General features: G+C 46.1%; 1 protein-coding gene across 1 annotated transcript; it reads left to right on the forward strand.

Annotated features, from left to right (window-relative positions):
* Positions 1-8,189: 8,189 nt before the first annotated feature.
* LOC311248804 (lysophospholipase D GDPD1-like) lies at positions 8,190-18,493 on the forward strand (the record flags this gene model as incomplete). Its single annotated transcript, XM_084339632.1, has 3 exons — positions 8,190-8,249; positions 9,163-9,214; positions 18,345-18,493. Coding segments are annotated over 3 exons (241 nt in total), but the record flags the coding sequence as incomplete, so codon positions are not given.
* Positions 18,494-72,089: the final 53,596 nt, after the last annotated feature.

The following is a 72,089-nucleotide window of genomic DNA, read 5'->3' on the forward strand; positions in this document are numbered from 1 at the left end:
TCTCTATATACCTACTTATACACCTGCATATAACCCTCTATATACCTACTTATACACCTGCATATAATCCTCTATATACCTACTTATACAACCTGCATATAACCTCTCTATATACCTACTTATACAACCTGCATATAACCCTCTATATACCTACTTATACACCTGCATATAACTCTCTATATCCTACTTATACACCTGATATAACTCTCTATATACCTACTTATACACCTGCATATAAACCCCACTATATACCTACTTATACACCTGCATATAACCCTCTCATATACTACTTATACACCTGCATATAACCCTCTATATACCCTACTTATACACCTGCATATAACCCTCTCTATATACCTTACTTATACACCTGCATATAACTCCTCTATATACCTACTTATACACCTGCATATAAACACTCTATATACCTACTTATACACCTGCATATAACTCTCTATATAACTTATACACCTGCATATAACCCTCTATATAACCTACTTATACAACCTGCATATAACCTCTCTATATACCTACTTATACACCTGCATATAACCCCTCTATATACCTACTTATACACCTGCATATAACTCTCTATATACCTACTTATACACCTGCATATAACCCCTCTATATACCTACTTATACACCTGCATATAACTCTCTATATACCTACTTATACACCTGCATATAACCCTCTATATACCTACTTATACACCTGCATATAACCCCTCTATATACCTACTTATACACCTGCATATAACTCTCTATATACTACTTATACACCTGCATATAACTCTCTATATACCTACTTATACACCTGCATATAACTCTCTATATACCTACTTATACACCTGCATATAACTCTCTATAATACCTACTTATACACCTGCATATAACTCTCTATATACCTACTTATACACCTGCATATAACTCTCTATATACCTACTTATACACCTGCATATAACTCTCTATATACCTACTTATACACCTGCATATAACTCTCTATATACCTACTTATACACCTGCATATAACTCCTCTATATACCTACTTATACACCTGCATATAACCCTCTATATACCTACTTATACACCTGCATATAACTCTCTATATACCTACTTATAAACCTGCATATAACTCTCTATATACCTACTTATACACCTGCATATAACTCTCTATATACCTACTTATACACCTGCATATAACCCTCTATATACCTACTTATACACCTGCATATAAACTCTCTATATACCTACTTATACACCTGCATATAACTCTCTATATACCTACTTATACACCTGCATATAACTCTCTATATACCTACTTATACACCTGCATATAACTCTCTATATACCTACTTATACACCTGCATATAACTCTCTATATACCTACTTATACACCTGCATATAACTCTCTATATACTCTACTTATACACCTGCATATAACTCTCTATATACCTACTTATACACCTGCATATAACTCTCTATATACCTACTTATACACCTGCATATAACCCTCTATATACCTACTTATACACCTGCATATAACTCTCTATATACCTACTTATACACCTGCATATAACCTCTATATACTTACTTATACACCTGCATATAACACTCTATATACCTACTTATACACCTGCATATAACTCTCTATATACCTACTTACACACCTGCATATAACTCTCTATATACCTACTTATACACCTGCATATAACTCTCTATATACCTACTTATAACACCTTGCATATAACCCTCTATATACCTACTTATACACCTGCATATAACCTCTATATACCTACTTATACACCTGCATATAACTCTCTATATACTTACTTATACACCTGCATATAACTCTCTATATACCTACTTATACACCTGCATATAACTCTCTATATACCTACTTATACACCTGTATATAACTCTATCTATATACTTACTTATACACCTGCATATAACCCTCTCTATATACCTACTTATACACCTGCATATAACCCCTCTATATACCTACTTATACACCTGTATATAACCCTCTATATACCTACTTATACACCTGCATATAACCCCTCTATATACCTACTTATACACCTGCATATAACCCCTCTATATACCTACTTATACACCTGCATATAACCCCTCTATATACTCTACTTATACACCTGCATATAACCCTCTATATACCTACTTATACACCTGCATATAACTCTCTATATACCTACTTATACACCTGCATATAACCTCTCTATATACCTACTTATACACCTGCATATAACCCTCTATATACCTACTTATACACCTGCATATAACCCCTCTATATACCTACTTATACACCTGCATATAAACTCTCTATATACCTACTTATACACCTGCATATAACTCCTCTATATACCTACTTATACACCTGCATATAACTCCTCTATATACCTACTTATACACCTGCATATAACTCTCTATATACTTACTTATACACCTGCATATAACCCTCTATATACCTACTTATACACCTGCATATAACCTCCTCTATATACCTACTTATACACCTGCATATAACTCTCTATATACTTACTTATACACCTGCATATAACTCCTCTATATACCTACTTATACACCTGCATATAACTCTCTATATACCTACTTATACACCTGCATATAACTCTCTATATACCTACTTATACACCTGCATATAACTCTCTATATACCTACTTATACACCTGCATATAACCTCTCTATAACCTACTTATACACCTGCATATAACCCTCTATATACCTACTTATACACCTGCATATAACCCTCTATATACCTACTTATACACCTGCATATAACTCTCTATATACTTACTTATACACCTGCATATAACCCCTCTATATACTTACTTATACACCTGCATATAACTCTCTATATACCTTACTTATACACCTGCATATAACCCTCTATATACCTACTTATACACCTGCATATAACTCTATATACCTACTTATACACCTGCATATAACCCTCTATATACCTACTTATACACCTGCATATAACTCTCTATATACCTACTTATACACCTGCATATAACTCCTCTATATACCTACTTATACACCTGCATATAACCCTCTATATACCTACTTATACACCTGCATATAACCCTCTATATACCTACTTATACACCTGTATATAACTCCTCTATATACCTACTTATACACCTGCATATAACTCCTCTATAAACCTACTTATACACCTGCATATAACCCTCTATATACCTACTTATACACCTGCATATAACCCTCTATATACTCTACTTATACACCTGCATATAACTCTCTATATACTTACTTATACACCTGCATATAACCCCTCTATATACCTACTTATACACCTGCATATAACCCTCTATATACCTACTTATACACCTGCATATAACCCTCTATAAACCTACTTATACACCTGCATATAACACTCTATATACCTATACTTATACACCTGCATATAACTCTCTATAAACCTACTTATACACCTGCATATAACCCTCTATATACATACTTATACACCTGCATATAACTCTCTATATACCTACTTATACACCTGCATATAACCCTCTATATACCTACTTATACACCTGCATATAACACCTCTATATACCTACTTATACACCTGCATATAACCCTCTATATACCTACTTATACACCTGCATATAACTCTCTATATACCTACTTATACACCTGCATATAACCTCTCTATATACCTACTTATACACCTGCATATAACTCTCTATAAACCTACTTATACACCTGCATATAACTCTCTATAAACTTACTTATACACCTGCATATAACTCTCTATAAACTTACTTATACACCTGCATATAACTCTCTATATACCTACTTATACACCTGCATATAACTCTCTATATACCTACTTATACACTGCATATAACCCTCTACTATACCTACTTATACACCTGCATATAACTCCCTCTATATACCTACTTATACACCTGCATATAACTCTCTATAAACCTACTTATACACCTGCATATAACCCTCTATATACCTACTTATACACCTGCATATAACCCTCTATATACCTACTTATACACCTGCATATAACCCTCTATATACCTACTTATACACCTGCATATAACTCTCTATAAACCTACTTATACACCTGCATATAACCCTCTATATACCTACTTATACACCTGCATATAAACTCTCTATAATACCTACTTATACACCTGCATATAACTCTCTATATACCTTACTTATACACCTGCATATAACCCCTCTATATACCTACTTATACACCTGCATATAACCCTCTCTATAACCTACTTATACACCTGCATATAACCCTCTATATACCTACTTATACACCTGCATATAACCTCTCTATATACCTAACTTATACACCTGCATATAACTCTCTAATAAAACCTACTTATACACCTGCATATAACTCCTCTATATACCTACTTATACACCTGCATATAACTCTCTATATACCTACTTATACACCTGCATATAACCCTCTATATACCTACTTATACACCTGCATATAACCCTCTATATACCTACTTAATACACCTGCATATAACCCTCTATATAACCTACTTATACACCTGCATATAACTCTCTATATACCTACTTATACACCTGCATATAACTCTCTATAAACCTACTTATACACCTGCATATTAACCTCTCTATATACCTACTTATACACCTGCATATAACTCTCTATAAACCTACTTATACACCTGCATATAACTCTCTATATACCTACTTATACACCTGCATATTAACCTCTCTATATACCTACTTATACACCTGCATATAACTCTCTATATACCTACTTATACACCTGCATATAACTCTCTATATACCTACTTATACACCTGCATATAACTCTCTATAAACCTACTTATACACCTGCATATAACCCTCTATATACCTACTTATACACCTGCATATAACTCTCTATAAACCTACTATACACCTGCATATAACCCTCTATATACCTACTTATACACCTGCATATAACTCTCTATAAACCTACTTATACACCTGCATATAACCTCTATATACCTACTTATACACCTGCATATAACTCTCTATAAACCTACTTATACACCTGCATATAACCCTCTATATACCTACTTATACACCTGCATATAACCCTCTATATACCTACTTATACACCTGCATATAACTCTCTATATACCTACTTATACACCTGCATATAACTCTCTATATACCTACTTATACACCTGCATATAACTCTCTATATACCCTACTTATACACCTGCATATAACCCTCTATATACCTACTTATACACCTGCATATAACTCTCTATAAACCTACTTATACACCTGCATATAACTCTCTATAATACCTACTTATACACCTGCATATAACTCTCTATAAACCTACTTATACACCTGCATATAACTCTCTATATACCTACTTATACACCCTGCATATAACTCTCTATAAACCTACTTATACACCTGCATATAACTCTCTATATACCTACTTATACACCTGCATATAACCCTCTATATACCTACTTATACACCTGCATATAACTCTCTATAAACCTACTTATACACCTGCATATAACTCTCTATATACCTACTTATACACCTGCATATAACTCTCTATATACCTACTTATACACCTGCATATAACTCCTCTATATACCTACTTATACACCTGCATATAACTCTCTATATACCTACTTATACACCTGCATATAACCCTCTATATACCTACTTATACCCTGCATATAACCCTCTATATACCTACTTATACACCTGCATATAACTCTCTATATACCTACTTATACACCTGCATATAACCTCTCTATATACCTACTTATACACCTGCATATAACCCCTCTATATACCTACTTATACACCTGCATATAACTCTCTATATACCTACTTATACACCTGCATATAACTATCTATAAACCTACTTATACACCTGCATATAACTCTCTATATACCTACTTATACTCCTGCATATAACCCCTCTATATACCTACTTATACACCTGCATATAACTCTCTATATACCTACTTATACACCTGCATATAACTCTCTATATACCTACTTATACACCTGCATATAACCCTCTATATACCTACTTATACACCTGCATATAACTATCTATAAACCTACTTATACACCTGCATATAACTCTCTATATACCTACTTATACACCTGCATATAACTCTCTATATACCTACTTATACACCTGCATATAACCCTCTATATACCTACTTATACACCTGCATATAACTATCTATAAACCTACTTATACACCTGCATATAACTCTCTATATACCTACTTATACACCTGCATATAACTCTCTATATACCTACTTATACACCTGCATATAACTCTCTATATACCTACTTATACACCTGCATATAACTCTCTATATACCTACTTATACACCTGCATATAACCCTTCTATATACCTACTTATATACCTGCATATAACCCTCTATATACCTACTTATACACCTGCATATAATCCTTCTATATACCTACTTATACACCTGCATATAACTCTCTATATACCTACTTATACACCTGCATATAACTCTCTATATACCTACTTATACACCTGCATATAACCCTCTATATACCTACTTATACACCTGCATATAACTATCTATAAACCTACTTATACACCTGCATATAACTCTCTATATACCTACTTATACACCTGCATATAACTCTCTATATACCTACTTATACACCTGCATATAACTCTCTATATACCTACTTATACACCTGCATATAACTCTCTATATACCTACTTATACACCTGCATATAACCCTCTATATACCTACTTATACACCTGCATATAACTATCTATAAACCTACTTATACACCTGCATATAACTCTCTATATACCTACTTATACACCTGCATATAACTCTCTATATACCTACTTATACACCTGCATATAACTCTCTATATACCTACTTATACACCTGCATATAACTCTCTATATACCTACTTATACACCTGCATATAACCCTCTATATACCTACTTATACACCTGCATATAATCCTTCTATATACCTACTTATACACCTGCATATAACTCTCTATATACCTACTTATACACCTGCATATAATCCTTCTATATACCTACTTATACACCTGCATATAACCCTTCTATATACCTACTTATATACCTGCATATAACCCTCTATATACCTACTTATACACCTGCATATAATCCTTCTATATACCTACTTATACACCTGCATATAACTCTCTATATACCTACTTATACACCTGCATATAACTCTCTATAAACCTACGTATACACCTGCATATAACCCCTCTATATACCTACTTATACACCTGCATATAACCCTCTATATACCTACTTATACACCTGCATATAACTCTCTATATACCTACTTATACACCTGCATATAACTCTCTATAAACCTACTTATATACCTGCATATAACCCTCTATATACCTACTTATACACCTGCATATAACCCTCTCTATATACTTACACACCTGCAAACAACCCTTATCTCTTTATGATAGCTGTACAAATGCTGTATATACCATATATATATATTTATTCTCACCACATATACTGTATATCTATATCTATCCACACATGTCTGTATTCACCTGTGCATAGTCCTTTTACATATCTACTGTATCTACAGTATATCTGTACATATCCTACTCTTACTAGTTATGCTGCTGGACAGTATGACTACTGTATCACTGTGCATATTAATACTACAACTCTGTACATACATCTGATTAGCACTATACTCACTCAGTAGTACTCATTTGTATATTTGGTACCCAGTTTAATCACCTGTACATTGTATATTACTGTTGCACTTTACTGCTACATTTGCACTCTGGTTGGATGCCAAACTTCTTTTTGGTGTACTGTATAATGACGATATATTCTAATCTAATCTAATCTAAAATGCTCCCAATGCTTTTTGGGGGAAAGGTGTAACATCCTCCTGCTCTAGTATATTTTACATGGCTCATACTTTTTGCATTCTCAAGGTGTGTGTGTGTACGTGCGTGTGTGCGTGTGTGCGTGTGTGCGTGTACGTGCATGCATGCGTTTACACAGGTGTGTGAATATGTGCAACATTGTGGTTAATCTTCTCTTTCTTTCTCCATGTGGTTTAAAAAGGACATTTATTCCAGAGAAGCGCATCCTGAGGAACAGACTGGTCATCTTCCTCATCGAGAAGTGAGTTTCATTTACTCATCTTCCTCATCGAGAAGTGAGTTTCAGTCACTCATCTTCCTCATCGAGAAGTGAGTTTCATTCATCTTCCTCATCGAGAAGTGAGTTTCAGTCATCTTCCTCATCGAGAAGTGAGTTTCATTCATCTTCCTCATCGAGAAGTGAGTTTCACTTACTCAGAGCAGCTGAGCTCCCTTCACACTGAGACACACTGACCGACTGAATCAGTGTCTTGATCATTTGAGAATCACTTGAGAATCACTGACTGACTGAATCAGTGTCTCATGAGAATCAGTAACAGAGACATGGAACTCTCTAGATCCTTCCAGCAGCTCTGGGGAAATAAACTGACCTGGGAAATGAACGTCGGACGTAAAATTGCTTATACCAGTAAAGGTAGAGGAGGCTTGTTTGATTGAGCAACATATTTGGCTAGTTATTCCCTCACATCAAATTGAGAAATAATTGTATTTACAATACTGAAATTGACATTTCTGATATTGAAGCAGTTGATTGCTATTCAGCAAAATCAGTTTCTCTAATGACGTGAATGAGGTGCGTTGAGTTCTCAGTGATGACATCACTTCCTGTTTGTTTCCCGCCTGCCTCCCCTCTTCCTGTATCCAGCCTCTTTGTTAGTAATGATATATCGGCATGGCAACCATATCAGAATCAGCCGATGATGGTGATTTTCTTTTTTCCTTTATTGGCATCAGTCTGACTTTTGGCCACACAGATTTTTTCTTTGTTTCGTTAGGGCACCACTTGTATACGGACCACTAGCCTACAGTAGCTTAAAACTCGGGGAGAGGTGTTTCTGCCCAACAGCTGGGCTGGCTGGTTGTGTCCCCTTCCGGTGCTAGAATGAAAGTACAGTAAAACACTGTTGTAACAGTTGTTGTTGATGTCGTTCCAGGTTGACGATGAGGAAGAGTCTTTTTAAACATCTGGCAGCCCGTGGGATTCAGGTATAAAACCTCTTTGTCTCTGTTCTTTCATCCTGTGGAGCTTGAAGCCTCTGGCTCAACAACTTAACAAATAAAGTAATGAGGTATTGACCGCATTTTCATAGAAAATCACTTTACAGTACAATGATAAGTTAATAAGGCTCTACTATAGCGAGGACTTGGTGGCTGATATCCTGGTTCATTCATCCCTTCTGCTCTGGGAATATACCTATACACATTAACCAGCCAATATACACATTAACCAGCCAATATACACATTAACCAGCCGATATACACATTAACCAGCCAATATACACATTAACCAGCTGATATACACATTAACCAGCCAATATACACATTAACCAGCCGATATACACATTAACCAGCTGATATACACATTAACCAGCCGATATACACATTAACCAGCTGATATACACATTAACCAGCTGATATACACATTAACCAGCTGATATACACATTAACCAGCTGATATACACATTAACCAGCCAATATACACATTAACCAGCCGATATACACGTTAACAAGCCGATATACACATTAACCAGCCAATATACACATTAACCAGCCGATATACACATTAACCAGCCAATATACACATTAACCAGCCAATATACACATTAACCAGCCGATATACATATTAACCAGCCAATATACATATTAACCAGCCGATATACACATTAACCAGCCGATATACACATTAACCAGCCAATATACACATTAACCAGCTGATATACACATTAACCAGCCAATATACACATTAACCAGCCGATATACACATTAACCAGCTGATATACACATTAACCAGCCGATATACACATTAACCAGCTGATATACACATTAACCAGCTGATATACACATTAACCAGCTGATATACACGTTAACCAGCTGATATACACATTAACCAGCCAATATACACATTAACCAGCCAATATACACGTTAACAAGCCGATATACACATTAACCAGCCAATATACACATTAACCAGCCAATATACACATTAACCAGCCAATATACACATTAACCAGCCGATATACACATTAACCAGCCGATATACACATTAACCAGCTGATATACACATTAACCAGCCAATATACACATTAACCAGCCAATATACACATTAACCAGCCAATATACACATTAACCAGCTGATATACACATTAACCAGCCGATATACACATTAACCAGCCAATATACACATTAACCAGCCGATATACACATTAACCAGCCAATATACACATTAACCAGCCAATATACACATTAACCAGCCAATATACACATTAACCAGCCGATATACACATTAACCAGCTGATATACACATTAACCAGCCAATATACACATTAACCAGCCAATATACACATTAACCAGCTGATATACACATTAACCAGCCGATATACACATTAACCAGCCGATATACACATTAACCAGCCGATATACACATTAACCAGCCAATATACATATTAACCAGCCGATATACACATTAACCAGCCGATATACACATTAACCAGCCAATATACACATTAACCAGCCAATATACACATTAACCAGCCGATATACACATTAACCAGCCGATATACACATTAACCAGCCGATATACACATTAACCAGCCGATATACACATTAACCAGCCAATATACACATTAACCAGCTGATATACACATTAACCAGCCAATATACACATTAACCAGCCGATATACACATTAACCAGCCAATATACATATTAACCAGCCGATATACACATTAACCAGCTGATATACACATTAACCAGCCAATATACATATTAACCAGCCGATATACACATTAACCAGCCGATATACACATTAACCAGCCAATATACACATTAACCAGCCAATATACACATTAACCAGCCGATATACACATTAACCAGCCAATATACACATTAACCAGCCGATATACACATTAACCAGCCAATATACATATTAACCAGCCGATATACACATTAACCAGCTGATATACACATTAACCAGCCAATATACACATTAACCAGCCAATATACATATTAACCAGCCGATATACACATTAACCAGCCGATATACACATTAACCAGCCAATATACACATTAACCAGCTGATATACACATTAACCAGCCAATATACACATTAACCAGCCGATATACACATTAACCAGCTGATATACACATTAACCAGCCGATATACACATTAACCAGCTGATATACACATTAACCAGCTGATATACACATTAACCAGCTGATATACACGTTAACCAGCTGATATACACATTAACCAGCCAATATACACATTAACCAGCCAATATACACGTTAACAAGCCGATATACACATTAACCAGCCAATATACACATTAACCAGCCGATATACACATTAACGTTAGGTTATGACTATAACCAAGTTCTGTTAGTTAGGGCGATGCTTGGCTTCGCCTTCTGCACTATCTCGCGTACGTGCACGCGTACTGAATAAACCACAAATGTACCTCTAATACCAGTATTAGTCTGACCACACCCCTCATCAGCTTACCTTCATAAGCAGGTGTGTGGTCACCTGCTCTCCTCCTTCCCAAGCTTTCACCACAAGGTGAGGTCAAGGGCTGCAGCGGCCGTCCGAAGCCAAGCATCGCCCTAACTAACAGAACTTGGTTATAGTCATAACCTAACGTTCTGTATCGTTAGGGCTCAGCTTGGCTTCGCCTTCTGCACAAGGGAGGCCAAGCGGAGCCACTTGGCTGACAAATACACCCCGCTGACAGCCCCCCAAAACCATCAGAACAGGGAGGGCCGAGCCCCCCCGACCCCCCCTAATGGAGGGTATCCCCCCTATTAGAGGCTTCACGGGAAGGCGACGGACCCGACCGTGCGAAGAGCTCTCAAGCAACTTAACGCACAGGGTGAGCAGACCGTGGCTTGACCCACGACTACACACACGCACAACCCGCATGCCACCCGGGAACGAACGGAGGAACAACCTCGTTACTGCCCCCAGAATCACGGGGTCAAGGGCAAACCCAACCCCGTGGCAAGGCCGTAGCAGCGGAGCACGAAGGAAGACCCAGACCCACCAAAAGGACTGGACTCCCTGGAATGGGGGCCCGGAGAAGTCCATGATGCCAGCATCAAGACCCCACCAGGTGGGCACGTAGTGCCCCGCCCCCCACATCGCCAGCGTATTCGGACAAAGGCCCCTCAGTTACTGCACCTGGTATTCCCAGGCGGAACCAACCAGGCCAGTAAGCCGAGCGGGCCCCGTCCCCCCAATAGTACACCGCCTGGCACACTGACCCTGCAGAATAGGCAGTCAGCATGGCCGTAAGCACACAAAAAAGGTTAACCAACGGAAGCAGGCAGCGCACCGGGGAAAAACCAGGCAACAGGCTGTTAACCCTAGCCTGGAGACTGCGGACGAGACAGGCGCCAGAGGGGACAGCTGAACACAGCCGCCCCGGCGGAAGGAGCGTAAGCTGGCGGTGTTGCATGACCAAGCCTCCATTTAACAACCCCCACCCAGAGGGGTCGAGGCAGAGAAGGCTGACACGATTGGCAGACGTCATGAACGTGCAGGGGCACCCTCAACCGGTGAACCCGGGAGTTGACACTGCTCCAACACACCAGGGAATCAACCACCTCGGTGTTACCCAATGCGGTGGTTGTTCCTATAACCCCTCAAGAAAAAACTCCAAAACACACCTGCGGGTATACACCGGCTATACCGCAGTACAAGTGTTTCAGTTTCCAAAAAGGGTTAACCCAGGCCTACGGGTCGCAAACATCACTTCGGACCGGGCCTGGCGGTACGGGAAGCACAGGGTCACCAGAGGAGGTCAAAAAACCACCCCCACAGGCCCCTCTTCGCCATGCGTGAGAGAGGAGCGAAAAACAATGGAGAACCAGCCCCTAAGCACACCGTACCTGGTATTCCCCGGCGGTCTCCCAACCAAGTACTAACCAGGACCAACCTGTGTAGCGGCCGAGATCCGACGAGATCGAGCGCGTACAGAATGGCATGGCTGTAAGCCATGACGACAGTGCTGAGTAAAAACATACCCAACCAGGGTCTCCATAGCGCTTAACCCTGTGACACCCAGACCGACCTGGCATTTTTCCCCCTGAAAAAAGCCCAAGTCCCTCAGGGTACCAGAACAGCAGATCTGCATCCCCGGCGGACAACGGGTTCAACTGATCTGGACCAGCGTGACCAGAACCAGTCCCGTGCCCTAACCACGCCGACATGCCCCAGGAAAAGGGCAGATATGCGTGTCGATCTTAACATGAAAAGAAGGCGCCACCCAGACGTCGGGACGAACCGCGCCTGGTGGCCCACCCCAAGGGCGTGAGACCCCACTACATATGTTCAGATCCATCCCGTCATCATCCCCCAGACATGAACGAGGATCCGTCGACAACCCACCCAGGTCATGGGATGTGGTCGCCGGAAGAGGAAAAACCCCCATCTCAGTTGCTTTATAAAAACGCTGTTTCAACCACAAGCAACTAAGGCGTGCCAGTCAATCGCCTGTTTACAGCGAGCTAGCACTATACGTGCGTCGGGACACACCCCCATCAATGAACAGGCTATTTAGACCTGCCATTGAATCCCCAAGGCGCCCAGGGGAACGACAAGAGGGGTGTGACACTCCCTAACTCCAACACGGTGACGTACTCTATGGCGGGGGAATTCCTGCGGTGCACACGCCCAATATACCAGGCCGTGGGACCAGGAACTCCCTCCCCCCCCCCCCCCCCCCCCCCGTAACGTGCCGAACCGCCACGTGACGGGAACCTTGAAGGACAGGGGGTGTACCCCTGACCGACAGAACAATGGGGAGAGGAAAGGTTACCAGTTCACCCCTTTACGACCCCACACCCATGATACGACGTAACGACAAAAAGAGAATATGACACAGTCATAGTCAGCTCTATGAAGCGTTTCACAGCTCCACACAGCGCACGAGCTAACCTGCTATCTGATTTTTACTAAGGAAAAACACAGAATAGAGAGGGCTCTAAGAACCCCGGTCCAACATACACATGTGCTTCTGTGGCCAGTACAACCCAGTTGTAGGTCACATGACACACACAACCCATCATCATCACAATGAGAGAATACATCATTCTTGATTAGTATCGACCACAGGCCTTGCTAAGCACACGACAGCAACCAAACCAATTTCCCTTTAGGAAAAAAGTTTCTCCAGCAGATTTAGCACAACCTCAGCAATCAAGCTGAGAGTTACATCGTATCCCTACCACACAAAAGACACAATTAATGCACAACATGTCTGATAGGAGGTGATAAAGTCCCCAGGGAACCGGGGGGGGAAACACAATCCTCCTATTTCACCCTCAATACGGCCAGTTAAAACAGGAAAAACCTGTTAATGTGTGAACTCACTGTTCATTGTCATTACAGTCTGAGAAAGAACATTCTTTTACTCACTCGTCACCAAGCATAGCTTCATAGGTTAGTTGCCTTAGTAGTGAGTACACGGTACACATAAACACCATGATGTTTCTCACACAACAACCAGATCAATACATCACGACCTGCACGGAGAAGCTACTGCCAGTGACAAAAACAGCTCACACACAACCCGCAACGTATCTCAAATGCATTGCAACAACACACGTTTTGGGAAAAAACACCGTCATTCACAATACATTTAGCAAGGTAAAACCAGAAGACGTGTTATGAGGGTCTGGCCAACCCCGTACCTGCCCGGAACGCAGATCAGCGAAGTGCAGTCACAAGCGTCCCGTGTTGTTCGATCCGGGCAGCGTCGCCGCTCCACCAGTCGCTACAGTCCTCTTTGTTGACGCAATCCCCGTCTAGGCTCGGGCAGGGTTGACGAACATCCCCTGTCAAGGATGACGTCGTGGTCAAAAGTGTAAAACATGTTAAAAATCAAAGCACGTTCAACAGAATAGCATCAAGCTAACGGCTGCTCCAGCCGTTCGGGTGCTATCGCTTCCGCTCGCGAGACGCCGATCTACGACGCACGCGATCAGGAGCGAGCTCCCGGCGGCGCGCGAGAAGCCAAGCCACCCCGCGCCAGGCCACCGACCGGCTAACCGTAAGCTATGAACATGTAAACAATGACATAACACTCACCCAGACAGGCCGCCGTTCTGAACCCTCCTCACTTTTTAAGAGAAAAGGAAAAACAAGACGTCAACACCGCTTCACAACGGTGATAATAACACGTCCGGCGGAATCAGCACAGTACCAACTGGCCTGTATAGCTGACTTTGAACATGAATCTGCCGCTATCGCACATTACATGCACATATCCCCTCGTGAAGGAATACTCTCATTTGGATATGAAAGATGGGGTCTTAACACGGTGACAGAGAGAATCCACTCGTCCAGAACACACAGGGATCACCAGTGTCAATGGTCGCGGCCCACTAGTTAAAACTATAATGGTCGCCAGACCAAGGCCTTCTGTCGCCTAGACGGCTAAACAAAGGACCCTAGCCTGGGGCCGGTTTCCATAAACTTCGTCTAGTAGCCCCCATAGCACTAACAGACAAGTGGAGCCCGCCAGCAAACACTACTCACCCAACCTGGAACGCACCGCTCCTCACAACAGCGGCATGTCCGACAGTTCAGCTGTGGCTTGACAGGTTTCACCCCAACAAACACAGCAAGGAACTGCAGTTGAGAAGCATGCAGCGGCGTGCTCCCAATACGAAAACCGGTGGAGGGTTTGTAGAATGATCATCATCTTCTAGACACTCCAGTACGAAGACAATATCGCCGTATTTTCTCGAAAATAGTGAGAGAGAAAATAAAGATATGATGTCAACGTATCCTTGTTTCCCAAGCTGTTCCTAAACCTTTCTTCCATCATGGTGTCAAGTGTGGGGATCTACCGAGGCACTTCTTCCTTGTGGTGAAAGCGAGAAGGAGGAGAGCAGGTGACCACACACCTGCTTATGAAGGTAAGCTGATGAGGGGTGTGGTCAGACTAATACTGGTATTAGAGGTACATTTGTGGTTTATTCAGTACGCGTGCACGTACGCGAGATAGTGCAGAAGGCGAAGCCAAGCTGAGCCCTAACGATACAGAACCAGCCAATATACACATTAACCAGCCAATATACACATTAACCAGCCGATATACACATTAACCAGCCGATATACACATTAACCAGCCGATATACACATTAACCAGCCAATATACACATTAACCAGCTGATATACACATTAACCAGCCAATATACACATTAACCAGCCGATATACACATTAACCAGCTGATATACACATTAACCAGCCGATATACACATTAACCAGCTGATATACACATTAACCAGCTGATATACACATTAACCAGCTGATATACACATTCACTGCAGACTTGGAGAATGTCATACAGGCCATCATACAAAGCATCCTCACCTTCTCCATAACAGTTTGGTACAGCAGTCTGGACATTCACTCCAAAAACAAACTGCAAAGAATAATCAATAAATCCTCCAAAATTATCCGCACCCCCCTCCCATCACTCAAATCACAGCCAAAGAACATTAACACTTTCAGTGCCAGCAGGGGGTGCACGATTTAGTGCTTGAATGCCCACCATCCACTTCAATGTTAGCGTTAATAACGCCTAATCTATGTTTTAAATGATGGCTATGTGTCTAATCTGCCCGTCGCTTATCAATGACTCGTTTTCCAGTCAATATTGTCAAAGCGGATTGTTTTTTTTTTTTTTTTTTTTTTACTTTGACCAGTCAGCTGGTTCTTTTAGCGTTTATCGCTTTTTCTGGTCAAGCACGACCGACAGAAACAGGTTGAATGGGATATAGATCGGGGGAAAGACACTCTGAGAAAATACGGCGAGTCCGGGAGTCGAACTCGTGTACCCCAGATCCGTGACGCGCACGGTTGTCCCCGACGCCGAAATAGCGTCCGAGGTACGCGGTGAGCTACTGGAGCTCCCCTCGGATTGTTTTTTTATCGGTTCATTTTCGTTTTATAGAATTTTGAAAAGCCCTCGTTTTCAAGGAAAATATAAATATTCCATGATAATCGCCCTTTACTGGAATATTCTAGAACGTTGTAATTTTTCGGCCTATTTATGAATCGTTTTCAAATAAACGCTAGATTATCGATAGTATATGTGTACGTATGCACGCTATATAGGCGATCTGAAAAATCTATTCTCTGATTTCCTCAAAGCCATCGCCCACACACAGACAGATCACACATAGGGCGAACGCTGAGATCTCAGCGAATACAACTCTGATTATCCCAAGACTTGTAAAATAGATTCCTTACCTCAGATCAGATGTTCTCCAAAAAGATCATTCCAATTCCTGATCGCCATTCCAAATATCGATCGCGTTTATTGATCCAACGCTGGGTACTCGAAACACATATTCCACGCTGTTCTGAGGCTCCACAATGAATCCGATCGGCTCGGGTTACATGCCTGAGAAGTAAAATGTGGATTCCAGATTTTTCTTTTCTCATCCATTTTCACTGAGTCCATTCCAAAAGGGTGCATTACCATCTGGGAGACGATAGGGGGTGCTTTTTTCACATCTGAGCTCCTGATGGGGCTGGTTTACCAACGGGAGACTGGGTTGATGAAATATGAATTCAGATCGCTAATAAAAAAAATAACACGCTAATTGTCGTGGTGGGCATTCAGGCATCGGGCTGATAACACGTGTTATCACGTGGTGGGCACTGAAAGTGTAAGAAGAGCAAGAAAAGTCATCTCTGAGCCCACTCACCCAGCACACCACATCTTCCAGCTGCTGCCCTCCGGGAGGCGCTACAGATCCCTGACCACCAAAACATCCCGCTTTAAAAACAGCTTCTTCCCCACTGCCATACGGACACTAAACTCTACAACAATCCCCCTACCTCTGCTGTTACGGACCTAAATTGTGATAGTGTTTTTATTTTATTTATGTATCTATGTATTAAACTGCATGTAGTGTGTATTGTAAGTGATGTTCTATGTTGGAACAATGTTATAACTGCACTGAAAACAAATTCCACCCGCCTGGCTGTGTGGTCATTAAAGAATCTAATCTAATCTAATGTCCAGGTTTCCCAGGAAATGTGCACCATCGCTGTTTCCCCATAATATTTACTGTAACATAATGTGCTGTCAATAATATTCCAGGTGCATTTGTTTGTATGCAACGAGGACCAGGACATCGAGGCTGCGCTGGAGGTCGGAGCCACGGGGGTGATGACGGACTATCCCACCCTCCTGTCCTCCTACCTGTCCAGGCACACCCAGCAGGACTGACACCCCTCCTGTCCTCCTACCTGTCCAGGCACACCCAGCAGGACTGACACCCCTCCTGTCCTCCTACCTGTCCAGGCACACCCAGCAGGACTGACACCCCTCCTGTCCTCCTACCTGTCCAGGCACACCCAGCAGGACTGACACCCCTCCTGTCCTCCTACCTGTCCAGGCACACCCAGCAGGACTGACACCCCTCCTGTCCTCCTACCTGTCCAGGCACACCCAGCAGGACTGACACCCCTCCTGTCCTCCTACCTGTCCAGGCACACCCAGCAGGACTGACACCCCTCCTGTCCTCCTACCTGTCCAGGCACACCCAGCAGGACTGACACCCCTCCTGTCCTCCTACCTGTCCAGGCACACCCAGCAGGACTGACACCCCTCCTGTCCTCCTACTGACCCCCGGGCCACAAGCAACTCACCCGCCGGTGCACAACTCAACTGGCAGCTTGCATTTACAACACAATAATTGCGGCACAGTAACGGTTTTATCTTTTTTTTTTGTATCCACTTTTTCTCCTCCTATTTTTCTTGTATTTCCCTCCCATCCCAATTTAGTCGTTATGCCAATTCCGCCCTCCCCTTCCTGGTCGTTGCGCGCATTTCCCCCCTACTTGCCGGTCTAGGGAGCCCTGAAGTCTATCAGATGCTTCCTCCGATACATGAGACAGCCAGCAGCCTCTTTTCACCTGGCAGCGAGGACTCTCATTGGTGAGGTGTAACGCGAGGGAGGTCACACTACCTCACCCAGATCCCTCCCTCGCTGTGCAGGCGCCCTGACCGACCTGTAGGAGTCGCTGTTTACATCGACCAGATTACCACCCACCGGCTTCCCTCCCGCTGACTCTGCCAATTGTGTCAGTATGACGACCGGCCAAGCCGGAGGCACCGCTGACAGCCGGATTCGACACCAGTGTCTCTGCGGTGGTAGACAGACGCTTAGTCCGCTGCGCTACCCTGGTCACCAGTCACGTTTGATTTGGTTCAGCTACATAACGCACTTACTGTACTCGGCAGCACTTAGCACTCCAAACAGAAGAAGGGGCCGTACACTGTAGCTCCTTTATACCCCCTGGATTTGACATCTATGATAAAGTAAGACGTGGCGTTTGGAGCTGCTCTCTTTCAGACGGACCTCAGCTATTAAATACTAAATATGACCACAAGCTCTGGTCATAATGATCGTTACACGATACAAGTGCAACGCCATTATAATCCACTGGTCTCAGAGAAACCAAAGAACCAAAGAAAGATGCTAATATATATATATATTATATATAAATACAGAAGTATTGAAAAACACCCTAACAGCACAACTTTAGGACAGTAGCCGTCATATGACTGGATCTACCGAGAGACACCTCTGTAGTCCAGCAGGATGCTCCTAACATCTAGACACCCAACCTCTCAGATCATCACAGAATATAAATCATACCCTATCCTTGGACTTTGTTTAACATTTAGCAATAGAACATCTGGAAAAGATTGCTTTGTAACCCAGTTTTTATTATTTCTTACATGTAATCAAAACAAAAGCTGTACAGGTTCAATTGTGTATAGAGTTAGAAGATGTTACCTTGTTACCTTGGATGTTTTTTTTTTTATGAACTCTGTTTAAAGGTTAAGCCACTAAAGCACCACAACCACCACCACACAACCACACAACCCCCCCCACACACACAACAACACAACCACACAACCACCACCACACCACCACCACACAACCACCACCACACACACAACAACACAACAACACAACCCCCCCCACACACACAACAACACAACCCCCCCCACACACACAACAACACAACCACACAACCCCCCCCCACACACACAACCACACAACCACACAACCCCCCCCACACACACAACAACACAACCACACAACCACCACCACACCACCACCACACAACCACCACCACACCACCACCACACAACCACCCCCACACACACAACAACACAACCACACAACCACACAACCACCACCACACCACCACCACACAACCACCACCACACCACCACCACACAACCACCACCACACAACCACCACCACACCACCACCACACAACCACCACCACACAACCACCACCACACAACCACCACCACACAACCACCACCACACCACCACCACACAACCACCACCACACCACCACCACACAACCACCCCCACACACACAACAACACAACCACACAACCACCACCACACCACCACCACACAACCACCACCACACCACCACCACACAACCACCACCACACAACCACCACCACACCACCACCACACAACCACCACCACACAACCACCACCACACAACCACCACCACACAACCACCACCACACCACCACCACACAACCACCACCACACAACCACACAACCACCACCACACAACCACCACCACACCACCACCACACCACCACCACACCACCACCACCACACAACCACCACCACCACCACACAACCACCACCACACCACCACCACCACACAACCACCACCACCACCACACAACCACCACCACACAACCACCACCACACAACCACCACCACACACCACCACCACACAACCACCACCACACCACCACCACACAACCACCACCACACCACCACCACACAACCACCACCACACAACCACCACCACACCACCACCACACAACCACCACCACACAACCACCACCACACCACCACCACACAACCACCACCACACAACCACCACCACACCACCACCACACAACCACCACCACACAACCACACAACCACACAACCACCACCACACAACCACACAACCACCACCACACAACCACACAACCACACAACCACACAACCACACAACCACCACCACACAACCACACAACCACCACCACACAACCACACAACCACCACCACACAACCACACAACCACCACCACACAACCACACAACCACCACCACACAACCACCACCACACAACCACACAACCACCACCGCACAACCACACAACCACACAACCACACAACCACCACCACACAACCACACAACCACACAACCACACAACCACACAACCACCACCACACAACCACACAACCACACAACCACCACCACACACCACACAACCACCACCACACAACCACCACCACACAACCACACAACCACCACCACACAACCACACAACCACCACCACACAACCACCACCACACAACCACACAACCACCACCACACAACCACCACCACACAACCACACAACCACCACCACACAACCACACAACCACACAACCACACAACCACACAACCACCACCACACAACCACACAACCACACCACCACACAACCACCACCACACAACCACACAACCACCACCACACAACCACACAACCACACAACCACACAACCACACAACCACCACCACACACCACACAACCACCACCACACAACCACACAACCACACAACCACACAACCACACAACCACCACCACACACCACACAACCACCACCACACAACCACACAACCACACAACCACCACCACACACCACACAACCACCACCACACAACCACCACCACACAACCACACAACCACCACCACACAACCACACAACCACACAACCACCACCACACACCACACAACCACCACCACACAACCACCACCACACAACCACACAACCACCACCACACAACCACACAACCACCCACCACCACACAACCCCCCCCCCCCCACACAACAACCACCACACAACCCCCCCCCCCACACAACCACACAACCACCACCACACCATGTGCTTTGCTGCTAAAATGCTAAATAAATCAGCTTTTGTTGTTCAGAGGTCATACATATGTAAACACACTTCAAATACCAAAACAAACACGTACCTTTGACTCAGAATTGTCTGTTTTATTGACATCTTCACAGCAGTAGTTTGTTTACACTTATATATTTAGAAGTATATTTAGACTAGGTCCCCAAAATGAATGGATGTGAATGAGGAGCCTGACATCTGGGAGGAATGGTGGTGTTGACAGCAGTCGTGAAATATGAAATATCCCTTTAATTGCATTTTTAACAATTATAAATTATATTTTAAAACATTTGAATAAGAATACGTTTTATTTCTGTTTTTAACAGAACAAATGTTATATTTGTATGTATTATCAACTTATAAAGTCTTAATATTTTGATGGCCCCCTGATTTATTATACCTTTGTGTTTTGAGGTCTCAATTTGAGTGGTGTTCCTTTTTAAATGCTATATGATGTATATATTTTTATCAACATTAAAATGTTACCAATTAGAACCTTTAAACATGAATTGTTTGATTATTTTATTAATTGATTAACTTAAAAAATATATATATTCTAACAGAATGATGAGTTTTATTGTATTTCTTTTTACTTTCACATACAAATAAGTAACCTGTTTTCGTTTTCAACTAATGCATATTTTTAACATACATTTTAAAGGTGCTGTAGATAAATATTTTACATAGAGTAATCATTTAAAAAAAAACAGGACTTCCGGTATGGTGAGCAGGGAGTAGGACGCGTTTTCCCTCTCTCCCTCGTGTTTTTTTTTTAAATTCTATGTTTTAAGACTCCAAACCCACATAATTCTTTTTTATATGTAAGTATCGATACAGCTAACTAAATATTTATCTTCGCAAAGATGTCATCCAAGAATCCAAGACCAAAATGGGGCGATGTTCAGAAAGAAGAGGAGGCTGACAACGCTGTTAGCGAGGCCTGGCTGGCCACCCTGCTTGAGAGCCACAAAGAGGCTATGACCACCGAGTTCAGAAAAGCCATTACCACTCTGGAAAATAAACTTGACCAAATGAAAACGGACGTGGCCGACAACGGACAGCGGGTCAAGTCCCTGGAGGAGAATGCGGATTCTGTAAGCGAAAGAATTGCGTCGCTAGAGGCTACATGTGCTGATCTGAGGGCTAGCCAGGCTATGCTAAAGGCTAAGGCGGAGGATCTCGAGGCTCGAGGACGACGTAACGACATTCGGATCGTTGGACTACCAGAACAGATTGAGGGCCCGAGACCAACACCCTTCTTCGCCACCCTTTTATCCCAGGTTCTTGGGGCAGAGACCCTCCCTACCCCTACAGAATTGGACCGCGCACACAGGTCTCTGGCAGCTAAACCGAAGCAGAGTGAAAAGCCTAGGCCTGTTATCATCAGGTTCCATAACTATCAAACTAAAGAACGGGTGATCCGGGAGGCCAGAAAGAGAAGAGCGGAGATGCAGTACAACGGTCAACAAATTGCTTTCTACGAGGATTATACCCCGGCTGTGTTGGAACAGCGAGCACCGTACCGCGATGTGATGGCACTACTTTACAAGCGGGGGCTGAGGCCTAGTCTTCATTACCCGGCCAAACTGATGATTACGGAAGAGAGCGGGGACAGGCTACGCTTCATGTCTGTTGGGGATGCCGAAGCATACCTCAAGACCAAGCTAGCCTAGCGTGGACGGCTACCCAGCGAGTACCCAGCGGTAAGCTAACCTGACGCCGGGAGCAATGAACAATGAATGTAGAATGCGAGACTGAATTTATAGACATTGGTTGGGCTAAACTGGTCGACCGCGTTAGGCCTGACACTGAGACCTCATGGGGAGAGGCTATTGACATTAAGTGGACTGGCTTCTGAAACTGAACTTTATGCTTCCCAAATGGCCGACGCGGATTATATTTGCCCGTATTTCTAACTCCTTTTTGTTTTTCTTAATATTCTTTAATAGCCCTTATTTCTACATGTGTCTCTCTCGCATTCAAACTGTAGACGTTCCCTCTGTTCAGGTCAGTTTACAGAGAGAGAGAGAGAGAGAGAGAGAGAGAGAGAGACCAGTCTTTCTATGGTCTGCATCCCCTTAACAATTGTGTGTATTGAGATGTACTGTATTGTACCCATTCTGCAATCTGTTAATAAAGTTTTCAATCAATCAATCAATCAATCAATTCAATCAGATGTTACAGGCTGGTCTACAGCGCCGCCCTGTGGCCGGTGCCTGTATGGTATATACACACGTGTGTCTCACTACGTCCGGCAGGAGGAGGAGGTGTGGTTTGTTTACCGGTGTTTTCCAACAACAACACGGCAGCGTTTGAGACGCAACTGGACTCGACTCATTCCATTGAACAGCTGTAACCGAGGAGGAGAAGCCGTCGGTGTCGCTGCTGCTGCTGCTGCTGCTGCTGAGTTTGTTATTTGACATCATCTCCGTGTTTAGTTACAGTAAACTGCTTGTATTCACATCTACTGAGTGCACATCATCAGATCTGTTGGGCTGCGTGGTGTCTGCAGCCACCTGTCCAGAGAGAGAGAGAGAGAGAGAGAGAGAGAGAGAGAGAGAGAGAGACATGTGCGTTTATTCAGCTCGTTACTATAATAATAATAATGATCTCAACTGCTGAGCGTTTCACCCACTGTTTGGGCTGCTTTACTTGAGATCAACTATGTAACTATGCTGCTGCCGAGAGACATCATTTAATCTCTTCTGAGGCGTCTCTCACCTGGCTCCTCGCCAGCAGCAGGTAAAAAGGTATCCGTGCTGCTGCTACTTTTGAACCGTGTTCCCTGCTGCACCACGTGGTGTCTGTCGAGCCCCTCGTCAACAACACTGCGACAACCTATAATTACTTGAAGGGGCTTAAACATGCTGATGATGATGGGTACCGTTGGTCAATTTGAAATAGTTTTGAAATGAATTTAGATTGTGCTGTTGTTGGTATTGAATCTTATAATGACACGACGACGTTTTCTGTACTGATTTCACCAGTTTGGCGTCATCTCACACATTGTCTGTCCATACAGGAGAAAGCATGGCCACAGACAGACAGACGGAGGTGAACGGCAGCTCAGCTCCTCCGGTCAAGGAGGTCGAAGAGACACGATGGACATCATCATCATCACCGGTGCTGCTGGCGGTGGGTGCACGGGGGACTGGGGGGGGGGGGGGGGCGACAAGAAGAAAAGGGCTGCACCTACTGCAGGATCGAGGGACGGGACCCCAGCCAGCCAGCGGTGAGCAAAAAGATATGATGTGTCATGCAATAGTCTTCATCCTTGATTTAAGATTAACATTAGAATAACATAGACAATCCAGATTAATAGTATAACCACACGTCTATGATAAAAACACACTGGGGAACAATACACCTTTAAAATGTTTATTTCACCTCATTGTCACGGTGTTTGAAAAGTAGATTATCACGGTGTTTGAAAAGTAGATTATCACGGTGTATGAAAAGTAGATTATCACGGTGTTTGAAGGCCTAAACCATTGCTGCAGTGGTACATTTCTCAATGCTAAAGATATCAGTGAGGAATATAAATATTTGGGAAACAGCATTTTAATATGGTCTGGGTTTAAAAATAGTGAACCTATTCTTTAAAAGCTATTTACAACAGCATATTTTTACAGGATATAAAACAGTTCAACAGTTAAAGTTAATTTGAGTGGCACCTCAATGCGTTGGCGCAATAGACGGCAGCCACATCATCCCCATATTGGCAGCACCTGAGATCATGTTCCCTGCACAGGACTTCTATAACCCAAAGGGATGGCACTCACTCCACCATGCATGCACCCTACAGGCTGTCGTCGAGGGAGGGAGGGAGGGAGGGAGGGAGGGAGGGAGGGAGGGAGGGAGGGAGTTGTTCACACTGTATAAGTCTGTATATCTTAGCAGCGTATTCATACCTGCACTCTTTTCACCACACTGTTCATTCTGTTAATGTTCATCATACCTTATATCATCATTTAACTTACATATTATGTATAATATATAAGTAGAATAAACAGTAAAGGTAGGTATGAATGTGCTAAGATATATTATATATTATGTTTTGTCACAGAAGGTGGAAGGAAGGAAGGAAGGAAGCCACTGCTTGCTGCTGCTGCTGCTGCACGTCACCGACTCTAATCCCTTTGTGTCACGTCGGATCAGCAGGTATGGAGATGTTTTTGTCCGTTTCTTTTGCAAAGGTTTTATATGATTTTAGTGTGAAATGAAAGGCTGTATGTTTAACAGCCTCCTCACACAGTAGTGTAGTGTTTCACCAGTTCAGCTATACAAGTTGAGTCTGGCTGGTGTGATTTGTAACACAGCAGCAGCAGCAAAGTTACATAATGTGTTTAATATTTTCACATTTGTCATATAAAGATATATGGGTTTTATTTGATATTTTTGTTAAGATTGTTACGGTAAGCTTGATTGTGGAATTTAACTTTGGCTAAACACAATATATATATATATATATATATATAAATGCTGTTGCTCTGGATATGCAATTGAGAAGGTGGAAGGAAGTCTGTTTTGGTACATTGGTCATGGGTTAAAGGGGCAACGAGCGGAGAAAAAAAAATCTGCGTTAAGCGTGGTTAAGCTGCGTTATATTTTCCCGCCCTTTTACTATTTTTTTTTTTTTTTTTTTTTAATTGGTTAATTGAGTGAACAGATTGCAGGATGGGTACAGTAAGGTACAGCTCAATACATAACATTGTTAAGGGGATGCAGACCAGAGAAAGTCTTTCGTCTTGTTTACATCCTGTGTGTGTGTGCGTGCGTGCGTCTGTGTGTGTGTAAATGGCTGCATTTATATAGCGCTTTACAATAAGAAAAAACATATGTGCGTGCGTGTGTAATAATAATAATAATTTAGGACCTGCTCCGAGGTCATCAATTGGCACACATGCGATGCATGCATGCAATTCGTATCTGCGAATAACCCATCCCGTCGGCCTTCCCCCCCAAGGGCAGCCGGGAGCAGACAGGCACAACGTGAGCCGCGCCAGGGGACCAATCCAAGTGCTCCTGTCCGTCTTTGTCAAGGACGCCACAGCGTTAGCGATCTTGTTGTTGTGCATGTTTTTCCATTGGGTTTATCTTATCGGGGGGGGAAACCCTTGCGAGCACGGGGAGAACATGCAGACTCCACACAGAAATGTGTGTGTGTGTGTGTGTGTGTGTGTGTGTGTGTGTGTGTGTGTGTGTGTGTGTGTGTGTGTGCGTGTAAATGGCTGCATTTATAAAGCGCTTTACAATTTGTTCCTCACATTTGACCCATTCCCTCAGACGTTCACACACCGACGGCGGAGGCGACCATGCAAGGTGCCAACCTGCTCATCAGGAGCAATTAGGGGTTAAGTGTCTTGCTCAAGGACACTTGGACACACGCTGCCCGGGAGGAGCGGCAATCGAACCGGTAACCTTTCACTACCACACGACAGCAGGTTAACCCTTTCACTACCACACGACAGCGGGTTAACCCTTTCACTACCACACTACAGAAGGTTAACCCTTTCACTACCACATTACAGACGGTTAACCCTTTCAGTGCCACGTGACAGCGGGTTAACCCTTTCACTGCACACCTGTCTCACTGCTCGCATGTCTCACTGCTCGCCTGTCTCACTGCTCGCCTGTCTCACTGCACACCTGTATCACTGCACACCTGTCTCACTGATCGCCTGTCTCACTGCTCCCTGTCTCACTGCTCGCCTGTCTCACTGCTCCCTGTCTCACTGCTCGCCTGTCTCACTGCACACCTGTCTCACTGCTCGCCTGTCTCACTGCTCGCCTGTCTCACTGCTCCCTGTCTCACTGCTCGCCTGTCTCACTGCACACCTGTCTCACTGCTCGCCTGTCTCACTGCTCGCCTGTCTCACTGCACACCTGTCTCACTGCTCGCCTGTCTCACTGCTCGCCTGTCTCACTGCTCGCCTGTCTCACTGCACACCTGTCTCACTGCTCGCCTGTCTCACTGCACACCTGTCTCACTGCTCGCCTGTCTCACTGCTCGCCTGTCTCACTGCACACCTGTCTCACTGCTCGCCTGTCTCACTGCTCGCCTGTCTCACTGCTCGCCTGTCTCACTGCACACCTGTCTCACTGCTCGCCTGTCTCACTGCTCCCTGTCTCACTGCTCGCCTGTCTCACTGCTCGCCTGTCTCACTGCTCCCTGTCTCACTGCTCCCTGTCTCACTGCTCGCCTGTCTCACTGCACACCTGTCTCACTGCTCGCCTGTCTCACTGCTCGCCTGTCTCACTGCTCCCTGTCTCACTGCTCGCCTGTCTCACTGCTCGCCTGTCTCACTGCTCCCTGTCTCACTGCTCGCCTGTCTCACTGCTCGCCTGTCTCACTGCTCCCTGTCTCACTGCTCGCCTGTCTCACTGCACACCTGTCTCACTGCTCTCCTGTCTCACTGCTCGCCTGTCTCACTGCTCGCCTGTCTCACTGCTCGCCTGTCTCACTGCACACCTGTCTCACTGCTCGCCTGTCTCACTGCTCGCCTGTCTCACTGCACACCTGTCTCACTGCTCGCCTGTCTCACTGCTCGCCTGTCTCACTGCTCCCTGTCTCACTGCTCGCCTGTCTCACTGCTCGCCTGTCTCACTGCTCGCCTGTCTCACTCTTAATGTCTCACTCTTACTGTCTCACTCACTCTTAATCTCTCACTCTTAATGTCTCACTCTTACTGTCTCACTCTTAATGTCTCACTCTTACTGTCTCACTCACTCTTAATCTCTCACTCTTAATCTCTCACTCTTAATATCTCACTCTTACTGTCTCACTCTTAATGTCTCACTCTTACTGTCTCACTCACTCTTAATCTCTCACTCTTAATGTCTCACTCTTACTGTCTCACTCACTCTTAATCTCTCACTCTTAATCTCTCACTCTTAATATCTCACTCTTACTGTCTCACTCTTAATGTCTCACTCTTACTGTCTCACTCACTCTTAATGTCTCACTCTTAATGTATCACTCTTAATATCTCACTCTTACTGTCTCACTCTTAATGTCTCACTCTTACTGTCTCACTCACTCTTAATCTCTCACTCTTAATGTCTCACTCTTACTGTCTCACTCTTAATGTCTCACTCTTACTGTCTCACTCACTCTTAATCTCTCACTCTTAATCTCTCACTCTTAATATCTCACTCTTACTGTCTCACTCTTAATGTCTCACTCTTACTGTCTCACTCACTCTTAATCTCTCACTCTTAATGTCTCACTCTTAATGTCTCACTCTTAATGTCTTACTCTTAATGTCTCACTCTTACTGTCTCACTCACTCTTAATCTCTCACTCTTAATGTCTCACTCTTAATCTCTCACTCTTAATGTCTCACTCTTACTGTCTCACTCTTAATGTCTCACTCTTACTGTCTCACTCACTCTTAATCTCTCACTCTTAATGTCTCACTCTTACTGTCTCACTCTTAATGTCTCACCCTTACTGTCTCACTCACTCTTAATCTCTCACTCTTAATATCTCACTCTTACTGTCTCACTCTTAATGTCTCACTCTTACTGTCTCACTCACTCTTAATCTCTCACTCTTAATATCTCACTCTTACTGTCTCACTCTTAATGTCTCACTCTTAATGTCTCACTCTTACTGTCTCACTCACTCTTAATCTCTCACTCTTAATGTCTCACTCTTAATGTCTCACTCTTAATGTATCACTCTTACTGTCTCACTCACTCTTAATCTCTCACTCTTAATGTCTCACTCTTAATATCTCACTCTTACTGTCTCACTCTTAATGTCTCACTCTTACTGTCTCACTCACTCTTAATGTCTCACTCTTAATGTCTCACTCTTACTGTCTCACTCTTAATGTCTCACTCTTACTGTCTCACTCACTCTTAATCTCTCACTCTTAATGTCTCACTCTTACTGTCTCACTCTTAATGTCTCACTCTTACTGTCTCACTCACTCTTAATCTCTCACTCTTAATATCTCACTCTTACTGTCTCACTCTTAATGTCTCACTCTTACTGTCTCACTCACTCTTAATCTCTCACTCTTAATGTCTCACTCTTAATATCTCACTCTTACTGTCTCACTCTTAATGTCTCACTCTTACTGTCTCACTCACTCTTAATGTCTCACTCTTAATGTCTCACTCTTACTGTCTCACTCACTCTTAATCTCTCACTCTTAATATCTCACTCTTACTGTCTCACTCTTAATGTCTCACTCTTAATGTCTCACTCTTACTGTCTCACTCACTCTTAATCTCTCACTCTTAATCTCTCACTCTTAATATCTCACTCTTACTGTCTCACTCTTAATGTCTCACTCTTACTGTCTCACTCACTCTTAATCTCTCACTCTTAATATCTCACTCTTAATATCTCACTCTTACTGTCTCACTCTTAATATCTCACTCTTAATATCTCACTCTTACTGTCTCACTCTTAATGTCTCACTCTTACTGTCTCACTCTACAACAATCCCCCTACCTCTGCTGTTACGGACCTAAATTGTGATAGTGTTTTTATTTTATTTATGTATCTATGTATTAAACTGCATGTAGTGTGTATTGTAAGTGATGTTCTATGTTGGAACAATGTTATAACTGCACTGAAAACAAATTCCACCCGCCTGGCTGTGTGGTCATTAAAGAATCTAATCTAATCTAATGTCCAGATTTCCCAGGAAATGTGCACCATCGCTGTTTCCCCATAATATTTACTGTAACATAATGTGCTGTCAATAATATTCCAGGTGCATTTGTTTGTATGCAACGAGGACCAGGACATCGAGGCTGCGCTGGAGGTCGGAGCCACGGGGGTGATGACGGACTATCCCACCCTCCTGTCCTCCTACCTGTCCAGGCACACCCAGCAGGACTGACACCCCTCCTGTCCTCCTACCTGTCCAGGCACACCCAGCAGGACTGACACCCCTCCTGTCCTCCTACCTGTCCAGGCACACCCAGCAGGACTGACACCCCTCCTGTCCTCCTACCTGTCCAGGCACACCCAGCAGGACTGACACCCCTCCTGTCCTCCTACCTGTCCAGGCACACCTAGCAGGACTGACACCCCTCCTGTCCTCCTACCTGTCCAGGCACACCCAGCAGGACTGACACCCCTCCTGTCCTCCTACTGACCCCCGGGCCACAAGCAACTCACCCGCCGGTGCACAACTCAACTGGCAGCTTGCATTTACAACACAATAATTGCGGCACAGTAACGGTTTTATCTTTTTTTTTGTATCCACTTTTTCTCCTCCTATTTTTCTTGTATTTCCCTCCCATCCCAATTTAGTCGTTATGCCAATTCCGCCCCTCCCCTTCCTGGTCGTTGCGCGCATTTCCCCCCTACTTGCCGGTCTAGGGAGCCCTGAAGTCTATCAGGTGCTTCCTCCGATACATGAGACAGCCAGCAGCCTCTTTTCACCTGGCAGCGAGGACTCTCATTGGTGAGGTGTAACGCGAGGGAGGTCACACTACCCTCACCCAGATCCCTCCCTCGCTGTGCAGGCGCCCTGACCGACCTGTAGGAGTCGCTGTTTACATCGACCAGATTACCACCCCACCGGCTTCCCTCCCGCTGACTCTGCCAATTGTGTCAGTATGACGACCGGCCAAGCCGGAGGCACCGCTGACAGCCGGATTCGACACCAGTGTCTCTGCGGTGGTAGACAGACGCTTAGTCCGCTGCGCTACCCTGGTCACCAGTCACGTTTGATTTGGTTCAGCTACATAACGCACTTACTGTACTCGGCAGCACTTAGCACTCCAAACAGAAGAAGGGGCCGTACACTGTAGCTCCTTTATACCCCCTGGATTTGACATCTATGATAAAGTAAGACGTGGCGTTTGGAGCTGCTCTCTTTCAGACGGACCTCAGCTATTAAATACTAAATATGACCACACGCTCTGGTCATAATGATCGTTACACGATACAAGTGCAACGCCATTATAATCCACTGGTCTCAGAGAAACCAAAGAACCAAAGAAAGATGCTAATATATATATATATTATATATAAATACAGAAGTATTGAAAAACACCCTAACAGCACAACTTTAGGACAGTAGCCGTCATGTGACTGGATCTACCGAGAGACACCTCTGTATTCCAGCAGGACGCTCCTAACAGTTAGACACCCAACCTCTCAGATCATCACAGAATATAAATCATACCCTATCCTTGGACTTTGTTTAACATTTAGCAATAGAACATCTGGAAAAGATTGCTTTGTAACCCAGTTTTTATTATTTCTTACATGTAATCAAAACAAAAGCTGTACAGGTTCAATTGTGTATAGAGTTAGAAGATGTTACCTTGTTACCTTGGATGTTTTTTTTTTTATGAACTCTGTTTAAAGGTTAAGCCACTAAAGCACCACAACCACCACCACACAACCACACAACCACCACCACACACACAACAACACAACCACACAACCACCACCACACACACAACAACACAACCACACAACCCCCCCCACACACACAACAACACAACCACACAACCCCCCACACACCACCACACAACCACCACCACACCACCACCACACCACCACCACCACACCACCACCACACAACCACCACCACACAACCACCACCACACAACCACCACACAACCACCACCACACAACCACCACACAACCACCACCACACAACCACCACCACACAACCACACAACCACCACCACACAACCACCACACAACCCCCCCCACACACACAACAACACAACCACACAACCCCCCCCACACACACAACAACACAACCACACAACCCCCCCCACACACACAACAACACAACCACACAACCCCCCCCACACACACACAACAACACAACCCCCCCCACACACACAACAACACAACAACACAACCCCCCCCACACACACAACAACACAACCACACAACCCCCCCCACACACACACAACAACACAACCCCCCCCACACACACAACAACACAACCACACAACCCCCCCCACACACACACAACAACACAACCCCCCCCACACACACAACAACACAACCACACAACCCCCCCCACACACACACAACAACACAACCCCCCCCACACACACAACAACACAACCACACAACCCCCCCCACACACACACAACAACACAACCCCCCCCACACACACAACAACACAACCACACAACCCCCCCCACACACACACAACAACACAACCCCCCCCACACACACAACACAACCACACAACCCCCCCCACACACACACAACAACACAACCCCCCCCCCCCACACAACAACCACCACACAACCCCCCCCCCCACACAACAACCACCACACAACCCCCCCCCCCCACACAACAACCACCACACAACCCCCCCCCCCACACAACAACCACCACACAACCCCCCCCCCCCACACAACCACACAACCACCACCACACAACCCCCCCCCCACACAACCACCACCACACAACCCCCCCCCCACACAACCACCACCACACAACCCCCCCCCCCCACACAACCACCACCACACAACCCCCCCCCCCCACACAACAACCACCACACAACCCCCCCCCCCCACACAACCACACAACCACCACCACACCACCACACAACCACCACCACACCACCACACAACCACACAACCACACAACCACCACCACACCACCACACAACCACCACCACACCACCACACAACCACACAACCACACAACCACCACCACACCACCACACAACCACACAACCACACAACCACACAACCACACAACCACACAACCACACAACCACCACCACACAACCACCACCACACCACCACACAACCACACAACCACCACCACACCACCACACAACCACACAACCACACAACCACACAACCACCACCACACAACCACACAACCACACAACCACACAACCACCACCACACCACCACACAACCACACAACCACCACCACACCACCACACAACCACACAACCACCACCACACAACCACACAACCACACAACCACCACCACACAACCACACAACCACACAACCACCACCACACAACCACACAACCACAACCACACAACCACAACCACACAACCACCACCACACAACCACCACCACACACACCACCACACAACAACACAACCACACAACCCCCCCCCACACCACCACCACCACAACCACACAACCACCACCACACAACCACACAACCACCACCACACAACCACACAACCACCACACAACCCCCACCACACAACCACCACCACACAACCACCACCACACAACCACACAACCACCACCACACAACCACACAACCACCACACAACCACCACCACACAACCACACAACCACCACCACACAACCACAACCACCACACAACCACCACACAACCACCACCACACAACCACAACCACCACACAACCACCACCACACAACCACACAACCACCACCACACAACCACCACCACACAACCACACAACCACCACCACACAACCACACAACCACACAACCACCACCACACAACCCCCCCCCCCACACAACAACCACCACACAACCCCCCCCCCCCCACACAACCACCACCACACCATGTGCTTTGCTGCTAAAATGCTAAATAAATCAGCTTTTGTTGTTCAGAGGTCATACATATGTAAACACACTTCAAATACCAAAACAAACACGTACCTTTGACTCAGAATTGTCTGTTTTATTGACATCTTCACAGCAGTAGTTTGTTTACACTTATATATTTAGAAGTATATTTAGACTAGGTCCCCAAAATGAATGGATGTGAATGAGGAGCCTGACATCTGGGAGGAATGGTGGTGTTGACAGCAGTCGTGAAATATGAAATATCCCTTTAATTGCATTTTTAACAATTATAAATTATATTTTAAAACATTTGAATAAGAATACGTTTTATTTCTGTTTTTAACAGAACAAATGTTATATTTGTATGTATTATCAACTTATAAAGTCTTAATATTTTGATGGCCCCCTGATTTATTATACCTTTGTGTTTTGAGGTCTCAATTTGAGTGGTGTTCCTTTTTAAATGCTATATGATGTATATATTTTTATCAACATTAAAATGTTACCAATTAGAACCTTTAAACATGAATTGTTTGATTATTTTATTAATTGATTAACTTAAAAAATATATATATTCTAACAGAATGATGAGTTTTATTGTATTTCTTTTTACTTTCACATACAAATAAGTAACCTGTTTTCGTTTTCAACTAATGCATATTTTTAACATACATTTTAAAGGTGCTGTAGATAAATATTTTACATAGAGTAATCATTTAAAAAAAAAAAAACAGGACTTCCGGTATGGTGAGCAGGACGCGTTTTCCCTCTCTCCCTCGTGTTTTTTTTTTAAATTCTATGTTTTAAGACTCCAAACCCACATAATTCTTTTTTATATGCAAGTATCGATACAGCTAACTAAATATTTATCTTCGCAAAGATGTCATCCAAGAATCCAAGACCAAAACGGGGCGATGTTCAGAAAGAAGAGGAGGCTGACGACGCTGTTAGCGAGGCCTGGCTGGCCACCCTGCTTGAGAGCCACAAAGAGGCTATGACCACCGAGTTCAGAAAAGCCATTACCACTCTGGAAAATAAACTTGACCAAATGAAAACGGACGTGGCCGACAACGGACAGCGGGTCAAGTCCCTGGAGGAGAATGCGGATTCTGTAAGCGAAAGAATTGCGTCGCTAGAGGCTACATGTGCTGATCTGAGGGCTAGCCAGGCTATGCTAAAGGCTAAGGCGGAGGATCTCGAGGCTCGAGGACGACGTAACGACATTCGGATCGTTGGACTACCAGAACAGATTGAGGGCCCGAGACCAACACCCTTCTTCGCCACCCTTTTATCCCAGGTTCTTGGGGCAGAGACCCTCCCTACCCCTACAGAATTGGACCGCGCACACAGGTCTCTGGCAGCTAAACCGAAGCAGAGTGAAAAGCCTAGGCCTGTTATCATCAGGTTCCATAACTATCAAACTAAAGAACGGGTGATCCGGGAGGCCAGAAAGAGAAGAGCGGAGATGCAGTACAACGGTCAACAAATTGCTTTCTACGAGGATTATACCCCGGCTGTGTTGGAACAGCGAGCACCGTACCGCGATGTGATGGCACTACTTTACAAGCGGGGGCTGAGGCCTAGTCTTCATTACCCGGCCAAACTGATGATTACGGAAGAGAGCGGGGACAGGCTACGCTTCATGTCTGTTGGGGATGCCGAAGCATACCTCAAGACCAAGCTAGCCTAGCGTGGACGGCTACCCAGCGAGTACCCAGCGGTAAGCTAACCTGACGCCGGGAGCAATGAACAATGAATGTAGAATGCGAGACTGAATTTATAGACATTGGTTGGGCTAAACTGGTCGACCGCGTTAGGCCTGACACTGAGACCTCATGGGGAGAGGCTATTGACATTAAGTGGACTGGCTTCTGAAACTGAACTTTATGCTTCCCAAATGGCCGACGCGGATTATATTTGCCCGTATTTCTAACTCCTTTTTGTTTTTCTTAATATTCTTTAATAGCCCTTATTTCTACATGTGTCTCTCTCGCATTCAAACTGTAGACGTTCCCTCTGTTCAGGTCAGTTTACAGAGAGAGAGAGAGAGAGAGAGAGAGAGACCAGTCTTTCTATGGTCTGCATCCCCTTAACAATTGTGTGTATTGAGATGTACTGTATTGTACCCATTCTGCAATCTGTTAATAAAGTTTTCAATCAATCAATCAATCAATCAATTCAATCAGATGTTACAGGCTGGTCTACAGCGCCGCCCTGTGGCCGGTGCCTGTATGGTATATACACACGTGTGTCTCACTACGTCCGGCAGGAGGAGGAGGTGTGGTTTGTTTACCGGTGTTTTCCAACAACAACACGGCAGCGTTTGAGACGCAACTGGACTCGACTCATTCCATTGAACAGCTGTAACCGAGGAGGAGAAGCCGTCGGTGTCGCTGCTGCTGCTGCTGCTGCTGCTGCTGCTGCTGCTGCTGAGTTTGTTATTTGACATCATCTCCGTGTTTAGTTACAGTAAACTGCTTGTATTCACATCTACTGAGTGCACATCATCAGATCTGTTGGGCTGCGTGGTGTCTGCAGCCACCTGTCGAGAGAGAGAGAGAGAGAGAGAGAGAGAGAGAGAGAGACATGTGCGTTTATTCAGCTCGTTACTATAATAATAATAATGATCTCAACTGCTGAGCGTTTCACCCACTGTTTGGGCTGCTTTACTTGAGATCAACTATGTAACTATGCTGCTGCCGAGAGACATCATTTAATCTCTTCTGAGGCGTCTCTCACCTGGCTCCTCGCCAGCAGCAGGTAAAAAGGTATCCGTGCTGCTGCTACTTTTGAACCGTGTTCCCTGCTGCACCACGTGGTGTCTGTCGAGCCCCTCGTCAACAACACTGCGACAACCTATAATTACTTGAAGGGGCTTAAACATGCTGATGATGATGGGTACCGTTGGTCAATTTGAAATAGTTTTGAAATGAATTTAGATTGTGCTGTTGTTGGTATTGAATCTTATAATGACACGACGACGTTTTCTGTACTGATTTCACCAGTTTGGCGTCATCTCACACATTGTCTGTCCATACAGGAGAAAGCATGGCCACAGACAGACAGACGGAGGTGAACGGCAGCTCAGCTCCTCCGGTCAAGGAGGTCGAAGAGACACGATGGACATCATCATCATCACCGGTGCTGCTGGCGGTGGGTGCACGGGGGACTGGGGGGGGGGGGGGGGGCGACAAGAAGAAAAGGGCTGCACCTACTGCAGGATCGAGGGACGGGACCCCAGCCAGCCAGCGGTGAGCAAAAAGATATGATGTGTCATGCAATAGTCTTCATCCTTGATTTAAGATTAACATTAGAATAACATAGACAATCCAGATTAATAGTATAACCACACGTCTATGATAAAAACACACTGGGGAACAATACACCTTTAAAATGTTTATTTCACCTCATTGTCACGGTGTTTGAAAAGTAGATTATCACGGTGTTTGAAAAGTAGATTATCACGGTGTTTGAAAAGTAGATTATCACGGTGTATGAAAAGTAGATTATCACGGTGTTTGAAGGCCTAAACCATTGCTGCAGTGGTACATTTCTCAATGCTAAAGATATCAGTGAGGAATATAAATATTTGGGAAACAGCATTTTAATATGGTCTGGGTTTAAAAATAGTGAACCTATTCTTTAAAAGCTATTTACAACAGCATATTTTTACAGGATATAAAACAGTTCAACAGTTAAAGTTAATTTGAGTGGCACCTCAATGCGTTGGCGCAATAGACGGCAGCCACATCATCCCCATATTGGCAGCACCTGAGATCATGTTCCCTGCACAGGACTTCTATAACCCAAAGGGATGGCACTCACTCCACCATGCATGCACCCTACAGGCTGTCGTCGAGGGAGGGAGGGAGGGAGGGAGGGAGGGAGGGAGGGAGGGAGGGAGTTGTTCACACTGTATAAGTCTGTATATCTTAGCAGCGTATTCATACCTGCACTCTTTTCACCACACTGTTCATTCTGTTAATGTTCATCATACCTTATATCATCATTTAACTTACATATTATGTATAATATATAAGTAGAATAAACAGTAAAGGTAGGTATGAATGTGCTAAGATATATTATATATTATGTTTTGTCACAGAAGGTGGAAGGAAGGAAGGAAGGAAGCCACTGCTTGCTGCTGCTGCTGCTGCACGTCACCGACTCTAATCCCTTTGTGTCACGTCGGATCAGCAGGTATGGAGATGTTTTTGTCCGTTTCTTTTGCAAAGGTTTTATATGATTTTAGTGTGAAATGAAAGGCTGTATGTTTAACAGCCTCCTCACACAGTAGTGTAGTGTTTCACCAGTTCAGCTATACAAGTTGAGTCTGGCTGGTGTGATTTGTAACACAGCAGCAGCAGCAAAGTTACATAATGTGTTTAATATTTTCACATTTGTCATATAAAGATATATGGGTTTTATTTGATATTTTTGTTAAGATTGTTACGGTAAGCTTGATTGTGGAATTTAACTTTGGCTAAACACAATATATATATATATATATATATAAATGCTGTTGCTCTGGATATGCAATTGAGAAGGTGGAAGGAAGTCTGTTTTGGTACATTGGTCATGGGTTAAAGGGGCAACGAGCGGAGAAAAAAAAAATCTGCGTTAAGCGTGGTTAAGCTGCGTTATATTTTCCCGCCCTTTTACTTTTTTTTTTTTTAATTGGTTAATTGAGTGAACAGATTGCAGGATGGGTACAGTAAGGTACAGCTCAATACATAACATTGTTAAGGGGATGCAGACCAGAGAAAGTCTTTCGTCTTGTTTACATCCTGTGTGTGTGTGCGTGCGTGCGTCTGTGTGTGTGTAAATGGCTGCATTTATATAGCGCTTTACAATAAGAAAAAACATATGTGCGTGCGTGTGTAATAATAATAATAATTTAGGACCTGCTCCGAGGTCATCAATTGGCACACATGCGATGCATGCATGCAATTCGTATCTGCGAATAACCCATCCCGTCGGCCTTCCCCCCCAAGGGCAGCCGGGAGCAGACAGGCACAACGTGAGCCGCGCCAGGGGACCAATCCAAGTGCTCCTGTCCGTCTTTGTCAAGGACGCCACAGCGTTAGCGATCTTGTTGTTGTGCATGTTTTTCCATTGGGTTTATCTTATCGGGGGGGGAAACCCTTGCGAGCACGGGGAGAACATGCAGACTCCACACGGAAATGTGTGTGTGTGTGTGTGTGTGTGTGTGTGTGTGTGTGTGTGTGTGTGTGTGTGTGTGTGTGTGTGCGTGTAAATGGCTGCATTTATAAAGCGCTTTACAATTTGTTCCTCACATTTGACCCATTCCCTCAGACGTTCACACACCGACGGCGGAGGCGACCATGCAAGGTGCCAACCTGCTCATCAGGAGCAATTAGGGGTTAAGTGTCTTGCTCAAGGACACTTGGACACACGCTGCCCGGGAGGAGCGGCAATCGAACCGGTAACCTTTCACTACCACACGACAGCAGGTTAACCCTTTCACTACCACACGACAGCATGTTAACCCTTTCACTACCACACGACAGCATGTTAACCCTTTCACTACCACACTACAGAAGGTTAACCCTTTCACTGCCATGCGACAGCCTGTTAACCCTTTCACTACCACACTACAGAAGGTTAACCCTTTCACTGCCATGCGACAGCCTGTTAACCCTTTCACTGCCACACGACAGCAGGTTAACCTTTCACTACCACACGACAGCATGTTAACCCTTTCACTACCACACTACAGAAGGTTAACCCTTTCACTGCCACACTACAGCGGGTTAACCCTTTCACTGCCATGCGACAGCCTGTTAACCCTTTCACTGCCATGCGACAGCCTGTTAACCCTTTCTTTTTTTTTAAACTTTGGCCATTTCCCTGGCTCTTTTATACGTTTATCGCATTTATACTTGGTCAAGTTCGACCGACAGAAGCAGGCTGAAAGGGTTCAGATGGGGGGGAAGACACTCTGGGAAAGGCACGGCTGCAGTCCGGGATTCGAACTCGCTCAGCCCCAGATCCGTGCGAGCACGGTTGTCCACGGCGCTGAAATAGCACTCGCGGTACGTGGTGAGCTACTGGAGCTCCCACCTGTTAACCCTTTCACTGCCACACTACAGCGGGTTAACACTTTCACTGCCACACTACAGCGGGTTAACACTTTCACTGCCACGCGACAGCGGGTTAACCCTTTCACTGCCACCTGACAGCCTGTTAACCCTTTCACTGCCACGTTACAGCGGGTTAACCCTTTCACTGCCACGTGACAGCGGGTTAACCCTTTCACTACCACACGACAGCATGTTAACCCTTTCACTACCACACTACAGAAGGTTAACCCTTTCACTACCACATGACAGCGTGTTAACACTTTCACTACCACACTACAGAAGGTTAACCCTTTCACTACCACATTACAGACGGTTAACCCTTTCACTACCACACGACAGCAGGTTAACCCTTTCACTACCACACGACAGCAGGTTAACCCTTTCACTGCCACGTGACAGCGGGTTAACCCTTTCACTGCCACGTGACAGCGGGTTAACCCTTTCACTGCCACCTGACAGCCTGTTAACCCTTTCACTGTCACGCAACAGCGGGTTAACCCTTTCACTACCACACGACAGCGGGTTAACCCTTTCACTGCCACGTGACAGCGGGTTAACCCTTTCACTACCACACGACAGCAGGTTAACCCTTTCACTACCACACGACAGCAGGTTAACCCTTTCACTACCACACTACAGAAGGTTAACCCTTTCACTGCCATGTGACAGCCTGTTAACCCTTTCACTACCACACGACAGCGGGTTAACCCTTTCACTACCACACTACAGAAGGTTAACCCTTTCACTACCACATTACAGACGGTTAACCCTTTCAGTGCCACGTGACAGCGGGTTAACCCTTTCACTGCACACCTGTCTCACTGCTCGCATGTCTCACTGCTCGCCTGTCTCACTGCTCGCCTGTCTCACTGCACACCTGTATCACTGCACACCTGTCTCACTGATCGCCTGTCTCACTGCTCCCTGTCTCACTGCTCGCCTGTCTCACTGCTCCCTGTCTCACTGCTCGCCTGTCTCACTGCACACCTGTCTCACTGCTCTCCTGTCTCACTGCTCGCCTGTCTCACTGCTCGCCTGTCTCACTGCACACCTGTCTCACTGCTCGCCTGTCTCACTCTTAATGTCTCACTCTTACTGTCTCACTCACTCTTAATCTCTCACTCTTAATGTCTCACTCTTACTGTCTCACTCTTAATGTCTCACTCTTACTGTCTCACTCACTCTTAATCTCTCACTCTTAATCTCTCACTCTTAATATCTCACTCTTACTGTCTCACTCTTAATGTCTCACTCTTACTGTCTCACTCACTCTTAATCTCTCACTCTTAATGTCTCACTCTTACTGTCTCACTCACTCTTAATCTCTCACTCTTAATCTCTCACTCTTAATATCTCACTCTTACTGTCTCACTCTTAATGTCTCACTCTTACTGTCTCACTCACTCTTAATGTCTCACTCTTAATGTATCACTCTTAATATCTCACTCTTACTGTCTCACTCTTAATGTCTCACTCTTACTGTCTCACTCACTCTTAATCTCTCACTCTTAATGTCTCACTCTTACTGTCTCACTCTTACTGTCTCACTCACTCTTAATCTCTCACTCTTAATCTCTCACTCTTAATATCTCACTCTTACTGTCTCACTCTTAATGTCTCACTCTTACTGTCTCACTCACTCTTAATGTCTCACTCTTAATGTCTCACTCTTAATGTCTTACTCTTAATGTCTCACTCTTACTGTCTCACTCACTCTTAATGTCTCACTCTTAATGTCTCACTCTTAATGTCTCACTCTTAATGTCTAACTCTTACTGTCTTACTCACTCTTAATCTCTCACTCTTAATGTCTCACTCTTACTGTCTCACTCTTAATGTCTCACTCTTACTGTCTCACTCACTCTTAATCTCTCACTCTTACTGTCTCACTCTTAATGTCTCACTCTTACTGTCTCACTCACTCTTAATGTCTCACTCTTAATGTCTCACTCTTAATGTCTCACTCTTACTGTCTCACTCACTCTTAATCTCTCACTCTTAATGTCTCACTCTTAATATCTCACTCTTACTGTCTCACTCTTAATGTCTCACTCTTACTGTCTCACTGACTCTTAATGTCTCACTCTTAATGTCTCACTCTTACTGTCTCACTCACTCTTAATCTCTCACTCTTAATGTCTCACTCTTAATATCTCACTCTTACTGTCTCACTCTTAATGTCTCACTCTTACTGTCTCACTCACTCTTAATGTCTCACTCTTAATGTCTCACTCTTAATGTCTCACTCTTAATGTCTCACTCTTACTGTCTCACTCACTCTTAATCTCTCACTCTTAATCTCTCACTCTTAATATCTCACTCTTACTGTCTCACTCTTAATGTCTCACTCTTACTGTCTCACTCACTCTTAATCTCTCACTCTTAATATCTCACTCTTACTGTCTCACTCTTAATGTCTCACTCACTCTTAATCTCTCACTCTTAATATCTCACTCTTAATATCTCACTCTTAATGTCTCACTCTTAATGTCTCACTCTTAATGTCTCACTCACTCTTAATGTCTCACTCTTACTGTCTCACTCTTAATGTATCACTCTTACTGTCTCACTCTTAATGTCTCACTCTTACTGTCTCACTCACTCTTAATGTCTCACTCTTAATGTCTCACTCACTCTTAATGTCTCACTCTTACTGTCTCACTCTTAATGTCTCACTCTTACTGTCTCACTCTTAATGTCTCACTCACTCTTAATCACTCACTCTTAATCTCTCACTCTTAATATCTCACTCTTACTGTCTCACTCTTAATGTCTCACTCTTACTGTCTCACTCACTCTTAATCTCTCACTCTTAATATCTCACTCTTACTGTCTCACTCTTAATCTCTCACTCTTAATATCTCACTCTTAATATCTCACTCTTACTGTCTCACTCTTAATGTCTCACTCTTACTGTCTCACTCTACAACAATCCCCCTACCTCTGCTGTTACGGACCTAAATTGTGATAGTGTTTTTATTTTATTTATGTATCTATGTATTAAACTGCATGTAGTGTGTATTGTAAGTGATGTTCTATGTTGGAACAATGTTATAACTGCACTGAAAACAAATTCCACCCGCCTGGCTGTGTGGTCATTAAAGAATCTAATCTAATCTAATGTCCAGATTTCCCAGGAAATGTGCACCATCGCTGTTTCCCCATAATATTTACTGTAACATAATGTGCTGTCAATAATATTCCAGGTGCATTTGTTTGTATGCAACGAGGACCAGGACATCGAGGCTGCGCTGGAGGTCGGAGCCACGGGGGTGATGACGGACTATCCCACCCTCCTGTCCTCCTACCTGTCCAGGCACACCCAGCAGGACTGACACCCCTCCTGTCCTCCTACCTGTCCAGGCACACCCAGCAGGACTGACACCCCTCCTGTCCTCCTACCTGTCCAGGCACACCCAGCAGGACTGACACCCCTCCTGTCCTCCTACCTGTCCAGGCACACCCAGCAGGACTGACACCCCTCCTGTCCTCCTACCTGTCCAGGCACACCCAGCAGGACTGACACCCCTGCTGTCCTCCTACCTGTCCAGGCACACCCAGCAGGACTGACACCCCTCCTGTCCTCCTACCTGTCCAGGCACACCCAGCAGGACTGACACCCCTCATGTCCTCCTACTGACCCCCGGGCCACAAGCAACTCACCCGCCGGTGCACAACTCAACTGGCAGCTTGCATTTACAACACAATAATTGCGGCACAGTAACGGTTTTATCTTTTTTTTTGTATCCACTTTTTCTCCTCCTATTTTTCTTGTATTTCCCTCCCATCCCAATTTAGTCGTTATGCCAATTCCGCCCTCCCCTTCCTGGTCGTTGCGCGCATTTCCCCCCTACTTGCCGGTCTAGGGAGCCCTGAAGTCCATCAGATGCTTCCTCCGATACATGAGACAGCCAGCAGCCTCTTTTCACCTGGCAGCGAGGACTCTCATTGGTGAGGTGTAACGCGAGGGAGGTCACACTACCCTCACCCAGATCCCTCCCTCGCTGTGCAGGCGCCCTGACCGACCTGTAGGAGTCGCTGTTTACATCGACCAGATTACCACCCACCGGCTTCCCTCCCGCTGACTCCGCCAATTGTGTCAGTATGACGACCGGCCAAGCCGGAGGCACCGCTGACAGCCGGATTCGACACCAGTGTCTCTGCGGTGGTAGACAGACGCTTAGTCCACTGCGCTACCCTGGTCACCAGTCACGTTTGATTTGGTTCAGCTACATAACGCACTTACTGTACTCGGCAGCACTTAGCACTCCAAACAGAAGAAGGGGCCGTACACTGTAGCTCCTTTATACCCCCTGGATTTGACATCTATGATAAAGTAAGACGTGGCGTTTGGAGCTGCTCTCTTTCAGACGGACCTCAGCTATTAAATACTAAATATGACCACACGCTCTGGTCATAATGATCGTTACACGATACAAGTGCAACGCCATTATAATCCACTGGTCTCAGAGAAACCAAAGAACCAAAGAAAGATGCTAATATATATATATATTATATATAAATACAGAAGTATTGAAAAACACCCTAACAGCACAACTTTAGGACAGTAGCCGTCATATGACTGGATCTACCGAGAGACACCTCTGTATTGCAGCAGGATGCTCCTAACATGTAGACACCCAACCTCTCAGATCATCACAGAATATAAATCATACCCTATCCTTGGACTTTGTTTAACATTTAGCAATAGAAAATCTGGAAAAGATTGCTTTGTAACCCAGTTTTTATTATTTCTTACATGTAATCAAAACAAAAGCTGTACAGGTTCAATTGTGTATAGAGTTAGAAGATGTTACCTTGTTACCTTGGATGTTTTTTTTTTTATGAACTCTGTTTAAAGGTTAAGCCACTAAAGCACCACAACCACCACCACACAACCACACAACCCCCCCCCCCACACACACAACCACCACCACACAACCACCACCACACACCACACAACCACCACCACACAACCACCACCACACAACCACACAACCACCACCACACAACCACCACCACACAACCACACAACCACCACCACACAACCACCACCACACAACCACCACCACACAACCACACAACCACCACCACACAACCACCACCACACAACCACCACCACACAACCACCACCACACAACCACACAACCACCACCACACAACCACCACCACACAACCACCACCACACAACCACCACCACACAACCACCACCACCACCACACAACCACCACCACACACCACACAACCACACAACCACCACCACACAACCACCACCACACAACCACCACCACACACCACACAACCACCACCACACAACCACCACCACACACCACACAACCACCACCACACAACCACCACCACACAACCACCACCACACACCACACAACCACCACCACACAACCACCACCACACACCACACAACCACCACCACACAACCACCACCACACAACCACCACCACACAACCACACAACCACCACCACACAACCACACAACCACCACCACACAACCACCACCACACACCACACAACCACCACCACACAACCACCACCACACAACCACACAACCACCACCACACAACCACACAACCACCACCACACAACCACACACACAACAACACAACCACACAACCACCACCACACAACCACCACCACACAACCACACAACCACACAACCACACAACCACCACCACACACCACACAACCACCACCACACAACCACACAACCACCACCACACACCACACAACCACCACCACACACCACACAACCACCACCACACAACCACCACCACACAACCACACAACCACCACCACACAACCACCACCACACAACCACACAACCACCACCACACAACCACACAACCACACAACCACCACCACACAACCCCCCCCCCCCACACAACAACCACCACACAACCCCCCCCCCCACACAACCACACAACCACCACCACACCATGTGCTTTGCTGCTAAAATGCTAAATAAATCAGCTTTTGTTGTTCAGAGGTCATACATATGTAAACACACTTCAAATACCAAAACAAACACGTACCTTTGACTCAGAATTGTCTGTTTTATTGACATCTTCACAGCAGTAGTTTGTTTACACTTATATATTTAGAAGTATATTTAGACTAGGTCCCCAAAATGAATGGATGTGAATGAGGAGCCTGACATCTGGGAGGAATGGTGGTGTTGACAGCAGTCGTGAAATATGAAATATCCCTTTAATTGCATTTTTAACAATTATAAATTATATTTTAAAACATTTGAATAAGAATACGTTTTATTTCTGTTTTTAACAGAACAAATGTTATATTTGTATGTATTATCAACTTATAAAGTCTTAATATTTTGATGGCCCCCTGATTTATTATACCTTTGTGTTTTGAGGTCTCAATTTGAGTGGTGTTCCTTTTTAAATGCTATATGATGTATATATTTTTATCAACATTAAAATGTTACCAATTAGAACCTTTAAACATGAATTGTTTGATTATTTTATTAATTGATTAACTTAAAAAATATATATATTCTAACAGAATGATGAGTTTTATTGTATTTCTTTTTACTTTCACATACAAATAAGTAACCTGTTTTCGTTTTCAACTAATGCATATTTTTAACATACATTTTAAAGGTGCTGTAGATAAATATTTTACATAGAGTAATCATTTAAAAAAAAAAAACAGGACTTCCGGTATGGTGAGCAGGGAGTAGGACGCGTTTTCCCTCTCTCCCTCGTGTTTTTTTTTTAAATTCTATGTTTTAAGACTCCAAACCCACATAATTCTTTTTTATATGCAAGTATCGATACAGCTAACTAAATATTTATCTTCGCAAAGATGTCATCCAAGAATCCAAGACCAAAACGGGGCGATGTTCAGAAAGGCCTAGCTGAGGCCTAGTCTTCATTACCCGGCCAAACTGATGATTACGGAAGAGAGCGGGGACAGGCTACGCTTCATGTCTGTTGGGGATGCCGAAGCATACCTCAAGACCAAGCTAGCCTAGCGTGGACGGCTACCCAGCGAGTACCCAGCGGTAAGCTAACCTGACGCCGGGAGCAATGAACAATGAATGTAGAATGCGAGACTGAATTTATAGACATTGGTTGGGCTAAACTGGTCGACCGCGTTAGGCCTGACACTGAGACCTCATGGGGAGAGGCTATTGACATTAAGTGGACTGGCTTCTGAAACTGAACTTTATGCTTCCCAAATGGCCGACGCGGATTATATTTGCCCGTATTTCTAACTCCTTTTTGTTTTTCTTAATATTCTTTAATAGCCCTTATTTCTACATGTGTCTCTCTCGCATTCAAACTGTAGACGTTCCCTCTGTTTAGAGGCTGCTAGATACATGGAATGGACCTGTTTGACGGGATAATGAAGGTTCTATTTGTATGCTTTAGGAGTATTCATTGCGGAGAGACTGGGCCTAGGTCTAACGGACACTTCGGGGCCAGCTGAAACCAACGCCAACAGCAATAGACATGATTACGACATACTGAGTGTTCGGCTGAACTTGTGGACCTTGGTTATGTTATAGTGCCCAGTCACTATAGATTGGCCACCTATGCCTCAGAAGGGGAATATTGTTATTTCAATCGGAGTGACTCCTTCAAAAGGAACCCTATGCCAACCAGGTTGCTATAGCCATGACCTTGTGAATGATTGCATGCCGTTTTCTTCTGCTCCCTATTTCGTATTTTTTTGTCTTTGCCCCCCCCCCCCCCCCCCCCTTTTTTTTCTTTCTTTTTTTATATATATATATAATCTTCCCTTTTTTTTCCCTAACTTAATTTGTCTTTTCTTTAGTATGGATTTATATATGTAACTGAGGGGTACAATTCCCTGACTGTATTGTTAGATATGATACTTACTACCACTACCTCTTGTACTTTAGACTCTGGCCACCCAGTACTAGGCATAAATAATTATGGTAAACACTCCCACGTAGATGAAACGATCCAACACAAATGTACCAAGTCGAAAGTCTGCGTTTAATAATAATTAATACATAGCAAAAGGTATGTAGAGCAATCACTTAATTACATTTATGATTTGAAATAGGATGCACTTTTATGGCAAATGAGTATTTGTTGGTATATCAATAGAGAACGTCCAATCTCTGGTGGCGCAGGCGGTAAATATACAACCTGGAATATTTAAGGAATAATAGCAATGATACTTTAATGATTATAGAACTGGATACACTAGGGGGGAATTCCGGTCGCTTGTAAGACAACTGGAGAAGGGGGGGGGGGGTAGAGTCTGGCTGTATCCGTCTGGCCGAGGGTATCCTGGGAGAACCCACGGTTGTGCGGCTCGGTGCCTCAGCGATCCTCGATCCACAGATGAAAGCAGTTGGACTCTCTGTGGGCCGGCTTCCTCCGGTCCACGATGGAGAGACGTGAAGCGACCTCGTCGTGTAGAGCGTCTCCTCACCTGTCGTCCTCTCCGGGGGGGGGGTTTCCAACACACGGCAGTGTTGGTCTTTATCCATAGAATAATCACTGTATACAAAGCATAATCCGTGCCTGGGAAGGCGGGCTGTCGTCGGTAGAATAATCCGGTATGCAGGTCCACTCGCTCGTCGGCTCTGGGGCTCCTCGGGTGCAGCCTCACATGGGGTCGGCCACCCTGGATAAGCAGCCAGTTCTCTGCCCGAAACGATGGGGTACTGACTACGATAGTATTCTCACCGCACGAAGCACTACATATGAATAGACTATTATTAGCTTAATAGACTACGTCCAACTCGACGATATAGTGCCAAATATGACTATTCAAATATTAATATACACGATGTCTCAATACCGATGGTAGGCCGAACTTGGCCTTACTCCCACACGTGGCGTCGCGGGGAGGCTTTACGTCTGTCACTCTATTGGAGGGTAAGAAACTGGACTAAAAAGGAAGTCCTACTTTAGTAGCGCAGTATATATACGCACTATGAACAAATAGTACCGTTAGTGGTGCGGTAGCCAGATTCCTACGCGGAACTAGGACTTGTTCGTACATGTTGAGCGGTACGTTTGAACTGGGTCTGGGGGGTATGGCAGCCTGGCACCAAGGTCTCGACCAATAGTAGAATGGAGACTATTATGGGATGTTCAGTAGGCTAGAATGGATATTCAATGCATATTGTACAAGGAATATACAAGGGATATCAGGGAATATTAGAGAATATACAAATACAATTAAATATATATATATAAATAAATATATATATTCGGTTTAATCTGGCCCTTCACAACAGCCACCCCCTGATTGGTCCCAGACCTAATCAGTTAAGCAGAGACAGATTAATCGCGTTGTCTATTTACACATAAGGGTTTGCTGTAGGGGTCAGTCAACTTCACAAAGTCATATGGTTATAGGGTCATGGTCATCATCGATTGTGTCTGGGAGTCGGGGCAGTTCTATGAGCCTCGCCACGGGACAATCAATCAATCAATCAATTTATTTAATGACCACACAGCCAGGCTGGTGGAATTTAGTTTCAGTGCAGGTTTCATAGCAGTTCCAACATAAAAACATAAAACCACAAAAACATAGAACATATAACATCACTTACAGCGTACATAAAAGAAAACACAATTACATAGATACAGTTCAGAGTTTGTGAGTTTGTCCATGTCCATGTCAGCAGAGGTAAGGGGGGTTGCGGGGGGTACTGCAGGGGGGGGGGGGGGGGGGGGGTAAGTGCGACCCTGGACAAGCACTTCAGCTGCTCGGACCTTGCCGTCGGCACCGGTGATCACTTTGCTTACGCGGCCGGCCGGCCACATAGCTCTGGGCAGTGATTGATCAATAATCATGACGACCGTTCCTTCTGTCAAATTGTCTCTCTCCTTTACCCACTTCTGGTGGGTCTGTAGAGACGGTAGGTAGTGTAGTAGGAAACTGCTCCAAAACTTGTCGGCTAATACTTGGCTGTACCTCCACATTCGTCGGCCGTTCGCTTCTTCAGGCCGGTACATTGTCTGGGGTAACGCGGGGTCTAGCCGCCCCATCAGGAGTGTGTTGGGGGTAACTGGGTCGATATCCGCCACATCGCTGGAGACGTAGCCGAGGGGCTTAGAGTTCAATACTCCCTCAATCTCCGTGAGGACTGTCATTAGGACTTCTTCCGCCACAGTCTGGGCCCCAAGTACTGCGTACAGGGCTGTCTTTATGGAACGCACTTCCCGTTCCCAAGTACCACCGAAGTGGGGTGCGTTTGGGGGGTTGAATTGGAAGTCAATCTGTGCTGGAGCGAGGTGGGTCTTAAGTTCTGGGCCCATAGCTTGGAAGCTCTCTCTCAGCTCTCTTTCGCCGCCTTTGAAGTTTGTCCCATGATCGGACAATAGTGTAGACGGTCTTCCTTTCTTTATGTGCAGCGGGCCAAAGCAGTCCATACCCGTTGAGTGGAATGGCTTGTCACCGATTCGGAGGCGACATGGAGGAAGGTCAGCCATCCTTGGTATGCTGGGCTGCGCGCGCCACTTGCGGCAGTCTAGACATGTTCGCTGGAAGCGTCGTACCGCCTCTCTTCCTTGTAGGATCCAGTAACGACGTCTGATTTCCGCGAAGACTCTTTCTGCTCCTGCGTGATGTACATCCTCATCGTATTTCTTTATAATCAGCTCTGTGACCTTGTGTCGGCTGTTCAATACGATCGGGTATTTAATGTCATCCGGTAGATTGGGGGCTCTGCGTAGGCGACCACCCACTCTGATGAGGGTATGAGCGTCGCTCTCGGGGGCCAGATGAATTAATCTGCTGTCGGATGGGACGGGCTTTCCTCCCTGTAGACAGGCCAGTTCATCGGGGAACGAGTCTCTCTGGGCTCGCTGCAGTAGAAGCAATTCTGCTTCCTCGTAGTTAGCTGCTGACATTTCAGCGGGGGACTTACACTCCGGGTGGTGCCGCAGGAATGTCCTTTGTTGTGCACTCTCTATGGTAGTGCAATCATCTATGTTGGGGTCTGCGGAGATAACAGTGCTCAATCCACAGAACACAGGCTTCTTATTCTCAGCCTCCTCCTGACTGGCTTCCCTCGGGATAGGCGTGGGCCACTCTCCTTCCGGGAGCTTTAGGAATGCTGGGCCGTCACTGTAGACATTGCGACGGGTGAGGTCATCTAGGGGCATTCCCCGGGTGATGACGTCAGCTGGGTTCTGTTCTGTATCAACGTAGCGCCACTCTGTTTCTCCGGTTAACTCTTCGGTTAAGTCTTGAATCTCGGTGACTCTGACTCCCACGAAGACTTTGTACTTGCATGAGTCCGATTTGATCCAGGCGAGTACTGTCGTGGAATCTGACCACAGGATTGTTCTAGACACCGGTATGGTGAGCTCACGTTGGATGAGCGTGGCTAGGTGCGCTCCGGCTAGGGCTGCGCAGAGCTCTAGGCGTGGGATAGATTGTTGCTTGCGTGGGGCTATTCTCGAGCGGGCGAGGACAAATGCTGTGTAGATCTCTCCCCCCTCTTCTTGGGCCCGCAAGTAGGCTACTGATCCGTATGCGACCTCTGAGGCGTCACTGAAGACGTGTAAGTCCATTTTACATGTCTCTGGCCTCACCGTGGGTGGGAAGTAGCTTCGGCGCATATTAACGCCTGGGAGTGAGTGGAGCTCCATCTCCCACTCTCTCCAGGTGGATGCAAGGTGTGCTGGAATGGGGTCGTCCCAGCCCTGGTCCTTGTCCCACAATGCTCGTACAATCATTTTTGCCCTGGTGGTGTACGGTAGAATACATCCTAGCGGGTCATATTGTCGGGCGAGTGTTGTGTACACACTCCGTCTGGTGGTCGGCGCCGCCGCCGGCCTTCCCTGCTCCGTAGTCAGGGGCTTGTGTCTGTAGTGAAGCGAATCCGTTTTGAATCGCCACACCAATCCCAGGGTCATCTCCTGGGCTTCTCCCGGGATTGTAGCCATCCAGGTCTCGCTGCTGGCTGCCTTGTCCTCGGAGGAGAGGCTGCGCAGTACTTGCGGATCGCTGCTGGCCCACTGCCTGAGATCAAAGCCGCCTTTGATCAATGAGGCGCGGAGTTTAATCAGGAGAGCCTCGGCTTCTTCCTGGGTTGAAAGGCTTTGTAGACAGTTGTCTACGTAGAAGCTGTTCTTTACGCTGTGTCGGACCTCTTCGTCCGCTGCTGGGTCCTCTGCTACATGTTTCTGTAGTGCAAATGTAGCACAGCAGGGGCTGCACGTCGTTCCGAAGGGGAGGACTTCCCATTGGTAGATGGCTGGGTGCTCATCTCCTGGCTTCTCTCTCCATAGGAACCGTAACAGGGGCTTGTCCTCCTCTACTAATCTCACCTGCAGGAACATTCCTTTAATGTCCCCGCTGATGGCCACCTTTTCCTGGCGGAAGCGGAGTAGAACGCCGAGTAGGGAGGGGCCGAGTGTGGGACCGGGCAGTAACTCTTTATTCAGATTTTGGGATCCGATCTGGTAGCTGCAGTTAAATACTATGCGGTCTTTACCGTTGTGATGGACCTTGTGGTGAGGCACGTACCACGATTCAGTGGTCTGGTCAGCCTCTTTAATGTCCATCTTTGTGACGTGTCCCGCTGTGATGAGCTTCTCAATCTCAGCGCGGTATACACTCTCTTGGGCGGGGTTCTTGGCTAAGCGCCGCTCCGTGTTCAGCAGGTACCGTTCTGTGGCGTCTGTCTTGCCGTGGAAAGTAGGCATTCCTTCTCGCCGCAGGAGTGGCGTGGCGTATCTCAACACGCCGTTGACCGGGACTCTCTTGGTCCCTGTCTCGAGGAGGTGAATGGCGTAAATGTCATCTTTAGAGCGAATGTCTTTCTTTCCGTTCTTAAAGGGCATTTGTTCCAAGGTCCATAACCGCTCTACGTGTTGCAGGAGTGCGGTTTCTCCCTCTGTGACTCGGGAGTGGAGACATCTAGTGGCTGTACTTCGGTTGAGAGATTTGGCGAGCGGGCCTTGGAGAGTCCATCCCAAACGGGTCTCGACTGCTGCAGGACAGCCTCGGGGTCCGGTATGAACCCGGTCTATCGGGACAATGAGGTCTGCATGGTCGGAGCCTATCAACAGGGTCGGCATAGCATTGTCTATGAGCGGGATCGGTAACTTGCGCAGATGTGCATATTTCTCCATCAGCTTGGCGACGGGGTATGTGTACCGCGACAGTCCTATTTCTTGGCTGGTGAAAGCGTCTGTAATCTGGTACCGTCGCTCAGGCTGGCCGCTTGCTGCGATAGAGAATGAGACATTCTCGCCCTTTATCGTCTTCAAATCTCGTCTTATTGTCCGAATTGTCATTTGGGTTTCGCTTCCCCGCAGCCCTAGCTGGGCCGCAGCGGAGGCGAGCAGAAGGGTCTTCTCTGACCCGTCATCGAGGACGGCGTAAGTGTCCAGGACTTTATTCTGGTAGCTTAGTGTCACACGCACTACTTTTAGGAGTACTCGGGCTCCACTGCTGCTGGCGGGATCGATGTACATGACGCTCGCTTTGCTGCTGGATGGTGCGGGTGAAGGGCGCCGTCTGTTACTGTCGTGAAGTATGTCCAGATGGGCTCCATCGCACTTGGTGCACCTTTTCTTTAAGCGGCATTCGGCTGCCATGTGTGAGCGCGCACAGCGAAAACAGCGCTTGTTGGACTTTATCCATTGACTTGCTTCCTCCGCGTTCAGCTTGGGGAAGGAGTCACATTGCGCTAGCCAGTGTTCTTTCTCACAGTAGGGGCACACTATCTTCCACTTCTCCGTTCTGGAGGGGGTACTGTGGCTCCTGCTGCTCGGTACTGACTCCGATTGGTGCATCACAGTCACCGATCTTCTTCCATCATTTAGTCGTCTGGTTCCTTCTCTGGAGCCAGGGGTGCTCCGTCCGAATGTATCTAGCCGTAGGCTGCTGACTTCTCTCGCCAGGAAGTCTGCTAGATCGAGGAGGTTCGGTTCGGGGCCATTCGGGTCTCGGTGGTCTCTCTGCCGCCTAAAACGCTCCTGTCGAGCGGGCGGCAGCTTCTCCAAGATCCTTTCCACATTTGAGTTGGCGTAAAGTTCATGCCTCCCCTTCTCTCTCTGCGCTCCCAACATCCCTACCAGGGACTGCACTCTGATGGACAGGTCATCCAGTGCTCGATTGTCTATTGCTGGGGGTAAGCGGTCGATGTGTCGGATCTCCTGGATCACGTAATCCCATATGCGCCCATACCTCTGGTCCAATGCTACCAGCGCTGCTGTGTATGGGGTGGTGGAAGTCGCGTAGGCGAGCGCTATATTATGTGCGCGGGGTACCTTTAAGTGCTTCAGTAGGATGGCGTATTTATGGCGTTCATCCAATACATCCACCAACATGGTCTCCAGACACATGCGGAGTTCTGTATACTGGGCCCGGTTCTCTTGGGTGAAGTCGGGTACCATAGGCGTGCCAATGTATGACGCTGACTGTGGATACATCGGCGAGCGTTGGGGGAGAGGCCTCCTAGGCGAGTCTCCTCCCGCTCCTTGGTATGGGCTGGTACCGGCAGTGTACCATGGCCCGCTTGTCCAGGTGCTGTTCCTCGGTGCGGGTCGTGCGTCGTGCTCACCCGTGTATAGAGTCGGGGGTCTGTAGCGCAGCTCCGCGGGAGTATAGCCTGGGCTGTACCGGACCTCCTGGTCCGGTAGAGTACTGTGCTGTCGTCGGGCGTGGTTCTCCTCCTCTTCCTCTTCGTCTTCAGTTAGGTCATCCAGTGCTTGTAGTCTCTGGTTTAGCCTCTCCACAGGATATGCTGCTCCTTCCCGGTTGCTAGGTCTCGCTTGGACCGGTGGGGGGAGGTGGTCTGTGGGGGGTATAGACCTCGTCTGTTGGTCAAGTTCAGGGTTGTTTACTCGGCTAGGGGATGCCGCCCTGGAGGTGTGTCTAGACGAGTTCCTGGAGCCTCTGGCGGAGGGAGAGGGTGTTGTCCGTCTGATCAGCTGTTCTATTAGTTGCGCTTGCTGTCTGTCGCGCTCTGCGTCCCGTAGAGCAGTGGTTCCCAACCTTTTTTGAGTACCGTACCACCAAAGCATTTCAAGCCAACCAAAAGTACCACCTACTACGCGATCAATCGTGGTGATGCCCAGGATGTATAATTAATAAATTAATAGTCTATATATTGTGGCAGACGGGCTGTGTGTGTGTGTGTGTGTGTGTGTGTGTGTGTGTGTGTGTGTGTGTGTGTGTGTGTGTGTGTGTGTGTGTGTGTGAGTGAGACCTGGATAAAGTCACATGGTCACACAGGTTGGCAGTTTATTGAAGTAAAGTTTTAGTTCTGAGACACCATTCACCATGGATAGCCACCAGCCACCATGACAGCACAGAGCAGTGTATAGTCAAATCGGCACGGCGGCCGATACGTGGCACAGCGGCCCTACATTAAAATTCACATGGCGGCCCATCCTGTGTGTGTGTGTGTGTGTGTGTGTGTAGCTAAGGTGAAACCTGGGAGTGGAAGAAGGAAAGAAGTGATGAGGAGAGATAGAGAAGAGGAGATTTTTGTCTGTGTGACCCAATGCGACAATTAATGTGACACTTAAATCATATATTCAATCATAACTAATCATATAAATTATAATAGCCATTGTTTAAAGACTAAAAAAGGTTAGTAACCTACCAATTAATGTGACACTTGAGCCTGTCATACAAGCTAAGAACAGTTGTGTCTGACTCTTTACCTTGAAGAGAGAGATTCAGCTGGTTGAGTTTGCTGAAAATATCAGAGAGGTATCCCACGCAGCCGGGCTACCCAGTCTGCGTCGTCGAACATCGCCACAAGGGGGTGTGTGTGCTCAGACAGAAATGCCCTCACTTCATTGCGCAGCTCAAACAGCCGCTGTAACATCTTCCCTCGGGATAACCACCGGACGTCGGTGTGAAGCAGGAGCTGTTTATGTTCTGACCCACCGTCTTCACAAAGTGACTGAAACAGTCTATGATTCAAAGGCCTGGACTGTATGAAGTTGATCACTTTTACGGCATCATTCAAAACATAATTTAACTCTGGACTCATTCTACGTCAGGGTTTACCTTTTTTAACATGTGCCATTAATCCATTTACTCTGCCGGTCATCGCCGCAGCGCCGTCTGTGCACACATGAGAGCAGTATTTCCAATCCAGCTTGTGTTGAGAGAAAAAATTGTCAATAACGTTAAAAACGTCCAGTACAGTAGTTCTCCCCCCGTGAGTTTCTTGCCAAACAGAATGTGCTCGTTCATCTCCAAAGTGTCTTTGTAACGCACAAACGCAATCAGTTGTGCTTCCCCACTGACATCCGTCGATTCATCCAACTGCAAAGCGAACATATATGCTTTACATTGTTTCTGGATGAACCAGCTCGACTCAGCCATTGATCCATAATGATTTTTATCTCAATAAACACCAGCGCATTCACTTGATAGGATGTTGTTTTGCTAGCCAGCGCGCCACTACAATGATGATAATTCAGAGTTTTTTTTTCTTCAATGAACACCTGACAGCTGACAGACAGTCCGGCGCCGGCGGGAAGCTGAACTCAGCGCCAATACTAATATAATTATAGCAAGCAAATGATTACTTAATTTGAATGCCCCCAATTTTGGTTACATTATTACAGATTATGCATTATTCATTATGTGGGTACAGTTTTCCTGTACAATTTCTAATAAAAAAAAAAAAAAAAAAAACATATTTTTTTTTACTTTTCAAAATCTTTTCACGTACCACCTGGGGACCACCCACGTACCACTAGTGGTACGCGTACCACCGGTTGGGAAACACTGCCGTAGAGCACCAGCAGCTGCTCGCTGGCTGTCTGCTCGGTCTCGGGCCACATTCTCTTCCCTCTGAATGCGTCTTATTTCTAGACGTATATGCTCTTCTTCGCTCCGCTGCTGGATCTGCAGTCGGTCGCGTTCAGCAGCGGCGTTCAGGCTGATGAGGAAGGCCTGCTGTAGGGTCCTCTCTGCCTCGCTGGGAGAAGGCGGTTGTATAGGGGAGCCTTCCCTCGGGGTACTCCTTGCGGAGCCTTGGAGCTCTATCTCCACGGTGCTCTCCCCGTCTTCTTCCGTGCCGAGTTCTCTCTCGGTAGCGTTGTATTCCTCCCGGGACTCATCGGGGACTACTTCTTCAGTACTGGCGGGGTGTGAAGTCATGTCTGGTTCCCACTGGTCCCCACCGTGAACTTGGTCAGTTACATTAGAACCCGTAGGGGCCTCTATGGTCGGGGTAGTCTGGGCGTTGGTGTTAGACATACTTTTACTTTCTAGTTTTACCGCGTTTACTGTTAGTAGAAGACTAGGTTGTTGACTAGGGAGCCGTCGTTCGCGCTGCGGGTGTTGGTTAGGAGGATCGTTTCGTGGAGTGTTCATCATAGGCCATTTCAATATTAATAACACTATATTAATATTACACTAATTACCATCCGGCTCGAAGGACCAATTGTAACTGAGGGGTACAATTCCCTGACTGTATTGTTAGATATGATACTTACTACCACTACCTCTTGTACTTTAGACTCTGGCCACCCAGTACTAGGCATAAATAATTATGGTAAACACTCCCACGTAGATGAAACGATCCAACACAAATGTACCAAGTCGAAAGTCTGCGTTTAATAATAATTAATACATAGCAAAAGGTATGTAGAGCAATCACTTAATTACATTTATGATTTGAAATAGGATGCACTTTTATGGCAAATGAGTATTCGTTGGTATATCAATAGAGAACGTCCAATCTCTGGTGGCGCAGGCGGTAAATATACAACCTGGAATATTTAAGGAATAATAGCAATGATACTTTAATGATTATAGAACTGGATACACTAGGGGGGAATTCCGGTCGCTTGTAAGACAACTGGAGAAGGGGGGGGGGTAGAGTCTGGCTGTATCCGTCTGGCCGAGGGTATCCTGGGAGAACCCACGGTTGTGCGGCTCGGTGCCTCAGCGATCCTCGATCCACAGATGAAAGCAGTTGGACTCTCTGTGGGCCGGCTTTCTCCGGTCCACGATGGAGAGACGTGAAGCGACCTCGTCGTGTAGAGCGTCTCCTCACCTGTCGTCCTCTCCGGGGGGGGGGTTTCCAACACACGGCAGTGTTGGTCTTTATCCATAGAATAATCACTGTATACAAAGCATAATCCGTGCCTGGGAAGGCGGGCTGTCGTCGGTAGAATAATCCGGTATGCAGGTCCACTCGCTCGTCGGCTCTGGGGCTCCTCGGGTGCAGCCTCACATGGGGTCGGCCACCCTGGATAAGCAGCCAGTTCTCTGCCCGAAACGATGGGGTACTGACTACGATAGTATTCTCACCGCACGAAGCACTACATATGAATAGACTATTATTAGCTTAATAGACTACGTCCAACTCGACGATATAGTGCCAAATATGACTATTCAAATATTAATATACACGATGTCTCAATACCGATGGTAGGCCGAACTTGGCCTTACTCCCACACGTGGCGTCGCGGGGAGGCTTTACGTCTGTCACTCTATTGGAGGGTAAGAAACTGGACTAAAAAGGAAGTCCTACTTTAGTAGCGCAGTATATATACGCACTATGAACAAATAGTACCGTTAGTGGTGCGGTAGCCAGATTCCTACGCAGAACTAGGACTTGTTCGTACATGTTGAGCGGTACGTTTGAACTGGGTCTGGGGGGTATGGCAGCCTGGCACCAAGGTCTCGACCAATAGTAGAATGGAGACTATTATGGGATGTTCAGTAGGCTAGAATGGATATTCAATGCATATTGTACAAGGAATATACAAGGGATATCAGGGAATATTAGAGAATATACAAATACAATTAAATATATATATATAAATAAATATATATATTCGGTTTAATCTGGCCCTTCACAACAATATACATATGACTCTCTATGCAGGGTGAGCATACTCAGGGTGCACAATATTTGAGGGTCTCAATACAAACAAGCCGGATAGTATCTGTTGAGTAGTGGGGGTTTTGTATGCATGTTTCAGGAAGCACTCAAGGTACTGACTGGGCCAACTCAACTTGCACACGCTTCTTTTTACTGTCTTAAGGTACAGGTCTCTGACACTGCCGGATGTAACTAACCACATTACCTCTCTATACATACATATTTTAGGTACATTGTGAGGTCCTTGAATCGTGTAACCCCTGTAACTGCATATACCTCATGTTTATTACTATGTTACTCTTTAAATGTATGTATATCATTTAAAAAAAAAAATTTAGACAGAAGGAGAAAGGGGGGAAAAAGAAAAGAAGAGAGTGGCACCTCGGTTTCAACTCTGTTTTGGTTTTGCAATCTTTATATCCCTAGTGGGCCTGGTAGCATCTCCCCGAGCTGTTGTAGGCTGGAGGCGGGCTTTGCCCAGGTCCACTGAATTATAGGCTGACCTACACACACTGGAACGCCTCGGTTTACTTGTTCACTCTCAACTTTCTATGGGTCACACTCCTTATTGGGAGTCATTGGTAGCGCTTTTATGCTCATGCTCTAATGCAGTGTTTCCCAACCGGTGGTACGCGTACCACTAGTGGTACGTGGGTGGTCCCCAGGTGGTACGTGAAAAGATTTTGAAAAGTAAAAAAAAAGATTTTTTTTTTTTTTTTTTTATTAGAAATTGTACAGGAAAACTGTACCCACATAATGAATAATGCATAATCTGTAATAATGTAACCAAAATTGGGGGCATTCAAATTAAGTAATCATTTGCTTGCTATAATTATATTAGTATTGGCGCTGAGTTCAGCTTCCCGCCGGCGCCGGACTGTCTGTCAGCTGTCAGGTGTTCATTGAAGAAAAAACAACTCTGAATTATCATCATTGTAGTGGCGCGCTGGCTAGCAAAACAACATCCTATCAAGTGAATGCGCTGGTGTTTATTGAGATAAAAATCATTATGGATCAATGGCTGAGTCGAGCTGGTTCATCCAGAAACAATGTAAAGCATATATGTTCGCTTTGCAGTTGGATGAATAGACGGATGTCAGTGGGGAAGCACAACTGATTGCGTTTGTGCGTTACAAAGACACTTTGGAGATGAACGAGCACATTCTGTTTGGCAAGAAACTCACGGGGGGAGAACTACTGTACTGGACGTTTTTAACGTTATTGACAATTTTTTCTCTCAACACAAGTGTGAGGTTTCTGTCCTTGCCTTCTCACTCGTTCTGTTCCTTTAACCACCCTCGCTTTGTTTTCATTCATTTTTTCTGTCAGGTATTTCAATTCCCTCGTTCACACGTTTCTCCCCGCTGACGTCATCTGAGACGTCGCTGATTGGTTCCCTCACTTCCCCACGCTTTTCAATCACATTCCCCAGCTGTCACTGCCTTTCAATCAATCGATCCCTCATTATTTATACCCCGTTTTCCCCACCCTAAGTTGTTGGTTCGTCTTGATTTGTCGCTGGATGTTTTTCCCCGTTGCTTCTGTTTCACTGTGCTATTCTCCAGGAGATTCCTAGAAGCCTTCGCTTGGATACCTGCTCCGTGGCGCGCGCTCGCCTCCACTTTGTTCCTGTTCCTTTTACGCAGCTCGTCTGGGTGAGTTTTTCTAGACTGACTGTCTTGACCTAATTCCTATTTTCGTGTGTAACCTTTACACTGAAGTCTACCACCTTTTTGTCAGACAGTCACTCACCCAGCCATTAACGTTTTTGCTCTTTCCTTTATGGAATAATATTTTGGGATCTTCCACCTCCCACTGTGTATTTACACGAAGATATTATTTCACATTTGGACTGTGTTTGGATTTTTGCTCACTGTGTATTTACACGAAGATATTGTTTCACATTTGGACTGTGTTGGATTTTTGCTCACTGTGTATTTACACGAAGATAGTATTTCACAATTGGACGGTGTTTGGATTTTTGCTCACTGTGTGTTTTACATGAAGATATTCACTTGGGCTGTTTTTGGAATATTGCTCATCACTGTGTTGTTTAACACGAAGAATATAACACCCTGTCCTCCAGCTCGTTTCAAGTCTGCTCTGTCACTGACCCGTTCCCTCTCTCCCTCTCTCGGTCTTGCACAACATCTGAGAGGTCCGCCGTGAGAGTCTGCAGAGCGGTACAGAGGTCTGCTCCTGCTTCCCAAGACTACCCTTCCGGGAGAAGCTGCAGAGCAGCAGAACTTTGCCCCTTGTTCATTGTACCTGTTTCTTGTTGACCTGCTTTCCCTGTTTCACTTATTCTAGTCACCAAATAAACAAGCCCTTATATTTGGCAACTCTGAATCCAACTCTCTTGTGTCGTTGCGTTTGGGGTCGGTGTCAAACCATAACATTACGAACCAACCCATGACGACCCCAGCCGACACAGAGAGAGTAGTCACCTTGGGCATCGAGGGGGTGGTAAGGCGTGCCCTACGCTTCCATCGCGCTCCAGGCAATGTACCTGTTAACCGTCTCTTTGTCCCCAACTCAGTCCGGTCCCGGGTCCTCCAGTGGGGCCATACCAGCCGGTTCGCCTGCCACCCGGGCGTTCATCGCACGTTCTCCCTCCTGGCTCGTCGATTCTGGTGGCCCACCATGAGGAACGACGTCAAGGGGTTCGTACTGGCCTGCGCAGTCTGCGCCCGCAAGAGAGTCAGCACAGCAGCGGCAGTCCAGTTAGAGTCAGCCAAGGAACACGCCCTACAGCTGGATGCGGCTGCAGCTGCTGTACAGGGACTCCGAGAGCAGGTCCTGCTTGTTCAAGGTTCAATGGCCGCTTTGGCGGGACAACAGTCCGACATTCTCGCTCAGCTTCACTCGCTGGGCGACACCGTTAATGCCTTTCACCTCTCACACCCTTCAGGAACATTCCCCGCAGCCCCAGCAGATCTCGCATCTCGGGAACCCCTTCTCTCCGTCCCACGGCTGTTCGACGGTAATCCCGAGGAGTGTGCCACATTCATCATGCAGTGTGAGTTGGTTTTCCGTCATCAACCAAGCCGTTTTTCTGCTCGTGGGTCCCAAGTGGCTTATATAACCAACCTACTTTCAGGCCATGCTGCCCAGTGGGTCACTTCCTCCTGGGCAATGGAGGCAGATTTTTTGTTCTCCTACCCAGACTTCGTGGCGGAGCTCCGCAGAGTGTTCCACCATCCAGCCCGAGGTCTGGACCCTGGAGCCCGGTTGGGGACCTTCCGACAGGGGAGCGGCAGGGTGACGGACTATGTCATGGAGTTTCGACTGGCGGCGGTGGAGAGTGGATGGAACGAACCTGCTCTTCGCCTAACCTTCATGAGGGGGCTCTGTGACGCAGTCAGGGACCAGCTCGCGACCCAGGAGGAACCTGGTTCCCTCGAGGACCTGTTCAGTCTCGCCATCCGCGTCGACGGACGCCTCCAGGAGAGAAGACGTGAGAGAACCCGACGGGGACCCCCAGACGCACCCCCCGAGGACCACGACCTCGAGGAGGATTTCGGTACCCCAGACGTACCCCCCGAGGACCACGACCTCGAGGAGGTTTTCTTTACCCCAGACGTACCCCCCGAGTACTACGACCCCGAGGGGGTGTTCAGGGAGTCCAGGGCTCAGGTCTTTCCGCCTCGCCGGCCTTACGACTGTGCCGTCGACCGCCGCTCAGGGGCTCCCTTTCCCAGCGGCCGCCTCTACAGTGCTGTCCGTCCTGCCCCCTCCGTGACTGATGGGTTTGTTCCCTCCCGAGCCGTGACCAAGGAGGAACCCATGCAGCTGGGACGCAACCGCCTTAGCCCGGCCGAGCGGGAGTCCAGGCTCTTCTCCGGCCGTTGCCTCTACTGTGGCCGGGATGGACACCGTGTCTCCAATTGCCGTGCCCGGCCAAGAGGACCAGGCTCGCCAAGACCCCGGGAGATCCTGGTGAGCCGTCTTTCCTGTCCCCCGCCCCGGAGGCCCGCTGGTGAGTCGCCTCCGGACCTCTCGTCCATACCCACCCGTGCACCACCCAACCGTCTGGCGGACGTCACCCTAGCCTGGGCGGACCAGCGGGCGACGGTGGGTGCACTCATGGACTCTGGTGCTGAGGGGAGTTTCATGGACGTTGGGTTTGCCACCCGGGCCGGCATTCCGCTTGAGGACCTCGAGAGGCCCTTGGAGGTCTTCGCAATGGATCATCGCCGCCTGGCTGACGTTACTCAACGCACCTGTCCAGTCCTTCTCACCGTTGCTGGTGACCACGTTGAGAGGCTCCAGTTTTTCGTCACCAGCTCTCCTCTTGTCCCTGTGGTCCTGGGCAGGCCCTGGCTCGCGCTGCACGAGCCCCACATCGCCTGGTCCTCCGGTGCCATCAAGGGGTGGAGCCCCTCCTGTCGTGCCCGGTGTCTTCGGGTGCCGTCCAGCCCCCTCACCGGGTCCCAGTCCTCGTCTCCGGCCTCCCTCGCCGGTTCTCTGTCCCTGTGCCCGGCCTCCGCTGTCGGGTCCCAGTCCCCGTCTCCGGCCTCCCTCGCCGGTCCTCTGTCCACGTCTCCGGTCCCCCTCTCCGGGCCTCTGTCTTTGTCCCCCTCTCCAGTGCCCCTGATCGCCGGCTTCCTTGGGTCCCGTCCGGGCAGGCCGGGGCCGTGTGGGTCGCCGGGTGCTGTAAGGTTTGGCTCTTTCCCCACCACGGGCTTCTTGAAGTACTGTGATGATTGGTCCGCTGCTCCAGACGTCTGAGCGCGCCTGTCGTGGTGCCGACCGGCGCCGGGTTCCTGCGCCGACTTACCGCCCTGGGCAGAGGGTGTGGCTCTCCGCAAGGGACCTCCCGCTACGGTCCTCGGCCAGGAGGCTCAAACCCCGTTTCGTCAGACCTTTCGAGGTCCTGAAGGTACTCGGTCCGGCGGCCCTGCGCCTGAAGCTTCCTGCATCCATGCACATCCGCCCCGTGTTCCATGTCTCCCGGGTTAAGCCCGTCTCCCTCAGTCCCCTTTTGCCTCCAGCTCCTGATCCGGCGCCTCCCGTGTTGGTGGATGTTCACTGACTTCCATCGAGCCCATCCTGACGGGCCGGGTCGGCCTGGTCGCCAGGTGGCTCCCGTTGAGGGGGGGGTACTGTGAGGTTTCTGTCCTTGCCTTCTCACTCGTTCTGTTCCTTTAACCACCCTCGCTTTGTTTTCATTCATTTTTTCTGTCAGGTATTTCAATTCCCTCGTTCACACGTTTCTCCCCGCTGACGTCATCTGAGACGTCGCTGATTGGTTCCCTCACTTCCCCACGCTTTTCAATCACATTCCCCAGCTGTCACTGCCTTTCAATCAATCGATCCCTCATTATTTATACCCCGTTTTCCCCACCCTAAGTTGTTGGTTCGTCTTGATTTGTCGCTGGATGTTTTTCCCCGTTGCTTCTGTTTCACTGTGCTATTCTCCAGGAGATTCCTAGAAGCCTTCGCTTGGATACCTGCTCCGTGGCGCGCGCTCGCCTCCACTTTGTTCCTGTTCCTTTTACGCAGCTCGTCTGGGTGAGTTTTTCTAGACTGACTGTCTTGACCTAATTCCTATTTTCGTGTGTAACCTTTACACTGAAGTCTACCACCTTTTTGTCAGACAGTCACTCACCCAGCCATTAACGTTTTTGCTCTTTCCTTTATGGAATAATATTTTGGGATCTTCCACCTCCCACTGTGTATTTACACGAAGATATTATTTCACATTTGGACTGTGTTTGGATTTTTGCTCACTGTGTATTTACACGAAGATATTGTTTCACATTTGGACTGTGTTGGATTTTTGCTCACTGTGTATTTACACGAAGATAGTATTTCACAATTGGACGGTGTTTGGATTTTTGCTCACTGTGTGTTTTACATGAAGATATTCACTTGGGCTGTTTTTGGAATATTGCTCATCACTGTGTTGTTTAACACGAAGAATATAACACCCTGTCCTCCAGCTCGTTTCAAGTCTGCTCTGTCACTGACCCGTTCCCTCTCTCCCTCTCTCGGTCTTGCACAACATCTGAGAGGTCCGCCGTGAGAGTCTGCAGAGCGGTACAGAGGTCTGCTCCTGCTTCCCAAGACTACCCTTCCGGGAGAAGCTGCAGAGCAGCAGAACTTTGCCCCTTGTTCATTGTACCTGTTTCTTGTTGACCTGCTTTCCCTGTTTCACTTATTCTAGTCACCAAATAAACAAGCCCTTGTATTTGGCAACTCTGAATCCAACTCTCTTGTGTCGTTGCGTTTGGGGTCGGTGTCAAACCATAACAACAAGCTGGATTGGAAATACTGCTCTCATGTGTGCACAGACGGCGCTGCGGCGATGACCGGCAGAGTAAATGGATTAATGGCACATGTTAAAAAAGGTAAACCCTGACGTAGAATGAGTCCAGAGTTAAATTATGTTTTGAATGATGCCGTAAAAGTGATCAACTTCATACAGTCCAGGCCTTTGAATCATAGACTGTTTCAGTCACTTTGTAAAGACGGTGGGTCAGAACATAAACAGCTCCTGCTTCACACCGACGTCCGGTGGTTATCCCGAGGGAAGATGTTACAGCGGCTGTTTGAGCTGCGCAATGAAGTGAGGGCATTTCTGTCTGAGCACACACACCCCCTTGTGGCGATGTTCGACGACGCAGACTGGGTAGCCCGGCTGCGTGGGATACCTCTCTGATATTTTCAGCAAACTCAACCAGCTGAATCTCTCTCTTCAAGGTAAAGAGTCAGACACAACTGTTCTTAGCTTGTATGACAGGCTCAAGTGTCACATTAATTGGTAGGCTACTAACCTTTTTTAGTCTTTAAACAATGGCTATTATAATTTATATGATTAGTTATGATTGAATATATGATTTAAGTGTCACATTAATTGTCGCATTGGGTCACACAGACAAAAATCTCCTCTTCTCTATCTCTCCTCATCACTTCTTTCCTTCTTCCACTCCCAGGTTTCACCTTAGCTACACACACACACACACACACACACACACACACACACACACACACACAGGATGGGCCGCCATGTGAATTTTAATGTAGGGCCGCTGTGCCACGTATCGGCCGCCGTGCCGATTTGACTATACACTGCTCTGTGCTGTCATGGTGGCTGGTGGCTATCCATGGTGAATGGTGTCTCAGAACTAAAACTTTACTTCAATAAACTGCCAACCTGTGTGACCATGTGACTTTATCCAGGTCTCACTCACACACACACACACACACACACACACACACACACACACACACACACACACACACACACACAGCCCGTCTGCCACAATATATAGACTATTAATTTATTAATTATACATCCTGGGCATCACCACGATTGATCGCGTAGTAGGTGGTACTTTTGGTTGGCTTGAAATGCTTTGGTGGTACGGTACTCAAAAAAGGTTGGGAACCACTGCTCTAATGGATGAGCCTCGAGTTGTGTTGCAAATATCTTTCATTGTTATCCCAATCTTTAATTTTTTAATTTAAGCATCCCTTTTTTTGTTTTGGTTTTGGTTTTTATTTCTTATTTCTTTGGCTGTTCGAATGTTCTTTTAACTCAAATTTAAAGGTTTATCCGTAACAGTATTGGAGGCTGTTCGAAATTGATGGGAGAGAGGGGAGTGAGTGAGTGAGTGAGTGAGGATGGAGTCTCCACCCGAAGGAATGTATCCGGAGAGGTACAGAGGCTGTTGCTATTCCCTTAGGGACCAAGGGACGTACCCCCGGGTGAGTATGTTTGTGTATGGTTGTGTGGGTGTATGTGTGTGCATCAACCCCCCCCCCTTTTCTCTATCCCCCTCTACCTTTCTCCTCTCTTCCAATGTTTTATATTTTCGACTCAGGTATGTATATACTTAACGGAACATGGCAGTGACGGGCAGGAACATCCGTTTCGTCTCATGGAATGTCAAAGGGATGAACAACTCTATCAAGGCTAACAAGGTACTTAACCATCTACGACACCTCAAGGGTGACCTTTGTTTTTTACAAGAGACACACATCTGCACCTCATATATCCCCTGCATTAAGAGAGCATGGATGGGACACGTTTTTCATTCTAAATTCTCAGCAAAAGCCAGGGGAGCTGCAATTATTATACATAGGGATGTACCCTTCGAGCCTTCCACCATTTTAACTGATCCTGACGGACGATATGTTATAGTGTCGGGCAAGCTGCAGAACATTCCGGTGGTTTTGGCCTCAATATATGCACCGAATTGGGACCATGATAAATTTGTATCTAATTTATTTTCCTCTATACCTAACTTTAATGATCATCACATAATTATCGGAGGAGACTTTAACCAGGTCCAAAACATGCAACTGGATAGGTCTTCAGATAGACGTACTACCATCTCCAAAGCGGTGAGCATCCTAAAATTTCATACGGAACAGCTTGGCCTTGGAGAGCAAAATTTCCTACCGATAAACTTTTCTCCTTCTTCTCCCATGTCCACCACACGTATTCGAGGATAGACTTCTTTTTACTAGATGAAAAACTACTACATAATGTAGTCTCTAGTAAGTACCATAGTATAGTCATTTCCGATCATGCCCCGACATCCGTTGAAATTAACTTCCCCCAGGGTAGAACACCCTCTACATTTTGGAGATTCAATTCCCACTTATTATCTGAGCCTGAATTTAAGGATTTTATTCATGCACAAATAAAAATCTTCTTTGAGATAAACGACACACAACTCCTGCTCTATATAAGAAACGACTCCAGCTCCAATCACAATATGATTTGCTCTCAACTAGTAAGACCGAGAGACTACTCCTGCACACCAAGCAGCGTTTTTTCGAGCAGGGGGATAAGGCCGGAAAATTACTTGCGTACCAAGCACGAGTGGCGAGTGCCTCTAGACTGATTCCCAGGATAAAATCCCAATTAGGTGTCACTACAACAGACCCTACGGAAATGTCTGAAATTTTCTCTGACTACTATTCCAAACTTTACACGTCGGAGGCTTCCCAGCAGGACTGGGATCGCCCAAACCCCCTCAAGTCTCTCAAATACCCTCAGGCGAATAAAGCGGAAGCTGAAGAGTTAGGCACGCCTATAACCATCTTTGAAGTGACTGAGGCAATCAAATCTTTACAAAGTGGCAAATCACCCGGGCCAGATGGCTATACTACAGAATTTTATAAAACCTACTCCGTGTTGGTTGCTCCTTTTCTACTGAGAGTATATAATGACTCCCTTCTAAAGGGCCAAATGCCGCCCACGCTATCAGAGGCGTCACTGTCCCTGTTGCTCAAAAAAGGTAAAGACCCTCTCCTTTGTAGCAGTTACAGACCAATCTCCCTCCTTAATGTGGATTGTAAAATATTGGCTAAGGTCCTTTCATGCCGTCTTCAGAAGGTGGTCCCGTTCCTGATAGACCCGGATCAGACGGGTTTCATCATGGATAGGCAATCCTTCTTTAACACCAGGAGGCTGTTGAATATCCTTTTCACAACCACGACTGACGCGCCAGAAATGGTACTCTCCCTGGATGCTGAGAAAGCGTTTGACAGAGTGGAATGGAGGTACCTGTTCCATACACTTGAGAAATTCGGTTTGGGACCGGGTTTTATTTCATGGATAAAACTCCTATACTCGTCCCCAGTGGCCTCGGTTAATGTGAATGGTACCAAGTCAGGCCAGTTTGCGCTATATCGCGGCACTCGTCAAGGATTCCCGCTTTCTCCCTTGCTCTACGCGCTCGCCGCAGAACCTTTAGCCATATGGCTTCGCAGTGAGGACAGATTTGAGGGGATTGAGAGGTTCGGCCTGGTTCATAAACTCTCATTGTATGCCGACGATCTCCTACTTTATGTCTCCAATCCGTCATCGTCCATCCCTGTTATCCTGGATATTCTAGAACAACATACCTGTAGGCAGCTCTCTGGATACAAACTTAATCTCCAGAAAAGTGAATATTACCTGTTAATGCATCTGCGGAACGGCTTCCTCAATCGCTTTTCCCCTTTAAAAGGGCCACGGAAGGATTCACATATCTAGGGATTTTTATGGCCAAATCACCGACAGAGCTCTTCGCAAAAAATTTCCGTCCTCTGCTGGATCGCTTTAAGCTAGATCTGACGAGATGGTCCTCTCTCCCCCTCTCGCTTCTGGGAAGGGTTAACCTGATAAAGATGGTGGTCTTACCCCGATTTCTATATGCTTTTCAGCATATACCAATATTTATTAATAAAGCCTTTTTCACTTCAATTGATCAACTTATAGGTTCATTCCTGTGGGGTAACAAAAGAGCACGTATTAAGAGGACGATCATGCAACTTCCCAAATCGGAAGGGGGTTTGGCTTTGCCCAATCTTCGCTATTACTATTGGGCATGTAATATAAACAAACTCCTTTACTGGAGGACCAGGAGGGAGGAAGAAGACCAACCCCAATGGGCTCGGATGGAAGTCTCCTCTTCAAAGTACTCACTCTGGTCTGTGGCAACATCCCAACTACCCATTTCGATCCCTATTAAACAGGTGGCTCGGAACCAAATTGTGACGGATACTTTGAAAATCTGGAATCAGTTTAGGAAACAATTTGGCCTACACGCTCCGTCGGGGCTAGCTCCAATCTCTCGTAATCACCTATTCTTACCGTCCTGTTCTGATCCAGTATTCGGAAGCTGGGCGAACAAAGGTTTGCTAACCATTAATGACCTCTACTCCGGAGCTTCCTGGTGAATTGAAAATGGGGGACCCTGATGTAAACAAGACGAAAGTCTTTCTCTGGTCTGCATACCCTTAACAATTGTGTGTATTGAGCTGTACTGTATTGTACTCATTCTGCAATCTGTTAATAAAGTTTTCAATCAATCAATCAGGTGTGTTCTCGTCATTTGCAGAACTATCAAAAAAATTTGGTCTCCCAAATTCTCACCTTTTCCGTTTTTTTCAGATCAGGCATTTTGTTCAGAACCAATTCCCACAATTCCCTGGCCGTCCTCCAGACTCTAGGACTGACCCTCTCCTATCGCTCGGTACCGGGCGGAAAGGGCTTGTCTCAATTTTATATGATAAAATATTTTGGATGAACCCAACTTGCTTAGACTCCCTAAAAGCCAAATGGGACGAAGATCTGGGAATTATCATTACAGATGAACAATGGGATCATATATTAGACCTTGTACACACTTCCTCTATATGTGCAAGACACAGTTTGCTGCAGTGTAGGATCCTGCATAGGGTTCACTACACCAATGCAAGGTTAGCAAAGATATACCCGGATAGAACGGATGCGTGTAATAGATGTAAACAATCTCCAGCCGATTATATGCACATGTTTTGGACGTGCCCCAAACTCACAGAGTTTTGGACTGCAATATTTGATACACTAAGTAGGGTCTTGGGCGTGACGTTAGACCCTGATCCACTCACTGCCTTTTTCGGTATCCCGAATACCCCTACGATCGCATCTAGGGCTGCAAAACGAGTTGTGGCGTTCACTACCCTCCTTGCTAGGAGACTTATTCTCTTTAAATGGATACACCCTTCCTTTCTTCCTCCCGAGGGAGTTAACGGCGATCATCCTGGTCGGAGTGTATATTCCACCGCAAGCCAGCAATAGTGCCGTGCTCTCCAGGCTCCACGACGAAGTAAACAAACTCCAAGCAGCGAACGTTAACGCCGCCATTGTAGTAGTGGGTGATTTCAATAGCGCCAATCTGAGAAAGGTTTTGCCTGACTTCTATCAGCATGTGACTTGTAACACCAGAGGCGGTAACATTTTAGACCACTGTTACACGCAATTCAAGGGTGGATACAAGTCTCAGGCTGCTAGTGGCTTTGGAAAATCTGATCATGCGGCCATATTGCTTTCTCCAAAGTACAAACAAAAAATCAAGAGCACACCGGTAGTCTCGCGAGAGGTGCAGAAATGGGATGTGGCGTCAGAGGAGATGCTCCAAGCTGCGCTTAAGTGCACAGACTGGGGTGTGTTCCGCGACACAGATAACATTAATGTCTACACGGAGACAGTGCTGTACTTTGTTCGTACTTTGGTGGAAGAAACAATCCCCACTACCACAATTAAAGTTTACCCAAATCAAAAACCCTGGGTAGACAAATCCGTCCGTGAAGCTCTGAAAGCGCGCACCAAAGCATACAATGACGTCCTGGTGGCAGGCAACATGAATGACCACAAGGTGGCGCGATACAACGTAAGGAGGACAGTAATAGAGGCAAAACGGCACTACAGGGATAAAATTGAACTCCAGTTTGAACAGGCTGACTCCAGAGCTATATGGCAGGGGCTCAAAACGATGACAGACTACAAAGGCACCTCCCTCAAACTGAACAGTGACATCTCCTTAGCAAATGACCTCAATACCTTCTATGCGAGGTTTGATGCTGGTAATAACAACACCAGCCCACAAGCCACGGCAATGGGGGGG

The sequence above is a fragment of the Notolepis coatsorum genome (assembly GCF_963971535.1).
Source record: "Notolepis coatsorum genome assembly, contig: SCAFFOLD_480, whole genome shotgun sequence".
Classification (NCBI taxonomy): Eukaryota; Metazoa; Chordata; class Actinopteri; order Aulopiformes; family Paralepididae; genus Notolepis; species Notolepis coatsorum.